General features: G+C 38.2%; 1 protein-coding gene across 1 annotated transcript; it reads right to left on the bottom strand.

The window, feature by feature from the left end:
- Positions 1–6,163: 6,163 nt before the first annotated feature.
- On the bottom strand, positions 6,164–39,878 carry LOC131760032 (Fc receptor-like protein 3). Its single transcript, XM_067039145.1, has 14 exons — positions 39,849–39,878; positions 39,064–39,196; positions 28,763–28,783; positions 27,458–27,700; positions 26,722–26,976; positions 26,201–26,485; positions 25,108–25,395; positions 18,263–18,541; positions 17,774–17,893; positions 12,252–12,279; positions 11,262–11,374; positions 10,980–11,048; positions 9,460–9,491; positions 6,164–9,364 (listed from the first exon to the last, which is right to left on the bottom strand). The coding sequence occupies exons 2-14, from the start codon at positions 39,092–39,094 to the stop codon at positions 9,221–9,223; spliced, it is 1,908 nt and encodes a 635-aa protein (XP_066895246.1). The 5' UTR covers positions 39,095–39,196; positions 39,849–39,878; the 3' UTR covers positions 6,164–9,220.
- Between the last annotated feature and the right edge of the window lie 28,591 nt (positions 39,879–68,469).

Here is a 68,469-nt window from a genome sequence, read left to right on the forward strand (position 1 = left end):
AAGCTGCTCAACCATGGGAGGGGTGCAGTCCTGCAGATCTGATGTTGCCTGAGATGACTGTGGCAAGTATGGATGTTGCATGGGGCATCCGAGGAGCCAGGAAAGGAGAATTACACCATAGCGTCCTAAGATTTTAGACAAAATCTATGTACTCTCTTCTTTTGAGAAGTAGCGTCTGATTTCTTACTGGGTCTTACTGGAAATTGAATGCTTAACCGTGGGACATCAAGTGACCACAAAATCTGAACTTCTCATCATGAGATAGATGTTATGTAATCATATTGTATATGCACAGCAGCAATCCATCCTCAAGAGTAAAAACAAACAAAAAAACAAAACAAAAAACAAAACAAAACTAGGCTCAAGCAGGCATAAGTAAGTTGTGTGATGTGTGAGCAGGTAGCTCAGGCTGCTATGGCACCAACTTTTGCCTCATTTCCTCCTCTGTCTCAGCCCACATGTAGAGTTCCTTATAACTAGTTAACTAAAGAAGAAAAACTAGGGCTTGTTTTGTGATGATTTTGCACAAAATATTGAAATTAATTGGAAGTGAACTGCTACAGCATTACCACTCCAACTAGGATTGTTCCTGAAAAAAAGTAATGAAGGGAATCCTTACAAGGGACAGAACTTCAAGCATTATAAATGGTCATCTTCTCAGTTTGACTTGAAACCAAATGAATTCTGATTAATTCATCTTTACAGTTGAGGCTCAAGGAGCTCCCCTCCTTGGGGTAAGAAGTCCAGCATTTAGCTAAGGAGATAGAACCAGCCCTGGAGATGAGACACTGTTACATTTTCTAGAGTACAAGTCTGGGTAAGAAACAAGCTGAGAGTTCTCAGCACCAGCAAACAGGACACACAGCAGGACACCACTGTCCTTGAGGTTGTGAAGAAACTTACATACTAACGGAGAAGGCAAATATTATACAGATAAATGATTATGTAAATGAGATAGTTTCAGATAGTGGGGCTTTCTATGAAAGAAACAAAATAGAAATCAAAATATGTGGTTAGATAAAATGAAGCAAGCAACAACAATAGCAACAGCAACAACAGCTACTATTTGAGTGTTTAGTAAATTTCAGACATAGTTCTAAGCCCTTGGCAGAAGTTAACTCATTTCATCTTCACAAAATATGTTATTCTCATTTTAATATGAGGAAACTGAGGCATAAGGAAGTTGAGTATTTGTCCAATGACACAGGGGGCTGGTGGACGAGTCTGCCTGGTTTCAGGGGCAGGTTAGTGCTGAGATTCCAACAGCATCCCACTTTCTGATTCCAATTTGTTTCTGGCCTTTCTGATCAGTATTTTAAAAGCAGTTGTTTTTTAATAATAATTTCCCACTTCTATTTAAAGTCACATAAGTTGGTCCACATTCCCTGATACCAAAAGAGTACTATCGATATTTTATGACAAAAGAGCAATTTCCACTTTTAGTAGAAACCTTTGTGGAAAGCAAGGTTCTCCTCTTTACCACATTAGTGTTAGGGGCCTTTCTTTCCATTAGGTACTGAGGGACAAAAAAAAAAAGTTTGTATGAAGAACTAGTTGAGGCACCTGGTTAATGGGAAGCTAAAGCTAAATGGCTGGGTCAGCTATTGAAAGCAGATGATGATCACCAGGATACTACTTTATTCTGGACATGGATTTTTCTGCAAGATTCCCTTTGTTTTCAGGATCCATCTCACCGAAGCCTGTCATTTGCCAAATCCCAAGGAGATTGATGGCACAGACATTGTTCCATCAATAGCCACCTGTTAAACCTGTCCTTCTCTTTGAAGAGCTCTTATCCCTCCCTCATTAGCATTCCTCAGCAGATAGGGTTACCTTTTAGGGCAGGCCCTGCTCACACAGAATGACAGGCAGGAGACTGGGGTGCAGATGGGTGTAACCACAGAGGTCTCTTGGCCTCAAGTGATGGGAGCCTCACTCTTGTAGCTGTTATAGAGAAGGGGCTTAGATAGATATATATGAGTTTTCTGGGCACTGATAAAGGGAGTGGACCTTGCCTGGAGACCATAAAGCAGGAACAGAAGTCACAGATATATATATTTTTTTCTTCTGCCTGGAGCTGCCAAAGAAAAGAAACCAGACACTTGCACAGAATTGCTCATTTTCCAATCTTTTCAATCTGCAAACTTCTGAGAACTTTCTCAGCAACCTACTAACCACTACTTCTTCCTTTTGTGCTTACTTCCCTCTGTTCCTTTTTTACCCCTCACACCATATGTAAAGCAGCCCAGTCCTAGCTGAAAGGCTGAAGAAATTAGCAGTTGTTGAAGCAGAATCACATTAATTATCCATCAATAGAGAAGAGAGGAGAGATTTATTTTAAGAGTGGCTTGTGTAGATAGATCCATTCAACTTCCTTCAAACCAAGGAAGGGAGAGAGAAGAATTTACAGTTGTCAGAGAGAGTAATGTGTAAATATGATTTCATCTACTAGAAGGACAGTACTGGGAGGAAACTGAAATGTCAAAGGGAACTGTGAGAGGCTATTTTATTGTAAGTTATAATCCTTGATATAAATGTCTCTTTATTTACCAACAAGGCACTGCTTTTGGCTTGCATCTTAAGAGTATGTCCCCTGTAAGTGCATAGCACAGATGAAAGTGGATGCTCAAATATATATTCCACCATAGTTGCTTTTGGAAAAATGAAGCTGTTCTCTAGACTGAATGAACCAAGGATTATGGTTCTTTTAAGCAGTAACCCTTAGTCCATGATTCTGAAATCATTGTTTGCTGTTAGGTTGTTTGCAGTTAGGGTTCCCTATCTTTAATTCTTTCTGTCTGATACCTAATTTTCAGAGATTTTTGAGCACCAAGACACCTGCTTTGGAGAACGCAATTCAAGAAGTGGCATGTCTTCTACATTACACATGGGTATTTCCTCTCTTCAGACCAAATTTTGGTTTTATGTTTAGAGAAATTTAGAGAAGTGTCAGCAGATGTCCTATCTCTTCACACATGACTGGACAGGGCATTTTCATAAGTGAATATATCTTTATATTCTATTAGATAACTTTGGCATATTAAAATACCATGAACAAAAGTATAAAGCAAAGGATACACCATGAATATCTACATCACACATAATAAGTAAAGGATTAGTATCATTAGTTCATAAAGTAATCACACAGTTCACTAAGAAAAGACGGTTCCAACTGCTAGAAAAAAATATAAAAATATTATCACAAACTGACTATTGGTTTAAAAAAAAAGAACACTGCCCCCCACACATAAAATGATATTCAACTTCGCTAATAACCAAATAAAATGTAAACCATCAAATACAGCTTCTGTTATCATATTTGTAAACAAACAAACAAACAAAAAACACCCCCCAGTTTTGGAACACATGCACGTTTCTGGAACAATAAAATATAAAGTTGTTCTGGATTAAGATCTTTAACATTCTTTATACTCCACTTCCCAATAAGAATTTATTGTAAGAAAATAATCAGAGCTACAGACAAAAAGTTACACCTCAAAGTTTTTACAAAAGTAGAAAAAAAATGAAATATCCTAAAATGGGAGAATCTATATCATGCAATACTATATAGCTATTAAATTCATGTTTTAGAAGAATACTTAAGAGCATGAAAAGTGTCCAAATATATTAAGTACTGAAGGAAAATTATATCAGAGGGAAAACTGGATCTTCAGGAAAAGTTAAGAACATCGAAATATCTGGAGAAAAATAAAAGATTACAATTTTCTACTTGTTATTTAAAATATGTGTGACTACTTAAAACATAAATTACAACAATCACTTATGTGATTTTTTTACATGTATGTAAATGTAGTACCTATGACAAATATCACATAAAGAATTCAAGGAGCAGGGATATAAAGATACCTATATGGTTTCATTTTTCCATTTTCTATGGAGAAGTAGAATACTAATTTCAAGCAGATCAGGAAAGATTAAGAATGTATATTGTAATCTTTAGATCAGCCTTTAAAAATAATATAAAGACATATAGCTAAAAAGATAAAATTGCCATATTTAACCCACTAAATTAGGATACTAAAAATATTCAAATAATTTGAAAGAGGGAAAGGGAAAAACAAAGGAACAAAAAAACAGTAGAGAAAAATAGGAAGCAAAAACTAAAGTTAATAAGTCCAACCATAACAATAATTATCTGAAATGTTAGTGGTCTAAACACTAATGAAATGAAAGAAATTATATGAATAGTTAAAAAAGTGAGACCCAACCATACACTGCTTACAAGAAACACACTTGGAATATAAAGACACTGATTGGAAGTAAATGGATAGAAACATATACATTATTCAAACAATAGCATAAGACAACTGGAGTGGTTACACTAATATTGGATAAAATAGATTTCAAGACAGATTATTATTAGAGATAAAATGGAATTTCATGATGAAAGAGACAACTTCAGAAATCCATAATTATTAATGTGTATACATCTAGTACCAGAGCCCCAAATACATGACACAAAAATTGATGGTAAAAAGGGAAAAAAACATAATTCCACAATTGTAGTAGGAAATTTTTTTTTTTTTTTTTTTTTTTGCAGTATGCGGGCCTCTCACTGCTGTGGCGTCTCCCGTTGCGGAGCACAGGTTCCGGACGCGCAGGCTCAGCGGCCATGGCTCACGGGCCCAGCTGCTCCGCGGCATGTGGGATCTTCCCGGACTGGGGCACGGACCTGCGTCCCCTGCATCGGCAAGCAGACTCCCAACCACTGTGCCACCAGGGAAGCCCTGTAGTAGGAAATTTTAACATTCTTCTCTCAGCTCTTGAAAGAATGTTAGACAAAAACTCAATAAAGGCACAGAAAATTTGAACAACACTCTCAACTTCCTCGACTTAATTGATATTTATAGAATGGGACACTCTAAAATTGCAGAATATATATTATTTTCAAGTGCACATGGTATATTCATCAAGACAGATTATATACTGGGTCATAAAACTAGTCCCAATAGGTCTGAAATGACTGAAATAATAGAATGTTCTCCAATAACAATGTAATTAAATTAGAAATCAGTATTGAAATCATGTACATACCCCTGTGACCTTGTCTTTTGAAGTAAAAGGCTGACTCAAGAGTTAATGATTGGGAAATGTTAAGATGTAGAAACAGGAATAGCTGTTGGGCTGGGGAACTGGTAACAATTTAGACTATAAATCCACCACATCAAATTTAAAATGTTTGCTTTTGAAAGGTACAGTTAAGAAAATGTAATGGCAAGTCATGTATCAGGAGAAAATATTTGCTAAGCATTTCTGACAAAGGTATACATATCCCAAATACATAAAGAACTCCAGTAACTCAGTAATAAGAAGACAAAGAACTCAAATTATAAAGAAACAAAAGAAAGTTTACTCAGCAAATAGTGCTGGAACAACTGACTATTCACAAGAAAAAAATGAACATTTTTCCTCACACAGTACACACACAAAAATTTTCACTCTAAATGGCTCTTAGGTTTGTATGTAAGAGTTAAACCATAAAATTTCTAGAAAACGAAATAGGAAAGAATCTTTTGACTTTGGGGTATACTTTCTTATATAAAAAACACAAAGCTTACCCATAAAATGAAAAAGTAGATCAATTGGATTTTATCAAAAATAAAAGAATATCTTCTCTTCAAAACACACCATTAAGAAAATGAAGGGCAAGTTACAGACATGGAGAAAACATTTGCAACACATATATCAGACCAGGATATATAAACAAACAAACAAAAAAAACCTCTTGCAACTCAATCATAAAAAAGACTATCCAATTAAGAAGAGGTAAAATGTGTGAACAGACACTTCACAAAAGAAGACCTACAAAGTGCTAATAGGGAATTGAGAAGATAATCAACGTCATTGATTATCAGCAAAATCAAAACCACGAGATAACACTATACCACACTACAAACTCCTTAGAGTGACCAAAATTAAAAACTGAAAATGCCAAATGCTGGCAAGGATGTGGAGGAACTGTAACTATCAAACACTGTTTATGGGAATGTAAAATGGTACAGCCATTTTGGAAAAGAGTATTGCAGCCTCTTAAAATGTTAAGCATCAATCTACTATGTGACCCAGCAATTATACTCCAGAGTGCTTACAAGTGAGCAATGGAAACATATATTCACACAAAGAATTGTACATGAATTTTCATAGCAGCTTTATTTTTAATAATGACAAATGAAACAATCCAAATGTCTATTAATAGGTAAATGGATAACCAAAAGTGGCATACACATATAATGGAAAATTTACCCAGCAATAAAAATTATATATATACTACGGATTCATGAAGCAATGTGAATGAATCTCAAAATCTTTCTGCTTGGTGAAAGAAGCTAGGCACAAAAGAGTATATACTCTATGGTTCTATTTATATAAAATCTTAGAGAATACACTGTAATCTACAGTGACAGAAAGCATATCAATGATTGCATAAGATAAAGGTGGAGGGAAAGAAGTATTATGTACAGGATAAGGAAACTTTGGGGGGTGATGGAGATATCTGGGATCTTGATTGTGGTGTGTCTTCATGGATGCATATATTTGTCAAAATTCATCAAATTGTATACTTTAAATCCATACTGTTTACTCTGCATAAATTATTCAATTATTTGTAAAAAAAAATAAAATAAATGTAAAGAAAGAAATTATAGTAATGTCTTGAATCTTAATGCCCCAACTGTTACCTTCCTGACTAGTTGGGAAAATAATTTCCTCATGAATCTTCTCCCAAATATTTCTTAGACTCTCTCTGACTGCTTACAGGTACTACTATTTGCCCTTAGTTTGAAGACCTGCATAAGGGGTTCTGGGAGGGAGGTCCTCCATACACTCGGAACTATTCTGTGGGCTGTACAGCCCCTCTGGTGTCCCCATTTCTTGCTGGCATTTCCAGATTCTGTCTTAGAGGTTTCTGTCCTTGGTGCTGTTTGCACCTCTTTAATGCACTCCTGGATAGTGACTCTTACTGTCCATGGGAAGCTACCTCAATCCTGTCTTTCTCCCTTAGGGATTTTTTTCTCTCTTAAGTCAAGAGAGAAAACCTGCCTTTTGTCACCACTCTTTTAGATGGGTTTCCCACAGCTGGATCTAGTGTCATGTTCCCCTTCTCCTGTATACCTTATTCTTTCTGGAGCTCAAGGTGGGGAGGCATTTGGAGCAAAATTTAAGCACAGACATAGACTACATCTGAATTCATTGCTCCCTCTAAAGGTCAGGCATACATTATAGATTGCATATTGTACCTACTAATATGGAAACTAGAATGGTAAGTCCCTCTTTCATAATAAAAATATGTATTTCCTCTTTAAGAAGGCAATCATTTTTTCCCTTGGAAAACAATCTTGTTAGTTGAATTCATTAGTCAAGGCTAAAAGCCTCAAATCAGATTGCATTTTGATATGTTATACTTCCTGATGTCTAAGCCTCTGACACCCAAGGGGAAAGACATAAAATTTGAAGTACATAATACTTCTATGCTTGAGTTGTTTTCAAGGTTTTCAAAGCATCATTTCATTATTTACTTAACGTTATCAACAATGGCTGGTGTAAAATCAATGATGTCCATAAATTGTATCAGTTGAGGTGCATCAGTCCTCAGTGAACTTCTAGCTTCTTTCCTTAAGTTCTATTGTTTTCAAAGCTAAAAAAGTTCAGTGTAACAGTAGGTGATAGAGGCTAACAATTTCAATTATTCCTTTTCTGCCTCAGCAGAACTTATGAATAAAACTGCTTCTGACATTTTTTGCTGGCATACTTAAAAAAATGTTTTTTCTTCATTGGTAGACACCCAATATCTGTCAGTCAATTGAGGAAGTGATTAGGAGTCACTGAGCAATGGAAGGGGACGTCCTCCTTTGAGCCTACTAATTGCCTTGCATCTCTACACCCACTGCCAGCTCAGGTCATGAGGACTCCTGAGTGACCCTAAGTTTTACCACCTGAGTCATGTGAATCATTGGCTCTTCTGACATTCCAAGATTGTTGTTGATGCTTCTATAGCCATCAAATAGTGGATGTTGAATAATTAAACAGTAAAACTGAGCTGCAACTGGTAGGAGGAATGTTTGATCTTATGAGAGATGAAGTATCTTGAAGACTACAAATTCTTTGTGGGCTGGGGTGTGTATGTGTGTGTGGGTCATATACCTGCATCTATCTTTATCTATCATCATCATCGTCGTCATCAATCATTTATCATCTATGTATCTATGTATAAATTTGTGTTAGTTTGCTCTGGCTGCCATAACAAAATACCACAGACTAGGTGGCTTAAACATCAGATATCTATTTTCTCACAGTCTAGAAGTCCAAGATCAAGGTGCTGGCAGAGTTGGTTTCTGGTGAGACCTCTTCCTACCACCTTCTGGATTTGCAGATGTCTGTCTTGCTGTGTCTTCACATGGCCTTTCCTTTGTGTGCATGAAGAAAGATAGAGAGGGCTCTGGTGTTTCCTCTTCTTCGTAGGAAGACACCAGTCCAATTCAATTAGGGGCCACCCTTATGACCTCATTTAACCATAATTATCTCCTTAAAGGTCCTATCTCCAAGTATAGTCACATCGAATTTTGAGAGAATACAATTCAGTCCATTATACTATCTAATCAGACAATTTGGAAGGTCTCTCCCATTAAATAGAATGTGCTATTTTTAAAAAATCTTAATACTGATGTATATTTCATGAAGAAATAGTATATACGTGGATAGAACAAAGCTTTTTGGTTGTTTCCAATTTGGTAGCTGGAACAAAGCATGTACAACAGAACATCAGCAATGCCACTATCAACCACACAAAAATGGAAACAAGATGTTTAGAACAAACTGTTTATGTAGAGATAGTACATTAAAAGATTTTGATCCCACTTAGATCAACCAGTCACGATCGCATCCTTGTGATCTTGGCTAGACCATTTCTCCCTTCTAATCAACAGGCCCGGGAGCTTAAGGCCCAACTGCCCCGCCTTCACATGTGTCTCTACAGTGAAAAGAATGCAGAATTTACTCAAATGCTTCTCACTATATTCCTAGAGAACACACAGACTCAGGCACAGAGGAAGTTGGCAGAACTTTCACCCAGCCTGATGTCCCCTATAACCCAGCCTCTTGGGATGCTGAGCCCTGGAGGGAAAGAGGTAGCATGGCTGGGGATAACAGAGATAATGACACAGACTGCTTCTCAGGGTCTCTGTGAGCCACTATGGGTACAGAGCTAGTGGTCTAAGGCTGACAATGCACTTGGGAAATTCTCATAGTTTTCTGCAGCATCTTCAAGGTCCCTGTCTTGATTGATGGCCAGCCCTTCAGAATCATCTAGATGTGCCTTCTTCAACTCTGAATAGATGACTGCAGGCTCCTAGTGGAAAAAAAAACCCCAAAACACAAACAGTAAGCATCTAAATGTAGGTGAGGAAGAGCAGAGGGGAAAGCAAGCCAGGAAATATGACCCACCTTATCCTCCCAGCGTTTCTTTGGTGAATTTGCTGTTGGATGGGAAGAGGAAGGAAAAGTATTAAACTGTGGGTAATACATTGTAACTTACTAACTTACCTACTCACAGTGCATTCCAAGCCAATCTTTCCTCTGCTGACTCATTTCCTAACTGTCTCCTCTGCTGAATTCTTCCAAGCCCTCACAGACCAAGAATCTCATCCTCACACAAATAAAGCCTTTCCTCTGCCCATAAAATGCCCAGAATGACTTTCCTGAAAATATCTTTCTTTTTCCACTGCTCATCACAACCCCAGCAGAGCAACTCTGTTATTTCCACACCTCCCTGCCACTATTTAGGACCTCTATGGCTACACTGATCATCTGGGAGAAGGAAGTAAATATGATTCACTTCACTTTGCACCGAGAAATTGGAGGAGGCAGCTCCAATAGGGATTTGGCATTCTAAGGCCAAACAGAAAATGCCCAGTAAGCCAAAGATATGCAGTGCTAACACTGAGAAAATTCAGTGTGTGTATTTCTCCTATCCTGTCAAGTGATTCTTTGGATCTCTTTCATTTAGTTATTCAGCCAATAAGCATTCAGTGAACAATGACCTTCTATTAAGGATTGGTAAGCTATAAGGAGGCAAAAATGACATAAACTCAGTCCATACAATTAAGAATCTTATCATTTTTAAGGAGAGAAATAGACATGGAAACAAATGCAACAAGTATTATGAGCACCAAGATAAAAATACATATTAAACTATGCTGTTGCCACAAAGGGTAATCAGTTCCTCTCAGGTTAGGAGATAGGGAAGGCCGGTGGGAATTACAGAGTTTCATGATGGTAACTGAATTATTTCTTGAAATGTGAGCAAGGGTCACAGACAAACTAGAGGCAAGAACATTACAAGACAAATAAGAAGCACGAGCACCAAAGCACAAAACAACCCAATTTGATCAAGGAAATGTTAAGAGTTCAATATGGTTAAAGTAAGGACATAAGGCAGAGCTTAGAGGAGGGACAAAATCACAGGGGGAGGTAAGGGTCATGCTTTAAAATGGAGAATCACTGAGGGCAGTTAACCTAGGCAATGATGTGATCAATTGTGCATCTCAGAGGGATCACACTGGAAACAGGTCGTTAGAAGGTTGGAAGGAGAATGAGATTAGAAATAAAGAGACCAGTTAAGAGAATTACAATTGTCTACACATTAGATAATTAAAGGCTTAATTTAGCAATTATGTTCATTCATTCATTAAAAAAAATTTGAGGGGGCCTATTGTTTTCTAAGCATAACACTATATGCTACTGATACATTAGCAAAGAAATAAGGTGTCTGTCCTTAAAGAGTTTATGGGGTAATGGTGGCAGTATAGACAGGTAAGAGGGAATGAATGTGATTATAGGATTGGTAATATAAGAGGAGCAGTTAATGCCTCTCATGTTGGATTCATATTGAGATGACTCTTTGATCAAAAACCCATTGCTGGATTTGATAAAACACTGCCACCTTACCTCTACTTGTGTCTCACCTGAATTTTCTTTTGTATCTTGGATGCTCCATATCTGGGAATAAACCAGGTTGCTCTCACCAAGATCCACTGCAAAAGAATAGATCACAGTTGGCTGTAGTCAAGAGCTCACACTATAAACTCTTCTTCCCAGTCACCAAGTTTATAACCACCTTCTAAACTTGACATAGTGCCAGAAATGACATTTTTATATTAAATATGACTGAGCCATGGACTGTTGCTCAATCTCTCTTCCCTCCCTGGTTCACCCCTGGAGCCCTCTGTTCCTTAGGAAGTTCTCACCATCGCTGAACACTGGCTGCAGTTCCACTGGGTCTAGTAGTTCAGAGTAAGTGGGCTCTTTGGGGTCAGTGCTGGAGGTACTAGAAGATTCCTTAAACTCCCTGGGACTGTAACTGTGACAGAAGGGGAGAGAGACAAAAAGGAGAAAATATTTGTGGATTATACAGAATCTCAGGATAATCAATATCCAGGAAGAGCTCAACATGGTTCATGTGAAAATATCATGGCTGCTACTCTAAGAGTCTTCATGCCTCTTTTGAGAAAACGTCAGAAGTATGGCACAAGAGAGAGCCAGGGCAGCATTACAGAGAAAGCCAGCTGAGGCAAGGTCAGAGGACAAAGGCTATATAGTTCAAGGTCCCTTTGATAGAGTAAACACTTGTGTTTGCCTATTTTTTATTACTTTCAAAAGTTTAAATGTTTCAACATCGATACACAAAGGCTTCTGCATTCCACAGAAGTTGACCTTTGTCTTTTTCTAGTTTCCTTTCAGTTTTCTACCTCATATTACAATGATCTACCTTTCCTGTAAAATACTATGAAGGCTCTTCACGAAAAGTATTTTTTTCCAATTTCTTTTCCTTCTGCAGTTAATATTGTGAGTTGAACATTGCCAGCATTCAATAATCGTTTCCTGAATGAGTGTATGAGTGGGGAAATAAGCGATAAGGGAGTGAATAAATGTAGCCTTATGAAAGATGACATCATTAAGACATCAGTGATAATTCTCTACTGGCACACACTTAAGGAAGGAAATAAATTAACCATGGATAGTAAATAACATTAATTCTGTGTAAAAGTATGTATAAGTGAGTATTATTCACAACTATGATTGAAAGTGGCCTTCTTAATCACATTTTTTACTTCATAAGAATTTGAAAGTTTTAACAGGAAATGAGTAAAATTTTTCTAATGTACATAATTCCATGTTCTATCTTGTGAGCGTAAATAAAATGAAAATGTTGACAGTACAAGAAGCAGAGATCTCACCTAGGTGTTCCAGTTGTGGAAAGTCCTCCTGAAAAATGAAAAAAGGAACATTGATGATAAGTGATCTCTGTGGACAATGTGCTCTACGTTAGAATATCCTTTCCCAGAAATCAAATTCAGCCTAGATTTCAGCAATGGCAAATCTTTGAGAACATCTGGCTCCACCCCTTATGTCATGTTATAGATAAGGAAGGTGGGGTCTGGAGAGACTTTTGCACAGAATCACACTTATTCTCAATCATTCAATCGGTAATAACAGCATGAACTCTAAGTAGTTGTGACCAAGTAGCAGAAGAGAGACAACTTAATATTTAACTCTAGGTCAAGTGCTTCCCGTACTCCCAACTTCTCTATTCTCACTGCAGCCCTATGAGGTAGAGACAAGCAGACTGAGGCCTAGAGGGGGGTTAAAATTAATACTTGTTACACAAGTATGACTCAATAGGACTACCAGAATAAGCTCAGACCTTTCTTTATCTGTGACCTTACAAATCCATTTCAACAACATTGGGTGCATATTGTTTTCTCCATACCCCTTCTTTCCTTCGCTTTCACCTGGCTAATACCAATTTATCTTTCCTCCTCCAGAGCTTTCCCTGATACCAACAGGCTGGATTAAGTGACCTATATCCTTGCACATAGAATCCTGCAATATTAAAATTACTATATTGTATTTTAATTATCTATTTCTGTGTTTGCCTCTAACTCTCTCCTTCATGAAAAGGTGTGTTACTTGAGGGCGCAAAACTTGTCTTAATTATTTTTCTATTTCCAGTGCCTAGAAGGTTGAAAATATTTAGTAAAGATTTGTTAAACAACTGAACAAATTAAACTATGTACAATGAGGACTAAAAGAAAAAGAAGTTGACAATTTTTTAATAGGTGACTACATGTAAACCTAATTTGGAAGCCTACTGCATCAGCCTTGAAAATATGCCAACTTTCCATCAACACAAAAATATTGAAATCTTTCTGGCCTGCCCAGTACAGCCTCTGCCCAGTTTCCCATCTCTGCCCTTTGCCTACTTATCTGTGGCTCTATATCTATCTCACTGGTCTTAGAGAACACACGTTATTTCCCAGAGTAAACATATTCAGCCTTACCTCTCATGGAAAATGACTGATTAATGCCTACAAACCCCGTCTTTGGGAACCAGGTGTCCTGAGTTAAACTAGAGGTATGTAAGCGTGATCCTGGCCTGTATCTCTCTCCTCAGGGCCATTGTAACCATATCAATCAACAACTAATACCCTTACTTGTATGCAGGTTAACTAAGTCCCAGGATGCATCTGAGAGTCAGATTATCTCTTCATCTGCATAAAGGAAAACAGACCCAGAAGGTGGCTATTTATAATATAAGCTAGTATTCACTAAAGATATATGGGCCAGGCACTGTGCTAAGCAGTTTACATAGATTGTCTCATAGCACCTAAAAGGTATATACTATTATTATGACCATTATACAGCTAAGGGCACTGGAGTTTGGAGAGTTACATTACTGGAATTTAATTTCAAGCAGTTATAGAGTCAATAAATATATCACTCCCTTAGGTAACTTGGAGGAAACACTCAGGCTTAAGGAATTTGAAAGGGCTGAGCTCTTCCCCGAGAAGACTGGTCAATAATGAGAGGGAAGACTTTGCTATGAGGGAAGTACAATAGACAAGATTTTGAGATGTGAAAGGCAGAGACCCTCTGATTGACACTGTCAGAATTCCTTAGTTGAGTTTGCTATTTTAAAAAAAACACTGCCCTTAGATCTAGAGGACAGAATCTCCTGGGTTTCTGCCCTCGTGGATCACATAACAGGTTGCTCACTGACTGAGCAACCTGTTTTTTGAATATTATCAACTGCAATACTGAAGTTCTAATGTCTACACTTCTAGTATGCTACTGATTAATAAATGACATCCAGGTAGGCAATGAGATAGAAAAGTAATTTTTTTTTTTTTTTTTTTTTTTTTTTGGGTACACGGGCATCTCACTGCTGTGGCCTCTCCTGTTGTGGAGCACAAGCTCCAGACGCACAGGCTCAGCGGCCATGGCTTCCCCTGCATCGGCAGGCAGACTCTCAACCACTGCTCCACCAGGGAAACCCAGAAATGTAATTTTTAAAGTAAGAGGTACAACCAGCCTTTTACAAGTCACCAAGATGTAATGGAGAGAATATGGACTCAAGGGCTAGGGAGACCCCAGTTAAGCCCTAACTCTGACTCTTAGTAGATACACATGAATTTGGAAAGGTTGCTAAATTCCCCAAATCTTCATTTCTTCATCTTTAATATGGTTATAATGATATTGGTTGAATTGAAGTGAAATGTACACACTGAAAAACAGAGAATTAGACACTATAAAATTGCATATAATAGACTCTAAATGAATGACAGATTTATGATGAGTACTATCAGGGTTAGTGCTACACACATAATTGTATATGTAATATTATTTAAGAAACTATTAAGTAGCTTTAAATATCAGTCATAAAATGATGATGCCATTTTTTGTACAAAGAGGAAGGATGGATGCTCATTGATTGACCTGAAAGTGGAAGTCAGAAGACAATGCTTAACCACTATCATTAAGGAAAGTGTGTAAAGTCTTCATTAAATTGAGACCCAATTATTCGTTTACTTGCTTGATTTTCAATATGAGCCCTGAAAAAGAAAAACAGAAGCGTTTGGTCTGACAGAAAAAGAGAGTTGATGTTACACCACAGAGAAAGACAGAAAGTAAAGGATTAGTAATTCCAGATATAAAGTCTTGAAATCTTATAAGCACCCAAAGCACTGAATAAAACAGTCCATGCATTCAAAGATTTCTGATCCATGAAAAAACATTCGGAGAGAAAAATAAAAGCAATCACATAAGAAAAAGACAAGGATTATTGCAGATTTCTTGTTAGAAATCATGCACACAGGAAGACAGTACAGCACCTTTAAAATATTAAAAGAAAACAAATTTTTCAACCCAGAATTCTATGCCAGTAAAAATATATTTCACAAATGAATGCAAAACAGAGACTTTTACAGACATACAGAAGCTGAAATAATTCATCACCAGCAGACCCATACTATAAGAAATGTTAAAAGAAATCTTTTAGGTGGGAAGAAAATGATACCAGATGAACATATGGATATAAAAAAAGGAATGAAGAACATTGAAAGTGGTAACTTTATAAGTAAATGTATAATATTTAAAAATTATATGTAAGCTTCTTTAAAAGATAATTGTTTACAAAATTAACAACAATGTAACAGGCAGGGGAGAAATGGAGTACACAATGGTAAGATTCTTATGCTATACATGAAGTGATAGAATGTCACTTGTAAGTAGACAGTGATAAGTTAGATACGTATACCATACACTCTAAAACAACCACTAAAATAACAAAGCAATGAGTTATATACCAAAAAAGGAAATAAAATGGAATAATAAAAAATACTCAAGTGGTCCAAAAGAGGGTAGAAAAAAAGGAAATGGAAAACAAAGAACAGATGAGACAAATAGAAAACAAATAGCAAAATAATAGATTTAGGGACCTAACCCTATCAATAATCACATTAATGTAAATGGTCTAAATTTTTAAAATTAAAGGGTAGAGACAGCCATTTAGATAAAAAATCCAAGTTAACTATATGCTATCTATAAAAATACAGTTTAAATATAGAGGCACAAATAAGTTAAAAATAAAAGGGCAGAAAAAAGAAATATCATGTTAACATTATTTATATTAATATATTAATATCAAAGAATATTTCAGAGTAAATGATGCTACAGGAATAAAAAGGTTATAAGGATAATGTGGTCATTTCATCAAAAACACAAAACAATGATAAATATTTGTGCACCTAATAATAGAGTTTCAAAATACATGAAGCACTTGTGATAGAATTGCAAGAAGAAATGGAAACATCTACAAATATTGTTGAAGATTTCAATACCCTTCTCTCAATAACTGATAGATCAAGTAAAAAGAAAATCAGTAAGGATATAGAAGATTTCAGCAACACTATCAATCAAGTTCACAAACAAATTCATACTACAAGAAATGTTAAAAAGAAGTCCTTCAAGCAGAGAAAGAATGATACCATATGGATGTATGTATATACAAAAAGGAATGAAGAATTCTGGAAGTGATAACTAAGTAGGTATTACCTAGACATCAAGCCAGAAAAAGAAATGACAAGAAAATAAAACTACCAAATCAATATCCCTTATGAACATAGGTATAAACGTTCTTAAAAATTTTAACAAATCAAATTCAAAAATTATAAGCAAGTGAGGTTGACCCCAGAAATGCAAAGCCAGTTCAACATTCAAAATCCAAAATCTGTATCACTAGGGCTTCCCTGGTGGTGCAGTGGTTGGGAGTCCGCCTGCCGATGCAGGGGGCGCGGGTTCGTGCCCCAGTCCGGGAGGATCCTGCGTGCCGCGGAGCGGCTGGGCCCGTGGGCCGTGGCCCCTGGGCCTGCGCATCCGGAGCCTGTGCTCCGCGGCGGGGGAGGCCGCAACGGTGAGAGGCCCGCCTAGCACACACACACACAAAAAAAAGAAAAGAAAAAAAATCTGTATCACTAGACTAGAAAATAAAATAATATGATCATCTCAATCAATGTAGAAAAAACATTTGTCATTTTTTTCTGTAAAAACTGTCAGCTAATTACAATTAGTAGGGAGTTCTTCAGCCTAATAAATAGCAGCTACAAGAAATCCACAGCTAATATTATCATATGCAGTGGTGAAAGTCCAAATAGTTTTCCCCCTTTAAGTTCAAGAACAAGACAAGTATGTCTATTCTCAACACTTCCATTCAACATTGTAGAGGAGGTTCTAGCCAGTCCATTAAGGCAAGAAAAAGAAATAAAAAGAATCCAGATTGGAAAGGAAGGAGTAAACTTATCTTTATTCACAGATGACTTGATCATCTATGCAGAAAAATCTGATGGAATCTACAAAACTAATGTTAGAACTCATAAGAATGTTTAGCAAGGCTGCAGGATATGAGATCAATGTACAAAAATCAATTGGATTTCTATATACTAGCAACAAACAATCAGAAATTGAAATTTTAATTTCATTCTCAGAATATCTATTAATTTTATCTACTAATAAATATCAGTGTCTTTATATGCTTTTCAAATACATCTCAGAGTTTATGGTTTGTACTTATGGCTATTGTCTATTTTTGTTGTTGTTACAAGTGGAGGACTTTGTTTTTCCGTCTTTTTGTTTTCAGTAAGCTTGGACTGGGGTTGGAACAGTAAATACTTAACTTTCTAATTTTTAAATGGAAGCAAAACTCTGTTGTCTGATTTAAATCTGAAATTAAACACATGGAGTAGTAACTTCATTAAGAAATTTGTTCTACCTTTTTGTCACTGCCACTCTGTGGCAGTGATTAGAACTGAGGGCTTAGTACTTGGAAAGGAATAATTGACCTTTATAGGATGTACTACACAAGTACAAGTTATTACAACAATGGAAAAGTCACAATATCAAAGAGTAAGATATAGTCACTCACCTGAATTACTTTGGGTCCTGAAGTAACACACCAGAGCAGCAGTAGCAGCAAGGACAAGGATGCTTAGCAGCCCTGCAGTAGCTCCCTCGGTGATAAGTGTTATTTTGTTACTGGAAGGCCCTAAGTGAAGAGACCTATACTTGAGTTCAGGGCCAAATATTTTTTTATCTAGACAAAAAACATGTAGGTGGGGACTAGCGATATATTAGGACAGGTTTTTGCCAAGTTCTGATGTCTCAATTTGAATCATTTACAGTATAATTTGTAATTTTCAAAATAATAGCACATGCGAGTGATTGCCAGAATCTAACATTAAAATTTATTCCTTTTCCCTCCCCCACCCCCATGAAATCAGTACCAGTCTCCAGAAGCCCCAAGCCTTGGTTTCATATTAATAACTCTTTGACACTGGGAGAATTTCTACAGTCTATTGGAGAAATATTTTATTGCCTATAAATGTAACCTATAACCCAGTTACCAGCAACCCACCTGTGATGTTGAGTGTCACCATCTCACTGTGCTGGACCCCCAGGCCATTGTCAGCCTCACAAAAGAAGTTCCCAGAATGCTCTGCCATCAGAGTGAGGTTGAAGGATGCTCCTCCTCCAAAGGGGGCTGAGATGCTCCCCAGGGTGACATTCTTGTGATAAAACCAGTACAGGATCGGTGGAGAGCCTCTTTGGGCCTCACAGCGAAGCTCTAACACATCTCCCACCATAGCCTGGGCCCCAGCAGGGTGGAAGGTGAAGACAGGATGAGACACTGGAACTGAGGGAAGCAACATAGTTCATGAGCAGGTTTAATTAAGTATGTGTACAAGATAAGTTAATAAAAGAAATATTTAGTTTAGTTTAGTAGTAGGAACATAGACCTGGGATTCAGGAAAACCTGAGTTTAAATCCTGTCTCTGTCCTTTATTAGCCCTGTGATCTTGATGTTTTAAAAACTTTTTACTAGTTCCAAGTCTCAGTTTATTCCTTTGTAAAATGGAGCTAATAATAATTATATCACAAGCTATGGTAATAAGAATCATGTATGTAAAATGCTCGATAAATGTTAGCTACTATTACTGATAGAAATAATAACTAAAAGCAAGGTTTCTCCATATCATTGATTGACTCCTGAGACTTAGCTTTAAACCTAGACTTCCACACCTATCTGAAGTAGGACCTCATTACCTTTTACCCAGTGACCTTGCTTCATTTTTATGCATAGCATTAACACTAACATCTATCAATGTATGTATCTATGTATCTCTCTCTTATTTATCTATCTATCATCTATGATTGTTGTATATCTGATTCCTCTAATAGATGTAAGTTTCATAAGAATGAGGACTTATCTGTTTGTTCATTTTTGTATTTCCGGCTGCTGGAACTTTGCCTTGGCATGTAATAGTTCATCAATAATTCGTGAATGAGTGGATGACTAAATTGATCCAGCTTGGCCCCAAAATATCCAGATACAGCAATAACAACATGATTTCCAATTTACTTTGTGATTATAGAAATAGGACAGCCAGGAAAAACAGAAAGTCATTATGTTTTAAATTAATATATGGAATTATTAATCAATAATTAATTAATGTGAACTGTGAGATTGCTGATTCTGCTAAGTTGTGAGGGAACCTGGATGAGCCAATCTGTGTGCAGTGCTTTAGATATAAGCTGTGTGCTTCATTGGCAAGAGGAGTTTGGTAAGGATCTCAAGCTTTGCTTTGCATCTTAGATTGGCTAAAGGGGAGGGAGCACGGAGACAATCCATTGAATGGGAATAATTCACCCTCTGTATATCCTTTGCAATATATAGTGACCTGGGCCAAATGCTAAGGGTCTCAGGGGTAAGGCTTTATACATTCTTTGCACATCTCAGTGTGCCTTTCCACCCATGTCACCACCTCATATATTTTTATCCAGTTTTTATTGCTGTAAAATACACATAACTTAACATTTTCCATCATAAACTTTAAGTGTACAGTTAAGTGGTATTAAATACTTTCATGACATTGTGAAACCAACAACACCATCCATCTCCATAACTTTTTACCTTGAAAAACTGAAACTTTATGCCCGTTAAACAGTAACTCCCTATACTCCATTTCCCCACCACCTGACAAGCACCAGGCTACTTTCTGTGTCTATGATTTTGACTAACCTAAACATAAGTGGGATCATACAGTATTTGTCTTTTTTTGACTGGTTTGTTTCACTTAGCATAATGACCTCAAGATTCATCCAGGTTGTATCATGTAGCAGAATTTTCTTTCTTTTTAAGTCTGAGTAATATTTCATGTTATGTGCATACCACACTTTGCTTATCCATTTATCTGTTGATAATGGATATTGGGTTATCAACAGATAAATGGATAGGGTTGCTTCTATGTTTTAGCTATTATGAATAATGTTGCTCTGTTCACATGTGTACAAATATCTTTTTGAGAATATATTTTCAGTGTTGGGGGATGTATACCCAGAAGTGGAATTTCTGTATCATATGGTAGCTCTATTTTTAATTTTCTGAGGAGCTTCCATAGTGTTCTCAATAATGATTTCATCATTTTACATTCCTACCAACATTACACAAGGATTCCAATTTCTCCACATCCTAGCCAACACTTGTTATTTTCTATTATTTCTATAGTACCCATCCTAATGAGTATGAGGTGGTATTTCATTGTAGTTTTGGTTTGCATTTCCCTAATAATGAGTGATGTTGAACATTTTTTTTCATGTATCTAATAGCCATTTATATATCTTCTTTGGGGAAATGTCTATTCAAGTCCTTTACTCATTTTTTTAATGAGTGCCCCATGATGCCAGCCCCTGCCCCTCAACCCACAGTGGCAGAGTCCACAAACCTTATGACACCAGAAAGGGTAGAGGTGCCAGCCTGACCCTGGCTCTCACCCTACCCCCTTGCTTTGCCTGCATTGGCGGAGCCTATGACTCAAGGGATCCCAGACATGAGAGAAAAGCCCACCATCCTGGGGCACCAGGTGATGATAACAGCAACAATTCAGGAGCAAAGCAGCAGTAACCCTGGAGGCACAGGAAGTGATAATAGAGCCACACTTCTTATAGAGACAGGGGAGGATGGAAAGTGACTACTCTCAAACGCAGCCAGAGACAGATTAGGTAAGAGAAACCAAAAATTTATGCCATACCACCACCTACTGGAAAACAAAAGAAAGGCCTCTGATTTCTAACTGTCACTACATCAAGTGCACCGGCAGAGAAACCACCCATCAAGTACGATGAAGAATCACAGTAACACTGTACCACAAAAATAAAGTGGCAATTCTCCAGAAACCAAACTTACAGTCATGAAATATTGTGATCTAACTGAGAAAGAATTCAAAATAGCTGTCATGCATAAACTCAACAAGCTACAAGAAAACTCAGAAAGGCAGATAATTGAGCTCAGAAATAAAATTAATGAACAGAAGAAATACTTTACCAGAGATATTAAAACTCTAAAAAAAAAAGGCCAAACAGGAATTCTGGAATTGAAGAACTGAATAAATGTTGAGTAGAAGTACTAGAAATAGATCAGACTATATGAAAGAGAGAATTAGCAATCTCAAAATAGAAATCTAGACATGATACAAGTATAAGAGGAGAGATAAATAAGATAATTTAAAAATGAGGGAATTCTTCAAGAGCTATCTGACTCTTTTAGGAAAGGCAGCATTAGTATAAGGGGTGTCACAGGAGAAAACAGTGAGAGGGGAACAGAGAGTATATTTAAATAAATAATAGCTGAGAACTTCCCAAACCTGGGAAAGAAACTGGATATACAAATCCATGAAGCTAAGAGAACACGTAATTACTTCAAATCAAAAAGACCTTTTACAAGACACATTATATTAAAATTATCAAAAGTCAATCACAAAGAAAGAATTTTAATGCAGCCTGGGGAAAAAAGGATGGTAACCTACAAAAGAACCTCCATGAGTCTATCATCAGGTTTCTCAACAGCAACTCTACAGGACAAGAGGGTATGGAATGACATTCTCAAAATACTGAAAGATAAAAAGTGTCACCTAAGAATATTTTTAACAGCAAAATTATTATTCAGATATGAAGGAGAAACAAAGACCTTCCCATATGAATGGAAGCTGAGGGAATGCATCAACACTAGTTCTGCTTACAAGAAATGTTGAAAGAAGCTCTTCTACAAAAAACAAAAAGGCAAAAGTACACAAAACTTTGAGGAAAGTGATAAATAGACAGAATCAGAAAATTGCAGCTCTTTATCAGAATAGGTTTTAAACACTTTATTATAGTGTAAAGTAAAAGGGGGGAGCAGAAAAATAACTATAGCTACTTCAATTTGGTAAAAAACTCACAATACAAAAAGAGATAATTTGAGACAATAAAAACATAAAAGGGGAAGAGGAAAAGAAAAGGATGGAACCCATATAGGTAAATGAAGATAAGATTCTATCAGCAGAAAATGGACTATTTTATCTAGGAGAGGTCTTATGCAAACCTCAATGTAACCACAAAATATAAATCTAGAACAGAGACACAAAACATGAAAAAAGGGAAACTGAGAAAAATACCATAGAAAACCACAAAACCAAAATGGCAGGCAGAAACTTAAGGGGGAAAAAAAAAAAACATGGAGATATAGAGCAACCTGAAAATGAAAGGTAAAATGGCAATACTAAATTCTCCTTTATCAATAATAACCTTAAATGTAAATGAGTTGAATTCACAAATCAAAAGACATAGAGTGTCTAGATGGAGTAAAAAATAAGACCCAACTCTATGCTGCCTCCAAGAAACTCACATTACCTTTAAAGACAAACATAGGCTCACAGGGAAAGGATGGAAGATGATACTCCATGCATATGGCAGCCAAAAAAAAAAAAAAAAAAGTGGGTATAGCCATGCTCATATCAGAAAAAAATAGACCTCAAGCCAAAAAAGATAACGAAGGACAAAAATGGACATTAATTATGATAAAGGGGACAATTCACCAAGAAGATGTAACAGTGATAAATATATATGCACCTAACATAGGAGCACCAAAATATACAAAGCAATTATTAACAGACCTAAAGGGAGAAATAGACAGCAACACAATAATAGTAGGGAACTGTAACACCCCACTATTAATGGATAGATCATACAGAAAGAAAGTCAACAAGGAAACAGCAGCCTTTAAAGAAACATTAGACCAGGTGGACTTGATAAATTTATACAGAACATTCCATCCAAATGAAGTAAAATACACATACTTCTTAAGTGCTCATGAAACTTTCTCAAGAATAAACCATATGTTGGAACACAAAACGAGCCTCAATGAATTTAAGAAGATTGAAATCATATCAACCATCTTCCCTGATCACAATGGTATGAAACTAGAGATCAACCACAAGAAAAAAGCTGGAAAATCACAAATATGTGGAGACTAAACAACAAGCTGCTAAACAACTATTGGGTCAAACAAGAAATCAAAGGTGAATTGAAAAAATACTTGAAGACAAATGAAAATGAAAATATGACATAACAAAATTTAACTTTGGGCTTCCCTGGTGGCACAGTGGTTGAGAGTCCGCCTGCCAATGCAGGGGACGTGGGTTCGTGCCCCAGTCCGGGAAGATCCCACATGCCGCGGAGCGGCTGGGCCCGTGGGCCATGGCCGCTGAGCCTGCGCGTCCAGTGCCTGTTGCTCCGCAGAGGGAGAGGCCACAACAGTGAGAGGCCTGCGTAACGCAAAAAAAAAAAAAAAAATTTAACTTTGCACATAAAGGAACTAGAAAAAGAAGAACAAATGAAGCCAAAAGTCAGTAGGAGGAAGGAAATGATAAAGATTCAAAGAGAAATGAAATATACATTAAAAAGAAAATAGAAAATATTGATAAAAATGAAGACCTGGTTCTTTTAAAAGATAGACAAAATTGCCATACCTTTAGCTAGATTCACTAAGAAAAATGAGAGAAGGCTCTGATAAATAAAATCAGAAATGAAAGAGGAGCTATAACAATGAATGCCCAGAAATACAAAGGATTATACAAGAATATTGTGAACATATGCCAACAAATTGAGCAACCTAGAATAAATGGACAAATTCTTAAAATCACACAACGTTCCAAGACTGAATCATAAAAAAATAAAATCTGAATGACCAATCAGTAGGAAAGAGACTGAAATAGAAATCAAAAACATTCCAAGAATAAAAGTACAGGACCAGACGACTTCACACGTGAATTCTACCAAACATTCAAAAGTGCTGTAAATCCTATCTTTCTCAAAATATTCAAAAAAACTGAAGAGAAGGGAATACTTCCTAACTTATTTTACAAGGCCAACATCACCCTGATACCAAAACCAAAGACAACACACAAAAAGAAAATTACAGGCCAATATCTCAGATAACATAGATGCAAAAATCCTCAACAGAAAATTAACAAACCAAATACAACAGTACTTTAAAAGGATCATACACCATGATCACGTGGGATTTACTCCATGTATGCAAGAGTAGTTCAACATTTGCAAATCAATCAACATGATACATCACATCAATAAAATAAAAATCATATGATCATCTTGATAAATGCAGAAAAACCATTAGGAATGGCTTAAGTTCCTGAATGTATAGTCAGAAGAAAGAATGCCAGGACTCTCAGGTAGAGGAAGAAAAAGTGGGGAGTCTGCTGGAATGTCACACCAGCAAATAACCCAAAAGAGAAGACACAGTTTGTTCTGGGCTGTAATTGCTGCAGGCATCCCTACTCATCTGTGACATTGAGAGTCACTCTGTCACTGAGCTGGACCCCCAGGCCATTGTCAGCCTCACAGGAGTAGTTTCCAGAATGTTCTGCAGTCAGAGAGGATTTGAAGAACGCTCTTCCAGAGGGAACTGAGCTGCTCCCCAGGCTGACATCCTCATGATAAAATCGGTACAGGATCGGGGGAGAGCCTCTCCAGGCCTCACAGTGAAGCTCCATCACGTCCCCCACCACAGCCTGGGCCCCAGGAGCCCTGAGGGTGAGGACAGGGTGAGACACTGGAACTAAGAGAGATAGTAGACTGTCAGAGGACTCTGATGCTGTGACAGACTCATAACCCCACTCAAGAAACTTAAATATAGATATATCTCTTGAACCATGAAGAGTAATCCTGGATAATTTTGTTTTCATCACTACAGTCCTCTCCACAAGTAAGATATCTTCAACTTTTGTCATCTTTGCCATTCCTTGGTTAGCTTCTAAATCTTCACAACTCTGTTCCTTTGCCTTCTTCCAAAGAGCCTCATGGCTGACAGAAAACCTAAACCCTGGCTTGTGAACCGAGGCTGAACAGAAGGAATTGGGAACTTACTTCTCAGTGTGACTCTGACCAGTTTACTGAGGATGGGACCGTGAATGTTGTCAGCTGCACAGTAGTAGTTCCCAGCATCACGCTCCTTCACAGTGAGTATCTGCAGCTCTGCTGACAAGGAACGCTGGGTCTTTGTTCCCAAACTTCTCATTGTGCCCTCTCTGTGCCAGGAGAATGTGACAGTCCCTGTACCCTTGGCTACTGAGCAGATAAGAAGCAGATTTTCTCCTTCAATCAGCTGCCCCTTGGGGGGCTGGATCTCTAGATTTACATCAGACACAGGGACTCCTGGGAGGACACAAGATGACACATGAGGGTTCTCATGGCAGAAACTTCAGGGTCAAGGAGAAGGCTGGTTCTGTCACGAACCAATAGCAGCAAGTACAATAAGCAGGGGTCCAAAGTGGGCAATAGGGAATTAATTGTGTATGTTATTATAAAGGCAGAAACACCCCTCCCACCACATACAACAGTTCCCATTCTTGGGGAATGTGGGGACTAGGCTCCTGACCTTCTTAAACCTAATGCTGACTGCAGTCACATTTTATTTACATTTATATCTAAGGAATCTTTGGTGCACTGATGGATCACAAAATCAGAGTGAACCCTGAGAATATGCCTTCTATCCTGAAATTCAAACCCCTTTCCTATCCTTCAAGACTCTTCTCCAGTCTCACCTCCATCTTCCCACATTCTTTTTTGATTTTTCCAGTTCATGTTTATCTTCCACTTTTATTTGGGGGTATGTTTAGGTCAACAAATGGAAGCAGCATAGGGACCTCTAAAGACTGCATGTGGTCATCTGTGCTTCTAGTTATCTGTTGACTCTTGAGAGAACATATCCTGTATGGGTCTGTAACCCCCCACAGGGTTGGGGACCCAGTAACTGATCAATAACTGTTATTAACTGAGTTAGATGGAAGAGAATGTTCTAGGGACATTAGGCCAGTGTTGAACCTGAAGAGAGAAGGATACCAGGACAGCTGAAATCTCCTCTCTGTTATGTTCAGTGTCCTAGGGAGCAGGAAATATCATTGCTCTGCTCTCCTCTCCCCGGCTCTGACTCTGGAAGTACAGCCCCACAGACACTCACTCTGCACATGTATCTGGGATCTCAAGCTTCTTTTCCTGACATGGTGAGTCACTGTCTCTGCCTGGCACCAGTAAGACCCTGAGTCTTCACTCCACATGGTAGGTAAATTGAACTCTGGGGAGCTGCTCCAGCCTGATCCCAAGGCCTGGTCTTCTCTGAAGAAGCAGAATTGAAGCTGAATGTATGACCGCTGTGGAGGGAGCCAAGTCTCACATTTCAGGGTCACCGCTCTCCCCTCTATGGGCTGGGAGGGTCTGGCTGTCAGCACAGGACGGGGAAACAGCTCTAGAGAGAAGAACAAACACAGTTCCCAGGGTAGTGAGGCTCAGGGTTCCTGGAAAGATGCACGTGTGCTTTCAGCACCAGCTATCAGAACACAGAGACCCAAGTAGGTGGAACCACTTTCCATCTCCCTCCCATGACTGGAGGCTTTTCATGAAATCCCCACTGATGAGCCCCTCCCGAAATCCTGGCACAGTTTCCCTGCCAAGTCCTATTACCCACAGGAGGGCAGCCATTACCTTGAACTTGAATTGTTAGAGGTTTTGAACTTTCTTTCTTTTTCATTCCCCAAATACCTTTCGTAGAAGCAGTACAATAATATTTGCCATTGTCCCTGGAGACTGAATTTAGTGTGAAGTATGATTTATGACTCTCACTAATTTTTTTTTCATTTTTGTAGAAAACTTCTTCACTTGTTGCATCTCTCCCCTGGCATCTCAGAACAACATCATCTCCTTCAAAGACAGGGTGTGGAGCCTGGATGATCAGTCTGTCTGCAAAGAGTGGAGGAATGAAATCAATTTATTTCCTGATGCTTGTTTCTTCAAACTCTCATTTCTTCCCATGAAGAAAGAGTTGCAATCCTACACATACCTGCAAATGTCCTCCATCAACATTTCCACATGATCCCCAAACCCAGTTCTCCCTTGTCCTAGGATAATGAACTAATTTCCAGAAAATATCCTTAAGAAATCCCCATACATATTGTTAAAAGAGAAGTTTTATACCATACCTTTCTTCAGACCCAAGTCCCTTTTTCCTGGTGACTTCTGACTGACCAATACTTCTCTGGATGGAGAGGATGGACAAGGCAGCATCCTGTTGCTGCCCCATCTCCTTAATTTCCCCACTGGGGTCAATACATCAAATATCCTCATGGCTGTTTACAGCCCTGCCTAGGCTCCCTGCATTAGCCTAGCCCTTAGACATGCTGCCCAGTGGTTTAATTTCAGACTCCCTCCTTTCTTTCCTCACCAGATAAAAAATCCATATGTACAGGGTCACTGGGAGAAGATCTTCGAGTCTTGCATTTGTAATATCCAGTCTCGTGTATTTGGAGCTCTTCAGATTTATTATCCAACAAATGATCATTATGATACCAAGATATGTCTCCTTGGGCTGGAGAAAGGGAATCCCTGCATGTGAGAGTCACTCTGTCGTTTTTGAAGTTTGTGGACCATGGAGGATTGAGGAGAAGAAAAGCTTTTGGAGTTACTCCTGAATAGGAAATGGAAAGATGAAGGCAGATAAAGGTGAATGAGAGGTGGGTGGAGCATAAGGAAGGGCCCAGCTGCAACTAGGAGTTTTTCTGGGCTAATTCCTATTAGGACCAGGGTTGGAAATGGAGCAGACACAACTTGGGGAAGTGCCTGGGAAATAATCTGTTCTTTGTCATTTTTTGCCTAGTAGCAGTGGGCAGGTAGGTGTCATGGGGGATAGGTCTCAGGTTCCTGGTATGGGCTCAGAAAAGTTCAGGAGACATGATTCGTAGTTTGGTAAACACTGTGAGGGCCTCTGAAGGTGGGCTGATTCTGAAATGCTCTTGTCCTATACATTCCTGTCAAGGTAAAAGTCAGCCTGGGATGTATATACCTCAGAAGCAGTTTCTAGACTCTGAAAAACCAGTACCTACTTGGTTATTAATATTTAATGAACAAGATTTGTTTCACTTACAATTCTTTTAAACTTTGCTTAATTTGAGAGTCTATGGGGAAGGCAACATTTTTCTACTCTCCGCCTAAGGTGAGCATAATCAGTAATTGATACAGGATACCAAAAAAATGGAACAAAAGGGCATGGACTGCTTGCATAACCATATTTGTATATATAATTGCAGCTAACAAATGGGACCAGAGCAGTGACATGAGCTTCTTTTGGAGATGTATAAAGATTTGGCTCTAGCATTTTCCGCTATGAATAGGAGATATTTCTATGTTCTTTGATAGTGGCACCAGCTTGGACATACAGAGGGAGGGGTCTTAGGGAATAGAGGAGATCAGATCCGAGTTTCTCTCAATATCAGCCTCCTGCCTCTGCCTTTCCTTCTGCAAATATTTCCTTCCCCTCTACACTGTGGCATTTGGTAATAGGGAAGGAACTGAAGACTGAAGAAGTCAGAGGAGGGTCTGCTCACCCACTAATGCAACAGGTGTGACCTCAGAGTAGCAATACCACTGATGTTGGCACATCACCACAGTCCTCATTTATGGGTACAGGCAGTGCTGGCTGGGAGGACCAATGTGCAGAGACCAGGAGGAACAGAGAAAAGGGAAAACTGACCTGATTGATCTCTTCCAGGAGCTGTGAGGGAGCCAAGATTTAAAGGTTAGCACAGAGCAATGTTTTTCAAACCTTTTCACTTAGACTATCTGAAAAATGTTCCAACAACCCAGCCACAACCACTTTCTCAGTTTTTCCTTCTCATTTCTTTGCCCCCATTCTATGATACCCATAGTCCCCAAAGAGACAGAAAAGAATAGCCTATAACTTATTGTATAAACATGAATGACTTGTACCCACAATCCTGACTCTTCTCTTTGCTATTTAATACTTAGCAGCTTCATAGTTCATTCCTCCCTCTCTTCCCTAGCCTGAACTCAGCCATGTAGAGACAGAAAAGGGCTTGGAGAAATGGTTTCTCCTCCCCTCATTACCTGGGTACTGTTCCTCCTACTTTTTCAATCTCTGGTTAAATACTGGCTTAAAGTCTCAGGAAGGGGGGTCATATTTCTCAGTAGATCTTCCCTTACTCACTTGAATTTTGAAAATAATTGTTTATGTGAGGGATTTAGAAGGGGTTTGGTGGAAAGAAACATCCAAGCTTCCTATGAGATGAAAAAGAAATGGTTGAAGAATCAAGGGTAATATACTTGGTTTGCTCTGTTGGCTTTGGTTTTTCTGGGACCCAGTTCTGCTCATTCTTCATCTCTTGTGTAAAGAAAAAAAGTGTTGCCTGCCATTCCAGTTCTACAATGATCAAGCTATTAGCCATTGTAGTTGCCCACAGTGTACTATGAGGAATTCAGGATGAAGAAAGACAGGAAACATTCTGTGCTTTGGATGTATTGGCACTTAGATAGTTAAGATGCATATCTAAGGGAAAGTTTCAAATGACCCCAGATTCTTGCATCTTCCCATACAGAGAAAAGCACTAAAATCGGTGAGATTTCTCTTCTTTGTGATTAGCAGTAATCTTTTGATACTTGACTACATGTTTTTCCAGCAAAAAGTTTGTATATATCCTGGCTCCTCCCTTACCTCTTCTGAGCAGTTCCTCAGATCTATCTGAGAGGCTGTCTTCTGGGCTATAGTCTTCAATACTTTCCCCAAAGAAAACTTAACTCAGATTTCACATTATGCAGTATTCTTTCAGTCAATAGTTTTGGTGACCACAAAGGGACCCAGAGCTGACTTCACTCCTTTGCCTGAGGATCAGGAACCTTGGTACCAGCAGGGGCCTCTTGTGCCCATTTGCCTCTTCCACGAGTTTAGACAAATTTGGGTGAGTCTCTTCTGGTTCTTGGATCTCCCAATTATTATTATTATTTTTTTTGTTTTAAGACCCGTTCTTCATGTCCTTTATTATATCATCCATGCATATTAAGACTACAAATGACTTTCAGCTACTTTAACATATAATCATGATATACTATCCATGGCTTTATAGAGTCCCAGCATAATGTTTCATATATTCTTTTTTTTTAACATCTTTATTAGAGTATAATTGCTTTACAATGGTGTGTTAGTTTCTGCTTTACAACAAAGTGAATCACTTATACATATACATATGTCCCCATATCTCTTCCCTCTTGCGTCTCCCTCCCTCCCACCCTCCCTATCCCACCCCTCTAGGTGGTCACAAAGCACTGAGCTGATCTCCCTCTGCTACTTGGCTGCTTCCCACTAGCTATCTATTTTACGTTTGGTAGTGTATATATGTCCATGCCACTCTCTCACTTTGTCCCAGCTTACCCTTCCCCCTACCCGTATCCTCAAGTCCATTCTCTAGTAAGTCTGTGCCTTTATTCCCATCTTGCCCCTAGGTTCTTCTGATCATTATTTTTTTCTTTCTTTTTTTTAGATTCCATATATATGTGTTAGCATATGGTATTTGTTTTTCTCTTTCTGACTTACTTCACTCCGTATGACAGTCTCTAGGTCCATCCACCTCACTACAAATAACTCAGTTTTGTTCCTTTTTATGGCTGAGTAATATTCCATTGTATATATGTGCCACATCTTCTTTATCCATTCATCTGTTGATGGACACTTAGGTTGCTTCCATGTCCTGGTTATTGTAAATAAAGCTGCAATTAACATTTCTGGTGCATGACTCTTTTTGAATTATGGTTTTCTCAGGGTATATGCCCAGTCGTGGGATTGCTGGGTCATATGGTAGTTTTATTTTCAGTTTTTTAAGGAACATCCATACTGTTCTCCATAGTGGCTGTATCAATTTACATTCCCACCAACAGTGCAAGAGGGTTCCCTTTTCTCCACACCCTCTCCAGCATTTATTGTTTGTAGGATCTCCCAATTATTGGTTGATGATCCTGAGTTAGTTCTATTTTGTGGTGTATAACAGGGATTTGTCCCCCCTCCCCCTGAGGCAGGAGATAGATGGGGCCCAGGTTAGACATTTACAACTGGCCTCCCATTTACATTTCATGAAGCAGGAAAATGTGGGCTTAGGGCTGGACACTTACAGCTAGACTCCTGTTTGCATTTCCTGGAACAGGAGATAGATGGGCTCCAGGTTAGACATTGAAAATCAGTCTCCTGTTTGCTCTCCGAAATGGACGCAATGACAGAGACAGGGTAAATAGCCAGGTTTTGTCTCCTGTGGACACCTTCAAAGGCTGAGGGATGATCTGACAAGCCCAACCACATGCCACCGGGGCTGGGAGTCTCCACTCTGTGTTTAGTTCTGTTCTTGTGTACATGCGTGCAAGTAAGTGTGTGTGTGTGTGTGTATGTGTGTGTGTGTGTGTGTGTGCATGTGTATACATGCAGGGTGTGTATAGCTGAATAACAGGAAAGGATCTGCTGGGTTCCAGTGTCCTGTGTTCCCCTCCCTGGCTGCCCTTGCTCGGGGCCACCTTAAGATAACAGTCATGGATGGAACAGAGAGGGGCTAAACCTTGTTTGAGTAAAGGGTCAAGAGGTCACATATTTCCCCTTCTTGGGGCAAGGGAGACATTGAACATGGGCAGAAAGTCTCCTTGAGGGTCATAAAGGAGGGCTCACCACCCCATAATATGTGATGCTAAGGCCATCCCATAGGCCTTTGGGCTGAAATCCATCTTGGAAAAAAGTTGCACACACGTGTTTGGGAGGGTCCTAGGGCGGGTCAGGTGTGGAAAAAGAAGCCAGATAATTGGCCAAAAGTAAACAAAGACCCGGAAGAACTGCCCTATATAAATGACTTAACTGCCTCTTTACTGCTCTCCTCCCTCCTCCTTAGGGAGGATGCCCACACCCTTTCTCTCAGGGCGTGCATCTTTGCCTTGCTAAACAAATTGTTTCTCTGTGTGCTCTCCCACTTGTTGTGCTATGACTCTAATAATAAATTTTGTACCTCTTTTTACAGTTTTTACCTCCGTGAGAAATGCATTTTTCACTGGGGGCAAGAGCCAGGGGGTCTGGTGGCTATGATTCCCGGTTTTCATCCAGGCTACCCAGGTTCAATTCCTGGGCAGGGAATTAAGATCTCACTTCATGCCACCACTCACTTCTGCCTCTCCAAAATCACCTCCACCCCAGTTTAAAGATACTGAGGGAGACTGGTTAAAAGGTACAAGGATTTACTCAGTTGAAAGACACTGAGCCTCTGGACTGGGTAAAGTGAAGGGCATCAGAAAGCCAGCCTCCAACTAACACTCCAGCCATATGGAATTTATACTTACAAATATTGAATACTTGTTTAATTGGGAATTAAAGGAAATCTTGCCCTAAAATGGCCAAGGTAGGGTTCTTTTGACATTCTAAAAATTAGAAGCCAACTTGATAAAACATCTTTTCAAAATTTTGACCTTAAAGGAACAAAAGCCCTTCTAGGAGGAACTTGCATTTCTCTCCCTGTGCTTTTGAGATGTAAATGTTATATCTGATCTTCTTAGGCATTTTATTCCGTGTTTCAAGAGCTTGGTCTCTGCCATCCAGAAGGTACACATATGGTGTACATTTGGCAGCCAGCTGAATAGACTGGGATTGCAAGCAGTCTTTTTGTCTGGCTGTGCCAGCGCTCAGGAAAATTTGTTATAAGGAGTCCCAGCCCATAAGGGGCCTTGTCATCTCAACCTTTGTTGTGTCTACCTGCACAAAAAAGACCTTTAGTTTCTTAGACTATTATGGGGAGTAAACTTTCTGTATTTTGAGAAGGCTGCATTCTTTGCACTCTCTTGTGGGGATGTCTCTTGCGTCTTATGGTTTAGTCACTATTAAGATACTATTCAACAATGGCTAGAGATTGGATTCTTTAAATTGGAGAAGCTTCTAAATTGCTAAATTTTTAGAGAGCTCTGTTTTTTTTTTTTTTTTTTTTTTTTCAGTACGCGGGCCTCTCACTGCTGTGGCCTCTCCCAGGCTCCGGACGCGCAGGTGCAGCAGCCATGGCCCACGGGCCCAGCCGCTCCGCGGCACGTGGGATCCTCCCGGACCGGGGCACTAACCCGTGTCCCCTGCATCGGCAGGCGGACTCTCAACCGCTGCGCCACCAGGGAAGCCCAAGAGCTCTCATATTAAACAGCTGTTTTATTGGTGCCTATGAAAATACCAAATTAAAAGGTAGATGCAAAATATATATATATATACATACATATGTAAAACAGGTAACCTTAAAAACTCCCTTAGTTTAAACCTAACAAATAAAAACTGCTTTAGGAAGCCTTATTTGTGGTCTCAGCTTCCCTTCAATGGTTCTTGCAGATGCTAATAAAAACAGTAGCTTAATTAATGTTAATTAGGTTGATTAACAGGGGAATAAGAAGAAACTGAGAGGAAAGTCAAGAGACTTCTTCCCAACGAGGTGAAAATTTTAAAGGGACTTACCCCAACAGAATGGAAAAATGGATTTTGATGGGATTAAAACAAAAGTTTTGATACACTACTTGGGGTTGGATAGACCAAAGAGACCCGCCAATTTGTACCCCTAACCTTAAAGTGCACTCTATTAACCCCTGTTTTGAAACAAAATTTAAAGTCTGGAAGAAAATTACACTGAGATACCTGACTAGCATTTGCTTGGGACAACAGAGAGATCAATTAATGAAATTAAGATTGACAAAAGGGCCTGTGTCCCTTGGCTTGATCCCTCACTGGGGACTCCAAAGCTTTTTTATATAAAAATGGATAAAATGGCCAAGGGATAAAAAGGAAAGTTTCTGGACTCCTTGTAAGACCAAGACTTGTTGATGGGGTCCTAATGGAGGCTTAAGTTAAAGGTATAAGAATCATAAATTTGAAATAAAATCTTGTAAAAACTGGTGTATTTGAATGGGCTTTATATAAGATGGTTACATCTATTTTGTCTAATTATACTGTGGGATAGACATTACGTCTCTATGAGGACTACTTCCCCTGACTGGTATTATAAGACAGGGCATATAAATCTGCCCCTTAGGCAGTACTAATTAAACATACTAAAAGAAACCAATAGAGACTTCCCATGTGGCACAGTGGTTAAGAATCTGTCTTCCAATGCAGGAGACATGGGTTCGATCCCTGGTCAGGGAACTAGATCCCACATGCATGCTGCCACTAAGAGTTTGCATGCCACAACTAAGGAGCTGGCAAGCTGCAACTAAGACTCAGTGCAACCAAAATAATTAATTAATTAAAAGATGATTAAATACAAAAAAGAAAACAACAGAGTTACCTGTGCCCACACAGTATAAAGTAAAAAGTGGGCCCCAACATTCAGGGACTAATAAAAGCAATAATAAATATTTTTTGCCCCTAGGGTAAATTGCTTTGTTTAATTTGTGCACGCACAAAGAGGGTCTTTGTAGAATACCTTGTGCATAAATTTTTGAGGGCATGATAAATTGAATCCCAAAGTTCTAGAACGTAGAATTCTTGATTTCCAGTTTAGTGGAAAATCTTCTTGCTGATATTAAAAAAGCAAATGAAATAAAATGTAATTGGGCAAATCAATCTTTTAATATCATTTAGGCAGCAGACCAGTTCTTTGGGGAATTAAAAGCAACTGTCTCTGTATTGCCAATCTACAAATCAGAAATGTAAATACAGCCCACAGTGACCTGAGACTGAGCCTAATTAGCTCAATCAGGTTGAATCTGAAGCTGAAGAGGGAAAAAAGGAAAAAAGAGGCCTTTTATTAATAAAACTCAAACTGTTGGTGCTCTTGCCTTCTGAGATGGCCCACATTCTCTCTGTGGAGTGTGTTTCTCCCAGGGCCGTTTCGCCTTTTGAGAGGAATCACATTCTGTCTATGGAAAGTGCATCTCTCTAAATAAACTCAGCCATGAAAAGGAATGAAACCGGGTCATTTGTAGAGACATGGATGGACCTAGAGAGTGTCATACAGAGTGAAGTAAGTCAGAAAGAGAAAAACAAATATCGTATATTAAAGCATATATGTGGGATCTAGAAAAATTGTATAGATTATCCTATTTGCAAAGCAGAAATAGAGACGTAGAGAACAAATGTATGGATACCAAGGGGAAAAGGGGTGGGGGTGGGAGGAATCGGGAGATTGGGATTGACATATATACACTACTGATGCTATTATGGGAACATATGTATATGTATAACTGATTCACTTTGTTGTAAAGCAGAAACTAACACACCATTGTAAAACAGTTATACTCCAATAAAGATGTTAAAAAAAATAGACAACTAATGAGAACATACTGTATAGCACAGGGACTCTACTTAATGCACTGTGGTGACCTAAATGGGAAGGAAATCCAAAAAAGAGGGGATATATGTATGTGTATAGCTGATTCACTTTGCTGTACAAGAGAAACTAACAATGTTGTAAAGCAACTATACTCCAATAAAAATTAATCAAAAAATTAAAAATAAAAAAATAAATCCACTTCTTACTTATCTAAAAAAATAAATAAATAAAAACTAAACAAAACAAAAACAAACTCAAACTGCTTGAAAGACTCCCTCACCCAAAATCGAATTAACGGCCTCCTTAAGGATTTATCAAGGACAGATACAAATCTCAAAGTCTTTTCTGCAAATAGTAAAAAGCCTTAATTATCTGAGTGAATAAATTTAACTTACACCAACTGTCATTTATAAATTAGTAAGTTTATATTGTAATACCTGATTCATGACTCAGATTTAAAATGAAGTTATGAGATCTCTAGTTATGTCTGTTTATACATCTGTGTGTACATTATACATATGATACATCTTTACCTTCAGATAGTATTATCAAAATTAAATTTATAGAAGAGCTCAATTTAATTGACTTAAAAGTAGGCATTTATAAATTAAATATGTTTAAATGTAGTAGAAACTAACCCAAATGAATTTCATGTTCACATGATCTGGGAAATATTCAATATTAAATTAATATTCAATATTAAAGTTCAAGTTTGTTGGTTTAATTAATACAGATATGTCTTACTTTTATTACACTTAGGTTTACTAAAAGTCAAATAAGGTCATGTTATCTCTATTATAAAATTTATCAGTGAGAAAAATAGCTTGGGATGGTGGCTGACTTGGTGTCATGTCTCAAAGTTTTCATGGGTAATCTAAACATAATTGTTGAAAACAAATGCATTAAATAGATATAAATGGAGTAAGAGCTTTTAGGTGAACTCTTGAAGAATAATTATGTTTTGTGGTATATCTACTTAAAAATAAGTTCACTAGATTTTTGGTAACTTGAAACTTTAGAATTTTGCTAAGTAAACTTAAATGATGGAAATTTATTAAATACCTATACCATTTCCAAATAAAATAAGATACTGAAATATTAATTACTGAATATAGGCTTCATTTTGTGGAGAAACTAAAGATATTTAGGACTATTAATAAAAATGTTTGATGCCACACTAAAAAATAGTCTATAAAAAAGCAAGTATTTTTAGAAATCATAAATAATATTTGTAAGTTTGCCAATCTACAGAATGCTAATGTAAAAGACAGTGCATCGTTGCTTACTTCTTAGCTTTTACTAGAAATTACAGTACCTAAACATTAAGAATTCTAATTAATATATATAATTAAAACTACTAAAATTAATAAGGGCAACAACTTTGCATGAAAGGAAAAGGACATAAAGAATGGACATTTTGTTATGGGAAAAGAGAGTCATTTTGTTCTGGAGAGAAAAAAAGGAAGAAAAAGCACAGGACTAAATCTGAAAGTAAAAAATAAAGTTACAGAAGGTTTGGCAGAAAGGAACCCTGAGAAAAGAGTTTTGTGCATGGTCAGGACTGGCTAAAATTAAAATAAAATTTAATTAAGTAAATAAATTTAAATATTAAAAGTAAGCTGGTACAAAACTAGAATTTGGTTTTCTCTCCAAGTTCAGAGAACAAAGTTTTCTTGGAACATTGATCTGCTTTTGATAAGATTGTAAAGTTTCTTTACCTTTTAAGTAATTTGTTGTAGCTTTCTGTATTTGCCTTTAAAATCTTTTATTGTCACGTTGGTTGAGTGAATAAGTATTGTTTCACACTGACCTATGATCCTATTTGACCAGGTGTTTTAAAAACCTTTTGATATCTTTGACAAACTTCCCAAGTCAAATTCCAAATGAATTCTCTTGATTTCTAGCTAACTTTGTGATGCTTCAAAGGGCCACGGAAACATCCCAAAGAGAGATCTTAAACTAATAAGGTTTGTTGAGTATGTTAAATTACATGGGAAATATTGTCAAATAAGTTGCGATAAACTTTCTTAGGCTATATTATATGGATATATGTCATTAATATAGAGCTCCTAAAAATTATATGAAATTCCTAAAAATCCAATATGTCCTGGTATAGTGTTATTAGTCATAATTCTAATTATTACCTTAAAATGTTGTATGTCACAGAATATTGTATATTCTTTGTCAGTTACATTGTAATCAGATATTTATCCATGCCATTTAAAATCTTTTGTCTTTTATAGACAGTAATTGTTTTACTATGATGCTTTTACAAAATCAAGATCTTCAGGAAGATTCACAGAAAGGACTTTTTGACAAATAAGGTCTCTGATGACTTCTAGATCATACCACTGAACTGGGTAAGAAATTACAAAACTCTAATGGAAAACCCGATGACTTCACCCAGGTCAGTAGGAATCAATTACATGAGACTGAATGAACTAATAAACACAATTTGTATTTTATAACTTTTTCCTGAAATATTACTGACTTTTAATCTTTATTTTCCAGAAAACCTTTCCTCTTACACTATGACCTACAAAAAATTGATAAAGTATACCTTTGTAAACAAAGATGAAATATTTATCTTTTTCTCTCTACCTGATCCCTCCAGAATTTGGCTTTTCCAGCTGTCTCCCCTCTGGACTTTATGGCTTATTGCAATCCAGATTACAACTAGTTATACTCATCATCATTTTAATCTGTTCTCTCTTTGTTGTTTTCAAACTGTGCTTTGTGTCTCTCTCTGCTCCACTCTGAGCTATATTACTTATATTCTGTCTATTTTGTAATATTGTTGTCTCTTAAATTACCTGATGTGTAACCAGGCCTCCAACAAAATTAATGATGGCTAAACTCTTGAGGCAATGATCACATATATAACTCTATACAGAATAATTGTAATAGTGCCACTCTAGATATGGGAAGAAGTAACAAGGGAAAAACATTTCCTGGATCATAATAGACTAGTAAGACAGGTGATCCAGAGAACTTTAGGTTATTAACAGGGCCTAATCCAGATATAGCACATGAATGGCCTATCACTGAGATCTTTGCCTTACTTAGGAATAAGTGTTCTTAGCACCACGGGACAAATAGGTCATGAAATGCCTCCCAAACCTTGGTCGAATTTATGACCAATGAAGGGCACTGTAAAGAAAAAAATGTTGCCTGCCATTCCAGTTCTATAAGGATCAAGCCATTAGCCACTGCAGTTGCCTGCCAACAGTGAGCTCCAAGGGGAATTCAGGATGGAGAAAAACAAGAAAGGTTCGGTGTTTTGGATATACTGGTCCTTAGATAGTTAAGATGTATATCTAAGGGAAATTTTTAAATGACCCCAGATTCTTGCATCTTCCCATACAGAGAAAAGTACTAAAATCATTAAGTTGAGTTTTCTCTTCTTTGTGATTAGCAGTAATCTTTCGATGCTTGACTACATGTTTTTCTAGCAAAAAGTTTGTATATATCCTGGCTCCCTCCTTACCTCTTGGAGCAGTTCCCCAGAGCTATCTGAGAGGCTGTCTTCTGAGCGATAGTCCTCAGTAAGTTTCTTAATAAAACTTAATTCTCAACTTTTACGTTGTACATTTTTCTTTCGTTTGACACTTGCTATCTGTCTCTGAACCCCAAGTGGAAGCAGACACAGAAGCTCCTTGGTCTTCCCTGGTTGACATTAGAAATTGAGGACCCTGTCCCATCCAACCCGTCTACTCACCCAGAATCAGCAGTAGCAGCCACAGAACCATGGGGACCTGGCCTGGCTGGAGGCAGGTAAAGTCTGTCTCACCACAAGCCAGGCTTATTTCTCATCCACGGAAGAGGACAGAAGGGAGGTACTCAGATGAGATCTGCAAGAGTTAGAAAAGGGGAAGTAAAAGAATCATATCTTGCCTTGCGCTCTGAAAAATTAACACAACTACATTCCTAAATGTTGTTTGTATTTCAACCCCAGAAGTTGTGCAATTTTAAACATTTACAGTTATCTTCCAGCAGCTCAACTCTCTCTGGAGAAATGTCTCCAAGGCTGTGCTGGGTTCTCTGAAATGCCACGCTATAGATTTGTTAGTATTGAAATAACTTTTTTTCATTTTTCAAATGGAAAAAACCTAACATTACCTTAAATTCATACAACATCTGGTTCTGCATAAGGCTCCTAATATAGACATACCTTGTGACTGTGGTGTCCTGCTGTGTTTTATGGTGTAAGTCACAAAAAGTCAAAGGGTCAAGGCAAACATGAAAGCCTTTTGACATTACATAAACTGGTGAATTAAAAATTCACCAACTACAAAAGGAGCTGCCCCTAAATTCCTCCCAGATCTGTGCAAATTAGGAAATAAAAGAACAAGCATTAGGTAGGAAACTGTTTTGTGCCCCATCTCAGCCTATAACCAGTGCTGAGCCCCGGCAGGCCATTGTGATTCTTATTATGATTGCAAGACACCCACAGCAATAACCACAAAGAAACTTTGGCGGAAAAGAAAAGAGTTTATTACTCACAGGTCCTGGAAAGCACATGGCACACCTTGGGGCTACACTGTGAGGTCATGGGCTGGGGTTCTGCTTTTATTGGCGTGGAGGGTGGGGCTTAGTGTTTTGAGGGCTCACTCTTTATTGGTGAATTTAAAATATAAAAACCAGAAGTTAAAGCACAGGAAGAGAAAAAAACAAGAGGCCCAAATGGTCAGTTATCAAAATCAACCAATATCTCTAAAACAAAGGAGTCTGGGGGGCAAAGGAGGGCGGTGGGGTGGGCTTTGGTGCTGCCTCTTATCTAGTGGATGGCGATGTGTTTATTCAAAGTAGCTCTTTGAAGTGGATGCCTCAGCAATCAAAGCTTAAGTCAGGCACTTGCATTATGAAAGAAAGAACAACTGTTAGGGCCCATACTACAGAACCTCTGTTTTTAAAGCCAGAGCCCTTATCAGAGAGGCCTTCCCTGGCCTTGAAATCAAAGAGGTCTCACCTGATTATTTTCTGTTTCAAGCCCCTGTATGCCTTTTTTCATAGCATTTATCATTATTTGTAATTATTTCCTCTATTTTCTTGTTTGTTTTTACATCTTTTCCTCAGCTATCATTCAAGGGCCCATGCTTATCTTACCCATTGTTGTATCCCTTGTACCTCTACCAATTCTCTCTTGCAGGGAGGCATTAAATAAGTATTTTTTGAGAAACTATGAAAAACTCTGGACCAGGGTTTCTTGACATTTATTTCATTAGCACTTCCCTAAGGGGTCTTTTCAGATTTTTTTTTCTAGCCACCCCCCCTCCTCTATGAAACATTAATAACACAGATATGCAGTATGTATATATATATACATAAAAAGTAAGATTTTTTTTCACCTCCACAAGGACGAATTTTTGCTGCTTTGAGGGTGATATCACCTCTGTTGGGAATGCATGCTCGAGACATAGAGACAGACCATTCTCAGCAATCTAACTACCAGGATAGAAAGTTATGACCTTTCAAAGACATCTTTGTATTAGAAACAGAAACCTCTGAGCAAGTTTCCCTTCTCTGTGGAGGCTATCCTGAGGCTATAATGGAAAGAAGTCCTCTTCTTCAACCAGATGGCATTCTATTCTTCCCCCCTCCAATGACAGTACCAAATTTTGTTTTTCTCTATGCATTAATGTGATTGTATGATGTTCCTTTCTCTCCTTAGACTGTAGTATCACAGGGCTGAAAAGAGTCTGGTGTGTTCATCATGTTTTCTTTCTTTTCTTCCTTCCTCCTGTCCCTTATTTCCTCCTACACTCCTTCCTCCCTTCCTTTCTTTTTTTATTGTAGAAAGAACACTTAGCATGATATCTATCTTCTGAAAAAATTTTTCATTATACAATATATTATCATTGACTATAGATACAATGTTATACAACAGCGCTCTAAAGCTTAACTTAATCTTGCTTAACTGAAACTTTACACCAGTTGACTAGTAACCCCTCATTTCCTCCTCCTGGCAACCACAGGTCCACTCTGATTCTATGAATTTGACTATTTTAGATAGCTCATGTAAGTGGAATGATGCATGGTTTGTTTTCCTGTAACTGGCCTACGTCACAACATAATTGTCCCCATGGTTCATCCATGTTGTCACATGTTGCAGAATTTCCTTCCCTTTTTAAGGCTGAGTAGTTTTTTTTTTAATTTTTTTTTTTTTTTTTGATACGCGGGCCTCTCACTGTTGTGGCCTCTCCTGCTGCGGAGCACAGGCTCCAGATGCACAGGCTCAGCGGCCATGGCTCACGGGCCCAGCCGCTCCGCGGCATGTGGGATCTTCCCAGACCGGGGCACGAACCTGTGTCCCCTGCATCGACAGGCAGATTCTCAACCACTGCGCCACCAGGGAAGCCCAAGGCTGAGTAGTTTTTCATTGTATGTACATATAACAGGCAAGAGTTAATCCTGACTCCATGTTGGATCTGTTTGTTTACTTTAACCTTTGCTTCCTGTTGCTTTTGTTCACTAAAAGGACACGGTGTGTACATAATGGCCTGCCTCTGGGAACCCTGCCCCTCTGCCTGAATGTTAAACCAAAGTGCCTTTGTTCAGGGAAGCATCCTGACCATGTCCACCTGTGAACAGCTGCAAGAAAGAAGAAATTAGCATGTCCCCTCTCCAAGGCTGGCCATTCCAGGACATATTTGCAAGACTTATGGCCTTTTTATTTTACTTCCTCACCTCCTCCCACCCTCTGTTCTATAAAAGAAACTGACATCCAGACCCCGATAAGATGATTCTTTTTAGACACTAGTCTGCCATTTTCTGCGTCTGCCAGGTTTCCAAATAAAGTCATTATTCTTTGCCTCAACACCTGTCTCCTGATTTATTGGCCTGTCATGCAGCAAGCAGAGGGAGCTTGGACTCAGTAACATACACACCATGTTTTCTTTATCCATACATTTATTGATGGACAGTTAGGTTTCTTCCACATCATGGTTATTGCACATAATGCTTTAATGAACATAGCAGTGCTAATATGTCTTCAAGATCCTGATTTCAATTATTTTAGATGAATACACAGAACTGATATTGGTGGATCATACAATAGTTCTATCTTTAATTTTTGTTAGAAACTTTATACTGTTTAATATAGATGCTGTATCTTATAGATTAATAAATGATGCCTTACTAAAATTGGTGAAACTTATAAGAGGAAAATAAAGTGAGGAGGTGCAACAAAGTCAGGTTTAAGCCTCTGCAGTCAGAAAAATATGGATTCTGGTCTTAGCTCTACCCTCTACTGACTGTGTGAACATGGCAAACTACTTCACCAAGATTGTTAACCATGGGCAATATCACACACTTAAAACATACTTTTTTAAAAATAATTACAGATAATATGTGTAAGTTTGCCATACATAATAGACCCAATAATTAGTCATTGGTAACATTTTTTGGTTAGTAGAATATTAGTAGGGATTAGTATGATATTATCATTTGGAGGTATTCTCTAAGCTTTTGGTCTTAAAAATAATATATACAAAGAGATATAGTTATGCTGAAAAGGCTAAAAACATAACACCTTTATGAAAGTGTTGGCTATAAAAGGCAGATGCATTTATGCTTCCAGTAATGATGGAAGAAGAAACTGAACTAACCTTTCTTCTGAGGATCACTAGAAATGCTGGGCGAAATTCTTTTCAAAGTCTCTTTCAAGGTACTGAAGAGATAATAAGACAGTGAAGAATTCTGAGACACGATTAGAGAAGAAAGGAGCTCAGGGAGAAAAACCTGGCTTCTGAAACCACTTCTTTAAAAGGGCACTTGTCAAGTCCAGAAAGGGCAGCAGGGAGGCTTGTGCTTTAACACAGTCCTGTGGGGTTGGGAGACAGGGACTGGTATTCATGTTGGTGTGTGTGGAAATGTTTAAAATATGATTGTAAAATTAAAAAGAATAAAATACACTCATTTGCAGCAACATGGATGGATCTAGAGAATATGTAGCTTAGTGAAACAAGTCAGGCAGAGAAAGACAAATACTGTATGATAACAGTTACATGTAAGTAATCTAAAAATTAATACAAATGAATAAATATACAAAACAGAAACAGACTCACAGACATAGAAATCAAACTTATGGTTACCAAAGAGGAGACAGAGAGAGGTAGGGAGGGATAAATTAGAAGTATGGGATTAACATATACAAACTGTGATACATAAAATAGATAAGCAACAAGAGTTTACTCTATAGCACAGGGAATTATATTCAATATCTATAATAACTTATAATGGAATAAGATCTGCAAAAAAACCCCAGAAACAGAACCAAATAACTGTGCTGTACACCTGAAACTAATGCAATATCATAAAAAATATATATATGGCTGTAAAATTTTTCACCATTGCTCAATTTAGAGGTGGAGTCTATACTCCCTCCCCTTGTATCTGGACAAGTGTGTTAGGTGCTAAGACCCAATAAAACTGTGGTGGAAGTGATACTGTAATTTTTGAATTAGTTGATGAGATGTTGTAGATTCACTATCACATTTTTTTAAAGCTTAAGCCAACATATAAAAAGTCTGACTACCCTAAGGCCACCATGTTATGAGGAAGTCCAGACCACATTGAAGGGTCACACATACTCTAATTGACTGTCCAAGTTGAGGTCCCAACCTATAGCCAGCATCAACCACCAGACATGCAGGGAAGATGGCCCCTTATGATCCATATAATAGATCCAAGAATTCAAAAAGGAGTCACTGTTCTTGTCATGAGTAGGGTAACTGAGAAGAAATGGATAAATAAAAGAGAAAATATTATACTAAGTTGTTTTCATTTATCTAAATATAACTCTTAATTACATTTTACTCCATTGCATATAAACTAATTTTGTCTATTGAAAATTATTAAATTACATTTAATAATTGGACTTTTTATTTAAAAGTCAAGCATGGAGGAATGTGTTAATGGTTTTAAGTCTCAAGTGACTACACACAGGGAAAAATGACATATTGTAAAATTAGTAATATGGCAACATTGCCCACTACATGGAACCTTAGAAAATTGTGAAGCATGAAAATAAATGATGAGATTTTTGAAGGTTTTCATTTTTCTCTCTTTTTTTTTTTCAAATCCAATCTATATCAGTAATGGGCCCTGGAATCCTTGCCAATACTATGCAGAAACAGTAAATATAAATTCATGTAATGTTAAGCATAGTGTGTACTTTTCAGGTTAGTGTGGAGAGAAGAAAAGCAGTCAGGCATTGAGGGAGCTCACCTTCTCCAACTCCCCCCATAGAGCAGACATCACCTAGACCTCCACCTATTTTCTGAAACCCAAGTATGGTACCAATAAAAAGCCATTGACTCTAATACTACTCCTGTATCCAGGGACCATCAACCCACCTGAGATGGAGAGTGGCACCAGTTCACAGAACTGGGCCGCCAGGCCATTATCAGCCTCACAGGAGTAGCTTCCAGAACACCCTGCGGTTAGAGAGAGGTTGAAGGATGCTCCTTCTCCAGAGGGCACTGAGCTGCTACCCAGGTTGATGTCCTCATGATGAAACCGGTACAGGATTGGGGGGTGGGGTGAGGATGTAGGGGCAGCTCCAAGCCTCACAGCAAAGCTCTACCATGTCCCCCGTGACAGCCTGGGTCCTGGGACCCCTGAGGGTGAGGACAGGACAAGATGTTGGAACTAACAGACCCAAAGGGGGCTATCAGAGAGGATTTGTGATGCTGCATTAGACTCATGAATTCCCCTACCAGGATCTCAGCAACTGGCTTGGCTCTTGGTCATTATGTATTCCTTCCATTCCTGTATCCCTGTTAAGGCAATCAGAGGTTGTTTTTTCAAAGTGTCTTTAGAAATTTGGGGAAATATCAATTCTGGGTCATTGTCTAGAGACATGATCATTTGTTGTTCTCATGTTATTTACTTCTAATGCCAACCTAACGCCCTTTGTGTTTTCTGCTATGAAAAAAAAAAGATGTCAGCAGTTTAACTTGTGAAGGTAACCCATCCTCAAATTGTTGGTGGTTCTCCACAACACTGATCACTGGGATCTCCTGGAATTTCCTCATGACCCCTGGCTCTTGGTTTCGGGGGTTCTGTCTGAGATGAATGGGAGTGAAATTTACTTCTCACAGAGATATTCACCACCTTGTTCTGGATGGGATTGTGGCCATTGTCAGCTCTATGGTAATATTGGCCAGCACTGTGCTCCTTCACAGCTGGGATCTCCAGGTCTGCTGACAGGGAATGCTGGGCTTCTGTCACAGACTGGTTCCTGTGGCCTCTCTGTGCTAGGAAAATGTGATGTTTCCTGTGGCCTCAGCCACTGAGCAGAGTAGGGTGAGATCCCCTCCTTCAATCTCTTGTCCCCCAGGGGCCTGGGTATCTAAGATTACATTAGAGCCCGGGACTTCTAGCTGAATAGAAGATGACATATGAGAACCCTGACTATGAAAGACTCTGGGAACAGAAGGTAGACTTATTTCAGCCTCTAATACAAGGAGTGGGAATATGGGTATTGCTTATGTAACATATTACAAGTATACAATGGTAAGGAATCCATGGTAATTATCCTTGAAGAATGTGGATACAGATACTTGCAGGTCCTAACTCAGATCTTGGTTAATTTCATGGGTAGTAATCATTAAAGAATCATGATGAATCATCCACTACCTGAGAGAAGAAACATTTTTTTTGGATGAGTCACTGTGCAGACACATACCTTTTGCATAGAATGCAGAAGTTCACTGGTAGCATCAGTCTACCTTGAAAAAGGCACTGCTCCTAATAATGTCAATAAAAATTCCTCCATTATTCCCAATTTCAAGGATCAACACAAATTGTCAACCCCTCCTCTGACCACTCCAGTTCACTTTGATTTCTGCTCTTCTAACTCTTCATTTTCGCACCATATGTGTTGCATTCCAGCATGTGGAGACATTTGGAGAGCCGGAGCCTTGTCTTTTAAAGTTCCCAACTCTCTGCTAAATGCCAGCGCACACAGTCGGTGATCAATGAAGATTTGATTGATGATATTACTTTAATAAGAAGAGAAAGATTATAAGGAGCTTAGTCCATTTGTTATTCTTATGAAATACCAAGAGCAATTTGAAGAGTTTCTCTAGTCCAGCTCCTACTTTCCACTAGGACAGAAGTTGCACAAAGAAACAAAAGACTAGCTGTCTATGCTGAAGCACAGTGTTCATGTTTTTCCCCATGCTCAGCTCCACTGATACTTATTCTGCCCGTGAATTTAAGATTGGAGGCTCCAATTTCTTTCTTTTTTTAAAAAAACACTTTTTGTTTTTTAAATAGATTTATTTATTTATTTATTTATTTATTTATTTTTGGCTGCGTAGGCTCTTCCTTGCTGTGCGCGGGCTTTCTCTAGTTGCGGTGAGCAGGGGCTACTCTTTGTTGCAGTGCGCAGGCTTCTCATTGTGGTGGCTTCTCTTTGTTGCTGAGCACCAGGTCTAGGTGCGTGGGCTTCAGTAGTTGTGGTGCACGGTCTTAGTTGCTCCGTGACATGTGGGATCTTCCCGGATCTGGGCTCAAACCCATGTACCCTGCACTGGCAGGTGGATTCTTAACCACTGTGCCACCAGGGAAGCCCCGAGGCTCCAATTTCTGACACTGTGAGTCACTGTCTCTGCCTGGCACCAGTAAGACCCTGAGTCTTCACTCCACATGGTGGGGATCTAGAGCTCTGGGGAGCTGCTCCAGCCTAACCCCAGGGTCCTGCTATCTCTGAAGAAGCAAACTGGAGCTGGGCATCTGAGCTCTGTGGAGAGGGGTGGGTCTTTCAAGAGAGATCAAGGTCACTGGGCCCCCCTCAATGGGCCCAGAAGTGCTGTCAGCCCAGGACATGGAAACAGCTCTGGAGAGAAGGATCACAACAGTTTTCAGAGCAGTAAGATTTATAGTTCCTGCTGAAAAGTACCTGGTGACAAACAACCCCAGCAAACAGGACATTCAGAATGAGACATGCCACATACCATGTCTCCCTTGAATGGTCAAACCACAAGCACTCCAGTTCATATTTGGTGTATGAGTAGCTTTCCCCTATGAGGTACCCACCTACTCTGCTACCACTGTCTCCTATCCACTCCAGCTCCCACAGGAGTGACAGTTTTACTTAAGACTTCAATCTTTACTACTCTTTACTATTTCTGTTTTTAGAATTTTCTTCCAGTAACAGCACAGTAATATTTGCCACTGTCACTCAAAACTGCATTTTGGATAGGAAAGCTTGAGACTTCATCTGTGAAAACAATAACTCTTTTCTATCTTTGTAATAAGTCACTGTCTTTATTTTCCAAGCCTTTTCTCTCTGGCATATCAGAACTACACTGTTTCATTCAAAGACAGAAGAGGGAGCCAGGACAGTGAGCCAGTCTGAAAGAGAGGGGAGGGGGGAACTGGATTTTTCATTTCTGCAGAGAATCCAATGTCTGACCTTCTCCTTTACTCTTAGGCAATGAGATGTATCAGGTGTAACCTCTTCATCTTTAGACAAGATAGAAGTTTCAACCCATTCCTTAGTCACTCAGAGATGCATCTTATTTTTCCTGAGGAGATATCTTATTCAGCTTGGGCTGCTCTAACAAAATGCCATAAGCTAAGGGGCTTATCAACAATACAAATTTATTTCTCACACTTCTGGAAGCTGAAAGTCCAAGATCAGGATGCCAGCATTGTCCAGTTCTGGTGAGGACCCCTTTCCAGGTTGCAGACTGCTGACTTGTATTCTCATACAGCAGGAAGAGACCCAACTAGTTCTCCAGCCTCTTCTTATAAGGGCACTAATCTCATTCATGAAGAGTCCACCCTCATGATCTAATTACCTTGTAAAGCTTCCACCTCCAAATACTATCACATTGGGAATATGGTTTTAACATATGAATGGGTAATAGGCTAAAACATTCAGTCCATTACAGGGAATGTCAAGGTAAACATAACTTTTTACATAGATAAAGGGTGTTCTGCTAAAGCTCCTACTCTTTAGCTTGTTCCATTGGTGACTTCACATAGGGGACCCTTGTCCTCAGTGGACATTTTGCTTTCTCACCCCCATGCTTTCATCCAGTCTTTAAAGGCAGCACATTGTATTGTAAAGTCATGTTCTGTTCCTTCTTCTGAGCTTGCTAGATGAAATCACCAAGTGGCCTGGATAACAGGAATAAGCTGGTTACTGGAATAAGATCTAGTATCTTTGGTTTTTTCTTCCTTTAACATCTTTATTGGAGTATAATTGCTTTACAATGGTGTGTTATTTTCTGCTGTATAGCAAAGTGAATCAGCTATACATACACATATATCCCCATATCTCTCCCTTCTTGCATATCCCTCCCACTCTCCCTATTCCACCCCTCTAAGTGGACTCAAAGCACTGAGCTAAACTCCCTGTGCTATGCACTGCTTCCCACTAGCTATCTATTTTACATTTGGTAGTATATATATGTCCATGCCACTCTCTCACTTCCTCCCCACTTATCCTTCCCCCTCCCTGTGTCCTCAAGTCCATTCTCTACATCTGCATTTTTATTCCTGTCCTGCCCCAGGTTCTTCAGAACTTTTTTTTTTAGATTCCATACATATGTGTTAGCATACGGTATTTGTTTTTCTCTTTCTGACTTACTTTACTCTATATGACAGTCTCTAGGTCCATCCACCTTACTACATATAACTCAATTTCATTTCCTTTTTCGGCTAAGTAATATTTCATTGTACACACGTGCACATCTTTATCCATTCATCTGTCGATGGACACTTAGGTTGCTTCCATGTCCTGGCTATTGTAAATAGAGCTGCAATGAACATTGTGGTACATCACTCTATTTTAATTATTGTTTGCTCAGGGTATATGACCAGTAGTGGGTTTGCTGGCTCATATGGTAGTTTTATTTTTAGTTTTTTAAGGAAACTCCATACTATTCTCCATAGTGGCTGTATCAATTTACATTCCCACCAACAGGGCAGAGGGTTTCCTTTTCCCCACACCCTCTCCAGTATTCATTGTTTGTAGATTTTTTGATGATGGCCATTCTGAGGTAATACTTCATTGTGGTTTTCATTTGCATTTCTCTAATGATTAGTGATGATGAGCATACTTTCATTTGTTTGATGGCAATCTGTATATATTCTTTGGAGAAATGTCTATTAAGGTCTTCTGCCCATGTTTGGATTGGGTTATTTGTTTTTTTTATATTGAGCAGCATGAGCTGCTTGTATATTTGGAGATTAATCCTTTATCAGTTGCTTCATTTGCAAATATTTTCTCCCATGATTAAGGTTGTCTTTTCATCTTGTTTATGGTTTGTTTTGCTGTGCAAAAGCATTTAAGTTTCATTAGATCCCATTTGCTTATTTTTGTTTTTATTTCCATTTCTCTAGGAGGTGGGTCAAAAAGGATCTTGCTGTGATTTATGTCAAAGAGTGTTCTTTGTATGTTTTCCTCTAAGAGTTTTACAGTGTCTGGGCTTATATTTAGGTCTTTAATCCATTTTGAGTTTATTTTTATGTATGGTGTTGGGAAGTGTTCTAATTTCATTCTTTTATATGTAGCTGTCCAGTTTTCCCAGCACCACTTATTGAAGAGGCTGTCTTTTCTCCATTGTATATTCTTGCCTCCTTTATCAAAGATAAGGTGACCATAAGTGTGTGGGTTTATCTCTTGGCTTTGTATCCTGTTCCATTGATCTATATTTCTGTTTTTGTGCCAGTACCAAACTGTCTTCATTACTGTAGCTTTGTAGTATAATCTGAAGTCTGGGAGCCTGATTCCTCCAGCTCTGTTTTTCTTTCTCAAGATTGCTTTGGTTATTTGGGGTCTTCTGTGTTTCCATACAAACTGTGAAATTTTTTGTTCTAGTTCTGTGAGAAATGCCATTGGTAGTTTGACAGAGATTGCCCTGAATCTGTAGATTGCCTTGAGTAGTATAGTCATTCTAACAATGTTGATTCTTCCAATCCAAGTACGTGGTATATCTCTCCATTTATTTGGATCATCTTTAATTTCTTTCATCAGTGTCTTTCAGTTTTCTTCATAGAGGTCTTTTGTCTCCTTAAGTAGGTTTATTCGCAGATATTTATTCTTTTTGTTGAAATGGTAAATGGGAGTGTTTCCTTAATTTCTCTTTCAGATATTTTGTCATTAGTGTATAGGAATGCAAGAGATTTCTGTTCATTAATTTTGTATCCTGCTACTTTACCAAATTCATTGATTAGCTCTAGTAGTTTTCTGGTGACATATTTAGGATTCTCTATGTATAGTATCATGTCATCTGCAAAGAATAACAGTTTTACTTCTTCTTTTCTGATTTGGATTCATTTCTTTTTCTTGTCTGATTGCTGTGGCTAAAACTTTCAAAATTATGTTGAGTAATAGTGGTGAGAGTGGGCAACCCTGTCTTATTCCTGATCTTAGTGGAAATGGTTTCAGTTTTCACCATTGAAAATGATGCTGGCTGTGGGTTTGTCATATATGGCCTTTATTCTGTTGAGGTATGTTCCCTCTATGCCTACTTTCTGGAGGGTTTTTGTCATAAATGGGTGTTGAATTTTGTCCAAAGCTTTTTCTGCATCTATTGAGATGATCATATGGTTTTTGTCCTTTAATTAGTAAATATGGTGTATCACATTGATTGATTTGCATATATTGAAGCATCCTTGCATTCCTGGTGTATGATCATGGTGTATGATCATGGTGTATGATCTTTTAATGTGCTGTTGGATTCTGTTCGCTAGTATTTTGTTGAGGATTTTTGTTCATCAGTGATATTGGCCAGTAGTTTTCTTTTTTGTGTGACATCTTTGTCTGGTTTTGGTATCAGGGTGATGGTGGCCTCCTCCCTCTGCTGTATTTTGGAAGTGTTTGAGAAGGATAGGTGTTAGCTCTTCTCTAACTGTTTGGTAGAATTCACCTGTGAAGCCATCTGGTCCTCGGCTGTTGTTTGTTGGAAGATTTTTAATCACAGTTTCAATTTCTGTGCTTGTCACTCATCTATTTATATTTTCTATTTCTTCCTGGTTCAGTCTCAGAAGGTTGTGCTTTTCTAAGAATTTGCCTATTTCTTCCAGGTTGTCCATTTTATTGGCATATAGTTGCTTGTAGTAATCTCTCATGATCCTTTGTATTTCTGCAGTGTCAATTACTTCTTTTTCATTTCTGATTTTATTGATTTGAGTCTTCCTTTTTTTCTTGATGAGTCTGGCTAATGCTTTATCAATTATGTTTATCTTCTCAAAGAAGCAGCTTTTAGTTTTATTGATCTTTGCTATTGTTTCCTTCGTTTCCTTTTTCACTTATTTCTGATATGATCTTTATGATATTTTTCCTTCTGCTAACTTTGGGGCATTTTTGTTCTTCTTTCTCTAATTGCTTTAGATGTAAGGTTAGATTGTTTATTTGAGATGTTTCTTAAGGTAGGATTATATTGCTATAAAGTTCCCGTTTAGGACTGCTTTTGCTGCATCCCATAGGTTTTGGGTTGTCATGTTTTCATTGTCATTTGTTTCTAGGTATTTTTTTATTTCCTCTTTGAATTCTTCAGTGATCTCTTGGTTATTAAGTAGTGTATTGTTTAGCCTCCATGTGTTTGTATTTTTTACAGATTTTTTTCCTGTAGTTGATATCTAGTCTCATAGCTTTGTGATTGGATAAGATACTTGATATGATTTCAATTTTCTTAAATTTACCAAGGCTTGATTTGTGACCCAAGATATGATCTATCCTGGAGAGTGTTCCATGAGCACTTGAGAAGAAAGTGTATTCTGTTGTTTTTGGATGCAATGTCTTATAAATATCAATTAAATCTATCTTGTTTAATGTATCATTTAAAGCTTATGTTTCCTTATTTATTTTCATTTTGGATGATCTGTCTATTGGTGAAAGTGGGGTTTTAAAGTCCCCTACTATGATTATGTTACTGTCGATTTTCCCTTTTATGGCTGTTAGTATTTGCCTTATGTACCGAGGTGCTCTTATGTTGGGTGCATAAATATTTACAATCGTTATATATTCTTGTTGGATTGATCCCTTGATCATTATGTAGTGCCCTTCTTTGTCTCTTGTAATAGTCTTTGTTTTAAAGTCTATTTTGTCTGATATGAGAATTGCTAGTCCAGCTTTCTTTTGATTTCCATTTATATGGAACATCTTTTTCCATCCCCTCACTTTCAGTCTGTATGTGTCCCTAGGTCTGAAGTGGGTCTCTTGTATGCAGCATCTATATGGGTCTTGTTATTGTATCCATTCAGCCAGTGTGTGTCTTTTGGTGGGAACATTTAGTCCATTTACATATAAGGTAATTATTAATATGTATGTTCCTATTCCCATTTTCTTAATTGTTTTCAATTTGTTACTGTAGGTCTTTTCCTTCTCTTGTGTTTCCTGTCTAGAGAAGTTCCTTTAGCATTTGTTGTAAAGCTGGTTTGGTGTTGCTGAATTCTCTTAGATTTTGCTGGTCTCTAAAGGTTTTAATTTCTCCATTGAATCTGAATGAGATCCTTGCTGGGTAGAGTAATCTTGGCTGTAACTTTTTCCCTTTCATCACTTTAAATATGTTCTTCCATTCCCTTCTGGCTTGCAGAGTTTCTGCTGAAAAATAGCTGTTAACCTTATGGGGGTTCCCTTGTATGTTATTTTTTGTTTTTCCCTTGCTGCTTTTAATATTGTTTCTTTGTATTTAATTTTTGATAGTTTGATTAATATGTGTCTTGGCATGTTTCTCCTTGGATTTATCCTGTATGGGACTTTCTGTGCTTCCTGGACTTGATTAACTATTTCCTTTCCCATATTAGGGAAGTTTTCAACTATAATCTCTTCAAATATTTTCTCAGTTCCTTTCTTTCTCTCTTCTTCTTCTGAGATCTCTATAATTCGAATGTTGGTGCATTTAATGTTGTCCCAGAGGTCTCTGACTGTTCTCAATTCTCTTCATTCTTTTTTCTTTATTCTGCTCTGCAGTAGTTATTTCCACTATTTTATCTTCCAGGTCACTTATCCGTTCTTCTGCCTCAGTTATTCTCCTGTTGATTCCTTCTAGAGAATTTTAATTTCATTTATTGTTGTGTTTATCATAGTTTGTTTGCTCTTTAGTTCTTCTAGCTCCTTGTTAAACATTTCTTGTATTTTCTCCATTCTATTTCCAAGATTTTAGATCATCTTTATCATTAATCTGAATTCTTTTTTAGGTAGACTGCCTATTTCTTCTTCATTTGTTCTGGTGGGTTTTTACCTTGCTCCTTCATCTGCTGTGTGTTTCTCTGTCTTCTCATTTTGCTTAACTTACTGTGCTTGGTGTCTCCTTTTCACAGGCTTCAGGTTTGTAGTTCCCATTGTTTTTGGTGTCTGCCCCCAGTGTGTAAGTTTTGTTCTGTGGGTTGTGCAGGTTTCCTGGTGCAGGGGAGTAGTGCCTGTGTTTTGGTGGATTAGGCTGGTCTTGCCTTTCTGTTGAGCAGGACCACATCTGGTGGTGTGGTTTGGGGTGTCTGTGAACTTATTATGATTTTAGGTAGACTCTCTGCTAATGGGTGGGGTTGTGTTCCTGTCTTGCTAGTTGTTTGGCATAGGGTGTCCAGCACTGTAGTTTGATTGTCATTGAGTGGAGCTGGGTCTTTATATTGAGATGGAAATCTCTGGGAGAGCTTTCACCATTTGATATTATGTGTGGATCGGAAGTCCCTGGTGGACCAGTGTCCCGAACTTGGCTCTCCCACTCAGATGTTCAGGCCTGACACCCAGCCAGAGCACCAAGACCCTGTCAGCCACATGGCTAAGAAGAAAAGGGAGAAGAAAATAAATTAAATAAAGTAAAATAAAATAAAATTAAAAGTTATTAAAATAAAAAACAAAAAAATATTAAAAATTTAAAAATGAAACAGTAATTTTAAAAAGGAAAGAAGAGAACCCTGAAACCAAACAACAAATCCACCAATGAAAACAAGCGCTAAAAACTATACTAAAAATTTAAAAAATTTAAAAACAGACAGAGAGAATCCTAGGACAAATGGCAAAAGCAAAGCTCTACAGACAAAATCACACAAAGAAGCATACACACACACTCAGAAAAAGAGAAAAAGGAAAAATATATATATGTATAAAAAGAAAGGAAGAGAGCAATTGAATTAATAACCAAATCTACCAATGATAATAAGCTCTAAAAACTAAACCAAGATAAACATAAAACCAGAAACAAATTAGATGCAGAAAGCAAACCCCAAGTCTCCTGTTGCTCCCAATTTCCACCACTCAATTTTGGGATGATTCGTTGTCTATTAAAATATTCCAGAAATGCAGGGTACATCAAGTTGATTGTGGAGATTTTTAAGCTGCTGCTCCTGAGGCTGCTGGGAGAAAGTTCCCTTTCTCTTTTTTGTTTGCACAGCTTCTGGTGTTTAGCTTTGGATCTGGCCCCTCCTCTGCATGTAGGTTGCCCTCTTCCATCTGTTCCCTGCCCAGACAGGACAGGGTTAAAGTAGCAGCTGATTAGGGGTTTCTGGCTCTCTCAGGCAGGTGGGAGAGGGGTATAGAATGCTGGGTGAGCCTGCAGTGACAGAGGTTGGCATGACATTGCAACAGTCTGAGGCACGCTGTGTGTTCTCCTGGGGAAGTGTCCCTGGATCATGGGACCCTGGCAGTGGGGGGGGGGGGGTGCACAGGCTCCTGGGAGGGGAGATGTGGATAATGACCTGTGCTTGCACACAGGCTTGTTGGTGGCTGCAGCAGCAGCCTTAGCATTTCATGACCATCTCCTGTGTCCGTGCTGTTAGCCGCAGGTCACGCCCATCTCTGGAGCTCGTTTAGGCAGTGCTCTGAATCCCCTCTCCTCACGCACCCTAAAACAATGGTCTCTTGCATCTTCAGCAGCTCCAGACTTCTCCTGGACTCCCTCCCCCCTAGCTGTGGTGCACTAACCCCCTTCAGGCTGTGTTCACGTAGCCAACCCTAGTCCTCTCCCTGGGATCTGACCTCCGAAGCCTAAGCCTCAGATCCCAGCCCCCACCCATCCCGGTGAGTAAGCAGACAAGCCTCTCAGGCTGGTGAGTGCTAGTTGGTACCGATCCTCTGTGTGGGAATCTCTCCACTTGCCCTCTGCACCCTTGTTGCTGCACTCTCCTCCTTGGTTCTGAAGCTTCCCACCCACCCACCCCCTGTCTCCACCAGTGAAGGGGGTTCCTAGTATGTGGAAACTTTTCCTCCTTCACAGCTCCCTCCCTATTCAGGTCCCATCCCTATTCTTTTGTCTCTGTTTTTCCTTTTTTCTTTTGCCTTACTCAGATACTTGGAGAGTTTCTTGACTTTTGGAAAGTCTGAGATCTTCTGCCAGCGTTCAGTAGGTGTTCTGTAGGAGTTGTTCCACATGTAGTTGTATTTCTGATGTATCTGTGGGGAGGAAGGTGATCTCCACGTCTTAGTCCTCTGCCATCTTTAAGGTCCCCCCAAGATCCAGTATCTTTAATTTTCAGAACTTTCTACTTAAATGTTTCAATTTTTTTTGTCCATTTATTCAATGTACAATTAGGTGGAAATGAGTTTAAATCCAGGGTTCAGTTCTTAGGTGACTGATTATAGTGAAAACAGAAATCATTGCCAAGGGCAAATATCCTCCCCTGGGGCTGCTCTTCTTAGATTGGTAGTTTCTACCCTGTCTCTTCACTTATTTATGGTACCAGACTATGTCCTATCTGTGACATCTGCATTATATTTTAGGATTATAGTTGAGGGTTTTGACCTCAAGGTGAGGAACTAAGTTATATCTCAAATGAAAATATTCTTTCTATCACTGTTCAATTATACCATGATTACCAGAATTTGGATATGTAGTATCAGGAAGCAGAGGTCAGTCATATAAGAGAAGCAATAACTCCAAAAATATCACTGCAAAGCCAAAGCCAAATGCCACAGGAAGCTTGTGGAATTTGGAATTATAATTTTTGAGAAAAATGTGAGGTTTGCTACTGACTGTCACAAGTGGAAAACCAGACTTACCGGTTGAACATTGAGGACAAATCTGTTGTTGTTGTTGTTTAATGAAATTAGAAGAGCAGAAAATGTGGGTTACAGAAACAATTAGCATAGTTCAAGAATTTTGCCCTCCTTCACAAAGACTAGATCCCATAGGGACTTGGCCCTATGGGACCAAAAAGTGGTCCCATATACTAATGGTCCCATTATACTAATGGTTTAAAAATCAGTCAAGCTGATTTTTATACCATTAGTAGTCTTCATCTAGAAGTTGGAAAAAATTCCCAAGGAGAATGCTTTCCAAGATAGCAAAGAAATATTATAATATTATAAGTCATGGTTAGAGGTGCATTTGAAAAGGTACATGATGGGCAACCTCACAGGCTCAGGGCTGTAGTTGACTAATTGAACCTTTGAGTCAGTCACTAGGGATTATTCATGGGACAGAATGAATGCAAGAGATGAGCCTTGCTCCTGAGAAAACTCCAGGCCAAAACTCCTGTAGGTGTTCCTATGCATTCCCGTTCCTATGCATTCCATTAATATCTCACAATTAAAGGTGAGACAGGGGTCTGTTTATCCCTGTACAGTTCCTTAGAGCCCACAGAGCCCCTTCCACTTGGTGGTTATTGTTGGATAAGCAAGAGAACAATTCTCCAACTCCTCAGACTTAGTCTTGGCTCATATGGATTTTCTATGTATAGAATAAAATATTGTTTTCATTTACTTCTTTTGTTGAGCACAGCTTTAAATCAAGAAGAGTGAGATGAAATTAGTTTTATTCATACAACATTAGAAAAATATCACACATATAAAAAAGTCCAGAATTAAATAATGGTCTAGAATAAAGACTAGCAGACAGTGGCTTGTGAGCTTGTCAGCTGCCTGTTTTGGTAAATAAAGTGTTATTGGGACAAAGTTGTGCCGATTCATTTATACATAGTCTATGGTGGCTTTCCTACTACAATGACAGAGTTATATAGTTACAACAGAGACCTGAAAGGCCTAAACTATTTATTCTCTGGCCTGTTTCAGAGAAAGTTTGCTGACTCCTGATCTAGAGCCAGAGAAACAATGATAGACAAATGGTTATTCTGCCCATAGGGAAGTTCTTAGCCATTTTCCTCAGAGGTTACTATTTTCAGAGCTTGTGAAGATGTTCAGTGAGACAATGTTGAAGAGTTATGGTCCTGTGGCCAGAAAAACAATTCTCTCCAAATCAGCCTTTTGTCCAGACTGCACATCCTCTTTCAGATGTCACTTTCCTCCTTCCACCTGGGGTCTTAACAAAGAGGTAAACACTGGAGCCTTGGGAAGGCTGGGCAGGGCTTGGTCACCCAGCCAAGCAGGAAGTGTTGGGAGCAGAAACTGTGTGACGCTGGAGCAGGTTGGCCCGGGGAGCAGTAACATGTACACATCTATCCAGTCTTTCTACATCCACCTCTACAGGACCTTGTGGTACCTGGGTGGCTGATATACCACAGATCAAAACCAACAAACACAAAGTGTGACTCACCTTCCCATTCACTGAGCAGAGCTGTGAGGGGATCAAAAATCCAAGGTTAACATGGAGCATTTACATCACAATTTAGAAATTTATATTACTCTGCTAAATTGCTCAAAACATTCCATCTTTCCCTCATTTTCTATTCCCCTACTCCTTTATCACCAACAATTCAATCTCCCTCAAACATACAACCAATCCGCATTCATTTTATTTTTTTAAATTAATTTTTGTTGGAGTATAGTTGCTTTAACCCTCATTCATTTGACAATCATGAGGCAAATTGCAAACCTTCTCTTTCCCAAAGGGATTGCCAGAAGCAAGTCCCATGGATGTTGGATGTTTAGTGAGTCTCTCCATTTCATTTTGCTTCCCCTCTCCCCCACCAACTGCCTTCTCACCCATGCTTTTCAAGGGGTAGACGCACTGCTACATGATAACACAGTATCAAGTCACAAAGAGTTCATCAGGAAACATACCCAGTGAGAGTTTATGAGAGTTGAACCCACCCTGAACTGATGTTTTCTCTAGTCATATTTTATGTGAGAGTCCTTTTACTCAATTAACAAATATTTATTTAGTGCCTACTGAATGTAGAGAAAGGAAACTTGTTTCTCGGCAGCAGAGTTCCTCTCCCTCATAGCCCATGATTAAGAAAAAGGACATTAGCAAAGGGTCTCAATGTATCTTTTAAGCCAAAATCTTGTAGGTAACTATCTAAATACTTTTCACGGAGGAGTATTAAGCATTGAAATTATGAAAATTTTATTTATGAGAACATATTACTCTCTGAGATCTAAGAGAATCAAAACAGATTCATTCATTCATTCAATTCATGATCAAAAAATGGTAAAGTGGCCTGCTTTATACATGAAGAATTAGGATGTATGGCAATATGATTTTCCTGGGGCAACTGTTTTGTATTTGACTATGAAATCTAAGCAGGAAGCAGAGAACTGAGCATTTCTACTGGTCCCTGGACTCTGATAAATCCTTAGACCTTTCAAGAGTTGGAGATCTCTGGGCTTCCCTGGTGGCGCAGTGGTTGAGAATCCGCCTGCCGATGCAGGGGACACGGGTTCGTGCCCCGATCCGGGAAGATCCCACATGCCGCGGAGCGGCTGGGCCCGTGAGCCATGGCCGCTGAGCTTGCGCGTCTGGAGCCTGTGCTCCGCAATGGGAGAGGCCACAACAGTGAGAGGCCCGCGTACCACAAAAAAAAAAAAAAAAAAAAAGAGTTGGAGATCACATCTTGCTTCCATCTCAGTTCTAACTCATATTAACTCACTGAAGATGATTAGTAATGACCATAAGAGCGTGAAGGCCTAGTTCAGCTATTTCAACAGCCACCTGTTGAGTCCCGTGTTCAGGAAATGAAAACTACTTTTTAAAGTAAGTTTTGCACAATTAGCAAGAAAAGGAAGTAGAAGAGCTCTTCAATGTCTCACCACTATCTTCTTTTCCATAAATGCTAGAGAATTAAAGACGATCCTCTCAATGCCAGAGAAATTCCACATCTTGACACTGATGATAGCTAACACTTATATACGGAAGTTAATAAGTTGAATAAATTCAAAGTGCTTTATGCCCACAAAGTCATTAATACCCTCAGTAAGCTTGTGAAGTCAGCACTATCTCCTTTACGCCACTGAGGAAACTGAGGCACCAGAAAAGGCAAGTAAGTTGATCAAGACCAATATGGTCAATTTCTAGTAGTAACAACTGGGAGTCAAACCTAGGCAGTCCAGTTCCATAGTCTGACTCTTAAACATTTTGATGTCTTGCTATGGTATATCATCTCTCAATGTTTCTTAAGATAACAGGGCTTTGTTGCAATGACTCAGGTTTCTTAGGTGAAGTTTTCCTTAGTCAATTTCTAACTTCATAGAATGGGATTTTTACTAAGATTCAAAGCACTTGCTCTATATCATTGCATTATCCCCTTCCCTATTTCTAACTGCTTTTTATACCACGGGCTGGTCTTAATACGGCTACATCCTGCAAAGCATGCATCACATCAAAACCTATTGTCACTCTCATTCTGATAGTATGTAGTCCTCAGAAATGTTATACAGAACAATCTGCTCAGGTCAGGCTGCCCAGGCAGATGCAAGTTGCCTTTTTGGACCTTATGCAGCATGAAACTTTAAATCACAAAATCACAGGTGTTTGTAACCTGGAGATTGATAGTGAAATAATAATCATAGACTCAATGTTACCTGTTCAGATGAATACTTAACAATATCATTCACTATAAACCTAGTTTTACTTTGGGAAATGCTGATGTATGTATGTGATGTGATGAACCATTATAATCATGTAAAAAGAAAAGGCTAAAAACACCCAACAAAGGCAGTTTGAAAATAAATTATATATGGATTACCAAGCTGCCATTAAAACGCTTCTGTAGAAGAATATTTAATAGCAATAAAAGATGCTCATGATATATTGCTAAGGGGAAAGTAGCTACTAATTGCAATTTATCTGCTGCACACCACTCTCTTGCTCTCCACTGAAAAAATGTCTGAGATAATAAATACCAAGTCTTTACTGTAATTATATGTGAATAATGTAATTAAAGGTGATTTTTATTTTTCTCATTTTTCTTATTAGTGTTTTCTAGTATTCCTACAATAAACATATGCTATTTATATATTTTTAAAAGATTCATTTAAAAAAATGCCTTGGGTTTTTTGGCCTTTCTAACCTTAAAGTATATCAAGCAATGCTACTTTAACTTTTTGCATAAATGGATTATTTGTGTTTAAAAGAGGCGCCAGAGCTGATCTTCAAGTCCTTGCCTACTGGAAAGGTTCCTAGGTGACCTGTAAATTCCTCCTCATCCTGGCCAGCCAGGAAGTCATAGGATTCTGATGGATGGAAGCAAATTAGGGAAGAGAGTAGAGAGAGAAGCAAGCAAAAGATGGTGGAGCAGTTCATGGTAGGTATAAGTTTTTCATAAACATCTGAGGAGATTTTTCAAAATATTCACAACCTTTCATTGATTCCAATATGTCTTCTATGGAAATGTATCCTGTTTGGTTGGAAGTTAATATTTCCTAAGGTGTTACCAAATGGTGTGGGGCAGAATTTATGGTTTGTGTGAAAATGAGTGTTGCAGGTGGAAAAGAGAAATAATGAGTCTTTAGAGACAAGTGTTGTCATAGTGAGGTTGATGGGCCACAGTGTTGACAACAAGTCCTCTGAAATTATTGACATGCTCCATCTGGGTGCTGCTCTGTATTTGACAGATGGTAGGCATTTACATATGGATAGACATAGACTGGAAGCCTACCTAAACTTGGAAGCAAACTAGGGACCACATGCAGAGATAGGAAGCTAAATGGTTCAGTGGAGGGAAAGGTAACTTAATGTTTAAGAATGTAATGGCAAAAGTGAAATTTTGTGTGCATATGTTTAATCCAAGTGAGAGATAAAACTATCCCTCTGCAAAGATATTTAGCTACCAGTCAGATGGAGTCACAGGTACCGCAAGGAAGCAGAGTTACACATAGATATAAAAGCCTGTTGGCACAGCCATGTAGACTCTTGACTTAGAGATTCCACAAGCAGCAGCAGGCAGAAGACTACTATCTCAGATGCAGAGCAAAAGCAGTCTCTGCAAATTCTGTTCAATGTCTTGAATGGGACACAGAGCATATTGCCAAGATGGGGGATGCCAGAATTGAAACAGAGAAGAAGAGAATCTTCATGAAATACAATTCAGAAGAAAATAAATAACATCTCCCATTTGAGGAAGTTGACTACTAGGACAGTTAGGGTAGAAAAATGAGGCTGGTAAACTTCAGAGATCTCTGGATATATCTGGTTGAACTTGGGGCTCCAAGGTCACTATGGCAGAATAAGTGTCATAATGTATATAAATATGCAGCATACATGGCCATAGAAGTAGTCATTGCTATGGTCATCAACATTGTGTGGTAGTAGTTGTAGTAATAATTTTAATAGTTACAGTAATTATCTTGGACAACATATATCTTTCTTGAGTGGGACTTGACCTAGGAATTTTATGTCCAGGGTAATAAATATATACTTTTGGAGGTGATAATGTTTGTTGGAAACCTTCTGGAGCAGAATTGGCTGGTGGAAATATTGATTTTGTCTTAATAGACAACACCTAGATGTTATTTAGGCAGAACCAGACCCTTCTGCCCAGCAGATTCTCTACAATGCAATTAATTAATTTCTAGAAGTCTACTGGGGCCCTGCATAGGCCAAACAGCATGACATGGAATTCAGACTGAGTAAGAATGCCTGGAAGCTGTTCTCTTTTACCTCCCTGGCAGATATAAAGATGGTGATGCTCCAGAGACCCAGTTTCTAAAAGAAGTATCTCCATATTTGCTCAATTAGAGAATGGCAGGAGGAAGTTTTAGTTTCAGATAGTGATTGTTTATAGAGACTGGAATTTTACCAAACTCAAATTTTTCTTCTTCATGAGGAGTACCAGTTTCTTCAGTATTAGTAGAAGTTTCTATAAACCCCTTCTAAAGAAGGCATTGCTATTCCTGGGGTGGGGAGTAAAGGTAAACCTAGTCTTGGAGTCTGAGGGGAGACAGAGGCACAGGAAGACTTAGTGAGTCTCCTGGCAGATATCTGAGCAGCATCTGCAACAAGGAGCCATCCTCCCTCCATGTGTGAAAATACCGCCCGGTAAGTGACCTAGACTCCCTGGGGACGGCAGGTGCAGAGGGGCTCCCACGAATCAGACAATTCAATCTGAAGCTGTCTATTTTCTGTTTTAATTGTATGTTTGTGGGGTTTCCAGAAATGTGGATGAGATATGACTTTCCATGCAGGAAGGACATTACCAAAAAGAACTGTGGACCATGGGTCATTGACTATACCATACCAAACCTTAATAGCATCACCCAGAGTAGCTTCCTGTGCATATCTTCCTGGCAGTTGAACATCAGTTGTTGGTGACAGAAAATAAACAAGTACTACCAAATTATACCCTGGCTTTCAATCTCAATGTCCCTTCAGAGATTTTTGCTTACTCTGCTAACATGCTCTCCTAGCAACTCTTTCCCGGTTCACAAAGGCATAATTCCCAGTCAAAAAAAGCATTCATACATTCATTCAGGGATGGATAAATTTTATATAATTTTTAAAATGCATAGCCAAACAGGTAAGAAGGGAAATTCCCCTATCACAGGTCAAAAAGGAAGTGAAAACAGAGTGTTAAACATGTAAATTACATTACTGTTCCCCTAGGAGGAGTGGGAGAGAAAATAGTACACTAAATAATTTTTATGAGCTTAGCACTTAAAGTCTACATGGAATCAGTAGACAAAATTTTGGACCTACGAAAGGCAGAAACTTGAAACTAAAACATCACAAGACTTTCTTTTTAATAAATGAGTGGTTTGGTGAGGAAAAACAATTACCCACAAGCACAGATAGATGCCAAATAAGCTTGTGTTTGTACAAACTGGTGGAAAATAGAAACTTTCCTCTGAAACAACAAAAGCCCAGGACTGTGTCATGCTCCTGTGTGTGCCCTGGGAAATCCCAGATAAAGAATTATTTAAAAAATTGGTCCTGGGCCAGTGACCACGCAGGGCTTAGAAGAAGTAGATACAAAATGGCTTTTGAGGGACACAGTCAGAAACCCAGGTCACATGGAATTCCTTCACTGCACAAAAAGCTTCTTAATCTAAAATCACAAAACCCATCAACTTATGAAGAACAAGATTCAAAATATACAATAAATACAGGCTTTAAATATCTAAAACTTCAGAAGAACTATCTAAGAATTACAGTATATTAAATGTATTTAAACTATTTTAAGGTTGTTAAAATAATAAAGTACAGTTGACTCTTGAATAACACAGGTGTTAGGGGTTCCAACTCTCCATACAATCTAAAATCCATATATAACTTTACAGTTGGTCCTCCATATCTGTAGTTCTGCATCTGCAGATTTAACCAATTATGAATCAGGTAGTAGTACATGTATTGGAAAAAAAAAGATATATAATTGGACCCACACAGTTTAAACCCATGTTGTTCAAGAATCAACTGTATTAAGCCCATAACAGTAAAATACTATAAATAATAAAAAGACAAATTTGAAAAGTTATAATAATAATATTTTTGAATACTTAATGTGTGCCAAGTATACTTTTAAGCATTTTAAACAAATGATTTTACATAATTAGCAAAACAACGTCATATATTAGATACAATTGCTATCCCAATTTTAAGCATGAAAAACACACAGAGGTTAATTAACTTGACCCAAACTGCAGGACTAGTAAAAGGTGAGGCCAAAATGTAAATCCAGACAACTCTTCAGAAACCATGCTTTAAAAATTTTGCTACTAATATCTCTGAGAAGAAAAAAAAAATGTAGTCATTGAAATAAGAAAAAAATAGGTTAAACTGATACAGCTGAAGAAACAATTAGTAAACTGAAAGATAGAGATTAAGAAATTGCCCAGAATGCAACAGGGTTAATAAAGAAATGAAAAATTGGAAGACTAATTAAGAGTCATGAGAATAAAGTCAGAAGGTCCAGAAAACTTCTAATATGAATTTCTGAAGGATAGAATTAAAACAATGATGAGGCAATATAATAACAGATAATAAATAAGTATTTTCTAAATTTGAAGAAAGCCATGAATCCTCAGGTTTAAGAAACATTTATCTCAAGCAAAATAAATTCATATTTAGACACAGCAGAGTGAAACTACATAAGACCAAAGATAGAGAGACTTAAAATAACCAGTGAGGGCCTTCCCTGGTGGCGCAGTGGTTGAGAGTCCACCTGCCGATGCAGGGGACACGGGTTCGTGCCCCAGTCCAGGAAGATCCCACATGCTGCCGAGTGGCTGGGCCTGTGAGCCATGGCTGCTGAGCCTGCACGTCCGGAGCCTATGCTCCGCAACGGGAGAGGCCACAACAGTGAGGGGCCCGCGTACCACCAAAAAAAAAATAAAAATAAAAATAACCAGTCAGAAAAGACAGATTAACTACAAAGAAACAACAATTAAACTGAGAGAAATTTTCTCAAAGGCAACAATAGAAGCAGGAAGACCATGGAATAAAGTATTAAAACTATTGAGAGCAAATCTGAACTATCAGTCTTAAATTCTGCTTTTGCACCTTCTGGACAAATGAACTCACAGATTGTAACAAAAAGAACTAGAAAGTAAAAGTTCATAGAGAAAGAAATTGGACCACAGTGACATTATCATCATAGCAGAATAAGAATTTTCTTCTATCTTTCCTTCAGGACCACCAGTTTAGACAATCACCAAAGAATAAAAGAGTCTTGGGGAAATCCAGGAGTCCAGCAGAGAATTTCTGACACACTCTCAGAGCAAAAAACTCAGATATTGGGTAGATTGAAGGGGAATATTGAGGTGTGCTGTGTGACTGAGTGGTGAGCAGCAACTGGGAAAGTGGCAGATAGGGCTCTCAGAGGAGACCAGAGGGACATGAGTGCTACTAACTGCATCACAGAATCCATCAGGATGTCTGCCTGTGAACCACAGGAGATGCCTCACCTGCAGATCCCTCCAACTGACCCACAGGCACCAATAGCACTCCACAGGCCTCACTCACACATTCCCCCACCGCAGGAATGGTTATTTATGTATGTTCACAATAGCTGCAAGAATCAGCCTTTGTAGATGGCTAGTGAGCACACACAGAAAGCTGAACCAGCTCTGTGGACTTGGGAGAAATGACACAACTTAAGCATTCAGGACCACCCTAGAGAAAGCAAAAAGGAGTCTGGCAGCACCTGGCCTGGAAGATGAGGAGAAGGCATACAAGCTTAAGGATTCTCTTACAAGAGAGAACATAAAATGTGGATCAGGTGCACCCATAGAAAAGTTCTAAGAAAGCCTTAGAATTCCTAGCAGGGCTGACAGAAAGTATTTTTCTCCCAAAGTCAGCCAGTAAAGACTGGAGAAGGAGACTGCTTCCTCAAATGTGAAGACAGCAATGCAAGACTCCAAGAGATATAAAAAATAAAGGAAATATAATACTACAAAAGGAATACAATCATTTTTTCAATAACCAGCTCCAAAGAAATATGGATCTGTAATTTATGCAATAAAAAATTCAAAATAACTATGCTAAGGAAGTTCAGTGAACTATAAGAAAACACAGAAAGACAGTTCAATGAATTCAGGAAAATAATATATGAGCAAAATGCAAAATTTAACATAGAGACAGAAATCTTTAAAAAGAAGCAAACAGAAATCCTGGAGCTGAATAATACAATAAATGAAATAAATGCAACAGAGAGCATCAATAATCGACTAGATCAAGCAGAAGAATCTGTGAAGTATAGAAGACACATCCTTTGAAATTATCTAATTAGAGGAGAATAAAGAAGAAAAGAATGAAAAAGAGTGAAGGAATGCTATGTGGACTATGAACTACCATTAAGAGAAATAATCTATTCATTATTGGAATACCCAAAGAAGAAAAGGAGAATGGGGCAAAAAACTCATTTAAAGTAATAATGGCTGAGAACATCCTAAATCTGGGGAGAGATTTGGACATCCAGTTCATAAAGCTAATAGGCCACCCAAAACTTCAACCCCAAACAATCCTTTCCAAAACACATAATAATAAAATTGACTAAGAGCAAAGACAAAGAAAGAATTATTTAAATAGAAAAAAAAAAAAAAAAACCTCATACATAGGAACACCCATAATATTATCAAACTTTGCAGGCTAGAAGACAGTGGGATGATATATTCAAAATACTGAAAAAAAAAAAAAAAAAACTTAGAAAACTACTGGGAAAAGTTGTCCTTCAGATACAAAAGTGAGATAAAGACTTTACCAACAAACAAAAGCTGAAGGAGCTCATCGTCCACTAGACCTGACTTATAAGAAATGCTGACAGAAGTTCTTTAAGTTGAAGTGAATAGATGCTAATTAAGAACATAAAAGCATATGAAGACATAGAACACATTGGTAAGTGTAAATATATAGTCAAATTCAGAATACTGTAATACAACGATATGGTGATGTGTTAATAACTTAACTCTAGAATAAAGTTTAAAGGACAAAAGCATAAAAATAAATATGATGAAATTAATTTGTTAATAGCTACACAATACAAAAAGTGGTAAATTGTGACATCATAAACATAATGTGGAAGGAGTAAAAGGGTAGAAGTTTTGTATGCAATTGACATTAACTTGTTATCAGCATAAAATGGACTGTAATATCTATAAGATATTTTATGTAAACCTCATAGCAACAACAAAGCAAAAGCCTACAGTAGATACACAGAAGATAAAAGAAAATCTAAGCATACCACTATGAATAGTCATCAATGCAGAAAGGAAAACAATGAGAGGAAGAAAAGAATAGGAAGCTACAAAAAGGCAGAAAATTATGAATAGGATGGCATTAGTAAGTTCTCACATATCAATAATTATTTAAATGTAAATTAATTCAATTCTTCAATCAAAAGGTTGAGTGAGTAATAAAACAAGGCTCAACTATATATGCTCACAATAGAAGCATGTGACCTATAAGGACACACATAGGATCAAAATGAAGGAATGAAAAAAAAATATTCTGAGTAAATGAAACCAAAAGAGAGAAGCTATATTTATATCAGACAAAACAGACTTTAAGTCAAAAACTATAACATGAGACAAAGAAGGTCATTATATAATCTAAAAGGGGTCAATTTATCAAGATATAACAATTGTAAATATCTATGTACCCAACATTGGAATGCCAAAATATATAAAGCAAATACTAACAGAACTAAAGGAGAAATAAGCACCAACACAATAATAGTTGGGGGCTTAACTATCCCATTTCTACAGTGGATAGATCATCCAGAGAATCAATAGGGAAACAGTGAATTGGAACAACACTACAGACCTAATAGACCTAACACTCATATATAGAACATTCCACCCAACAGCAATAGAATACACTCAGTTATCAAGTACACATAGAACATTTCCTAGGTTAGATAATATGTTAGGCCACAATACAAGTCTCAACAAAGTTAAGGAGAAATAAATTATATTAAGTTTTTTTTTCTTACCATAAAGGTATGAAACTAGAAATCAATAACAGGAGGAAAGCTGGACATTTTACAAATAAATGAAAATTAAACAACACACTTCTGAACAACAAATGGATCAAAGAAGAAAGCAAAAGGGAAGTCAAAAAATGTCATTAGACAAAATAAAATGAAAACATAACACACCATTACTTGAGAATGCAGTAAAAACAGTCTAATGAGGAAAGTTTATGGCTATAAAAGCCTACATTTAAAAAACCATAAAAGAAAGACCTCATATGAACAACCTAGCATTGTACCTCAAGGAACTGGAAAAACAAGAAAAAACTAAGCTCAAAGTTAGCAGAAGTAAGGAAATAATAAAGATTAAGCAAAGATACATGAAATAGAGAATAGGAAAACAATAGGAGAGAATAAGAAAACTAGACCTGGTTCTTTGAAAAGATAAACAAAATTGACAAATCTGTAGTTAGATTAAACAAGAAAAAGATGACTCAAATAAATAAAATTGTAAGTGAAAAAAGGAGACATTACAATTAATACTACAGAAATACAAGGGATCATAGGAAACTACTATAAACAATTATATTCTGACAAATTGGACAACACAGAAAAAATGAATAAATTCCTAGAAACATTCAACCTA

The sequence above is a fragment of the Kogia breviceps genome, chromosome 1 (assembly GCF_026419965.1).
Source record: "Kogia breviceps isolate mKogBre1 chromosome 1, mKogBre1 haplotype 1, whole genome shotgun sequence".
Taxonomy (NCBI): Eukaryota; Metazoa; Chordata; class Mammalia; order Artiodactyla; family Physeteridae; genus Kogia; species Kogia breviceps.

Bases quoted from the DNA above. Each gene is read 5' to 3' on its own strand.
- LOC131760032 (XM_067039145.1), bottom strand. From the start codon at position 39,094: ATGGTTCTGTGGCTGCTACTGCTGATTCTGG. The intron at 26,977-27,457 runs GTGAGGAAAGAA...CACTCTTTGCAG, and splicing joins ACATATGGATTTTTTATCTG to ACAGACTGATCATCCAGGCT. The intron at 25,396-26,200 runs GTGAGTGTCTGT...GTGTCCTCCCAG, and splicing joins ATCCCAGATACATGTGCAGA to GAGTCCCTGTGTCTGATGTA.